Source organism: Apodemus sylvaticus, chromosome 7 (assembly GCF_947179515.1).
Source record: "Apodemus sylvaticus chromosome 7, mApoSyl1.1, whole genome shotgun sequence".
NCBI classification, from domain to species: Eukaryota; Metazoa; Chordata; class Mammalia; order Rodentia; family Muridae; genus Apodemus; species Apodemus sylvaticus.
The window spans coordinates 89,165,987-89,238,075 of NC_067478.1; the positions used below are offsets into that span (position 1 = coordinate 89,165,987).

The 72,089-nt window shown below is 38.4% G+C and overlaps 4 protein-coding genes and 1 pseudogene across 5 annotated transcripts; 3 read left to right on the top strand and 2 right to left on the bottom strand.

Moving 5' to 3' along the window:
- Positions 1-1,275: 1,275 nt before the first annotated feature.
- LOC127689939 (olfactory receptor 4D5) lies at positions 1,276-2,220 on the top strand. The gene has a single exon (XM_052189509.1). The coding sequence runs from the start codon at positions 1,276-1,278 to the stop codon at positions 2,218-2,220; it is 945 nt and encodes a 314-aa protein (XP_052045469.1).
- Positions 2,221-7,896: 5,676 nt separating this feature from the next.
- On the top strand, positions 7,897-13,332 carry LOC127689940 (olfactory receptor 145-like). 2 transcript variants are annotated; one of them, XM_052189511.1, is made up of 2 exons: positions 7,897-7,913; positions 12,411-13,332. In XM_052189511.1, the coding sequence occupies exons 1-2, from the start codon at positions 7,897-7,899 to the stop codon at positions 13,330-13,332; spliced, it is 939 nt and encodes a 312-aa protein (XP_052045471.1). The 2 variants fall into 2 exon arrangements, with proteins under 2 accessions (XP_052045471.1, XP_052045470.1); XM_052189510.1 differs by lacking the exon at positions 7,897-7,913 and having other exon boundaries at positions 12,385-13,332.
- A 19,104-nt stretch (positions 13,333-32,436) lies between these two features.
- LOC127689941 (olfactory receptor 10S1-like) lies at positions 32,437-33,393 on the bottom strand. The gene has a single exon (XM_052189512.1). It carries the CDS (start codon positions 33,388-33,390, stop codon positions 32,437-32,439), a length of 954 nt encoding a protein of 317 aa, XP_052045472.1. The 5' UTR covers positions 33,391-33,393.
- Positions 33,394-50,702: 17,309 nt separating this feature from the next.
- On the top strand, positions 50,703-52,107 carry LOC127689745 (putative olfactory receptor 10D4; annotated as a pseudogene).
- A 2,333-nt stretch (positions 52,108-54,440) lies between these two features.
- On the bottom strand, positions 54,441-55,361 carry LOC127689942 (olfactory receptor 148-like). Its single transcript, XM_052189514.1, has one exon. The coding sequence runs from the start codon at positions 55,353-55,355 to the stop codon at positions 54,441-54,443; it is 915 nt and encodes a 304-aa protein (XP_052045474.1). The 5' UTR covers positions 55,356-55,361.
- Between the last annotated feature and the right edge of the window lie 16,728 nt (positions 55,362-72,089).

The following is a 72,089-nucleotide window of genomic DNA, read 5'->3' on the forward strand; positions in this document are numbered from 1 at the left end:
TAAAATTCTGCTTTTTATGCCTTTTCTGTTTTTATATAATTATAAAATTTTAAAAAAATCCATTAAATCTTAATTATTTCCCCACCCCTTTTTGGACCTAATATTTATTTTCCTCTAAATTTTGTGACTTGTAGAAGTTAAAATAAATTTCTAGATTTATTTATTTTACTTTATGCATAAGAATATTGGTCTGCATGCATGTCTGCAGGCACTACAGGAGTGCCTGGCTCCTGGGGAAATCAGAAGAGGGCATCAATTGCCTTGGAACTGGAGATAAGGAATGTTGTTAGCTGCCATATTGGTGCTAGGAATTAAACCTGGATCCTCTGCAGGATGAGCAACAAGCACTCACAAGCCCAAGCCATTTCTCCAACCCCATGACCTGTGGAACTTTTTGTATAATGAAATGTTTCAAATGAAAGATTGAGTTTTCCAAAGGAAAAAAGATGGATGGCATAAGTGCTTCAGTCGTGAATGATTTCACTATTTTGAGCCTTATCCCCTCGTCATCCCTCTCAAATCCCAAGCTACATCAATTGCAAGATAAAAAGGAAGAGTTATACATTTTAAATATAATCAAAAAGAAAAATATCACATTAAAAGAGGAACACTAAAATCAGGAAGTGGTTTCCTAGTTCTGAGGCCAGGTGTCCAAATCCAAAGTAGATACATAGAAGGCAACCAAATGTTTATCTCTGGCCATGGTGACAACTTTAGTTTTTTGTTGTTTGTGAATGCAAATGATAGTTATGTCATCTTATGGGCATTGCTTGGCATGTAAGAATTTATCAGGTTTTCTAAATCAAAGCCTTATTATTTTCACCTCTATGAAGCCAGACATTGCTAGTGCTGTTCTGAATTTTGGCCCCTTGGAGTTTGGATAGAGATATAGAGTGATCATGTGCTTAGTGTTCTATTGAACCAATTATAATATTATGTTTAAAACATTTAAACATATATTGATTGATGATTGATTGATTGTGTATGAGTGTGAGCACCCATGTTCCACTTGTGTGGCGATCAGAGGACAATGTTCAGAAGTCTTCTCACCCTACACCCACTCTGTGGATTTTGGGAATTGAACTCAAGTCATCGTGATTGCGGGGAAGGATCTTTATCTGCTGAGTCATCTATTTATGACATTCTTACTTTAAATAAAATAGTAGACATTTGCCCAGAATGTACAGAGATAATTATTTCAGAGGAATTTGCAGTGCCTTTAATGAGTATGCCCATGTTCCTTGGCAGGCTCACTTACCAGGTCATACCAGGCAGATGAATCCAGCAAACCATTCCCAGGTGGCAACGTTTGTCCTCCTGGGACTTTCTCAGGTATGGGAGCTTCGATTCCTATTCTTCACTGTCTTCTCAGCAGTGTACCTTTTGACTGTCACTGGCAATCTTCTTATTGTGGCCATAGTGACCTCTGACCCACGCTTGCACACAACCATGTATTTCCTCTTAGGCAACCTTTCATTTTTGGACTTCTGCTATTCTTCCATCACTGCCCCCAGGATGCTGGCTGACTTGCTCTCAAACAGCCCCACCATTTCCTTTGGTGCCTGCCTGACTCAACTGTTCTTTTTCCACTTCATCGGAGGCATCAAGATATTCCTTCTGACTGTCATGGCATATGACCGTTACATTGCCATTTCTCAGCCCCTACGCTACACGCTAATTATGAATCAGACAGTCTGTGGGCTCTTCATGGCAGCCTCATGGGTGGGTGGTTTTATCCACTCCATCGTACAGGTTGGACTGACTATCCATCTGCCATTTTGTGGTCCCGACAAACTGGACAACTTTTATTGTGATGTTCCGCAGCTGATCAAATTGGCCTGCACGGATACCTTTGTCTTAGAGCTTCTGATGGTGTCTAACAATGGTTTGGTCACTCTCATGTGTTTTCTGGTGCTGCTGGGCTCCTACACAGCCCTCCTTGTGATGCTCCGAAGTCACTCAAAGGAGGGTCGCAGCAAGGCCCTGTCTACCTGTGCCTCTCACATTACTGTGGTGACTATAATTTTTGTGCCTTGTATTTACATCTATGCAAGACCTTTTAGGACATTCCCCATGGACAAGGCAGTTTCTGTGCTATACACAATGGTCACCCCTATGCTGAATCCTGCTATTTATACCCTGAGAAATAAAGAAGTGATTGCAGCTATAAAGAAGCTGTGGAGGAGGCAAAAGGATTTTCTTGGTCCCTCAGATCACTGACTCCTTAGCAGAAGCCAGAATTTGAAGAACTAAAAAAATGATCCAGAAAATACACAAAGTAGATGAAACATCATGCCCATCGAAATTGGTTTTATTTTTTGCCTTAAAAATGGTTTTTAATCACAGTTAATTTCTGATGTCTAGAACAGGGGTAGAATATTCTAGAACTGTGAGGTACCTTCTAGAAAAACAGTAGCAACTGTTTTATAGTTTAAGGAGGACATTCCAGGATAAGGGTGATGTCGAGTACACTAAGATGTTTCAGTTTACACTGCAATATACCCACAAGCAAGGGAGCTGGTGATCCTTTCCTGATATTTCTTAAATACAAGTCAGAAATATTTTTTCAATTTCTTGGAGGAAGATGGGGGTCTAGTGATTAAAATAAATGTGCAAAATCTTATCTCTACTTATGGGGCCAGTCTGACTACCAACGAAGAGAGAAAATTGCCTCAGAAAAGTTAGTTTCATCCTCATAGTTCCTTAAGGTCATAGTTGTCACTGTTAATATATCTGTGGGGTTAGTGCAACCAGGAGAATGGGCCTGGAGCAAGAGTGAGGTTGGGAGATGTGTCCGAACCCTGAGTGAGAATCTCATCTTGAGACCAGCAGGAGTAAGGATCTCTCCCTCCCTGTTCTGGGCCTGCATGCCTCACACTTTTCTGTGCGACCCCCACCTCAGCTGTTGAGGTAGTTACATAGCCTGGAGCCCAAATTACAGGTTTAACTTCCTCTTTCCCGGCAAGTGTCCTGGAGGTGTCTATCTAGCAAATACCTGGAATTCCTACTTATTCAAATGAAGTGTTCCCAGCACTTTGCTATCAAACAATAAATTACATTCACCCTGAACACCTTTACTTGTTCCCCAAGGTTTATATAGTCCTTATCACCCCTGAATAAAGAGAGCTGTTTCACTGAAAACCATCTTGGAGAAGGCACATTTCTCCCCAGCACTCAAGACAACAGAGTTCCTGTGGACCCACCCTGCCTAGACAACCTTCATCCCTTTCATTCCAGCTTGGTGAGCAACAGTGCCTAAATACCCCAAAGGCAGGGGCAGAACTGGCTTGCCAGTATCTTCTTTGCTGTCACCACCACCATCACCATCATTATCACCATCATCATCATTGTCACCATCAGCATCATTATCATTATCAGCATCAGCATTTTGTCATTGTCAACATCATTGCTTTTGCTGAGAGCTCAGTGTCAGGCATTGAATATAATGAATTGCCACATTATTTTAATTATGTATTACCATCAGTTTTTTAAAGAACATGTACCAATTGCAGATTTAAGACATGAAATAATTTGTTTAAGCACTCACAGCTTATTGCTGGAATTGAACATAGGTCTATTTATCTAAAACTTCTTTTTGTGTCTATATATCAGTATTTCTGGAAAAAAACAGTTGTGGCATTTGACAATGGAGTAGGTAAATGTTGTTTGGAGAATGAGGTAGATTGGAGGGTGATTCATGAGCTGAACACATGGAAATAGGGAGTTGGGGGAGGAAGTTAGGAGAATTGAGGAGGAATTAATTTTAGGGGACTAATATCCAGAACACTGGTGTGGTGGTTTGTGTGAAATGACCTTCATAGACTCAAATGTTTGATGGAAATATTGGGGAAGGATTAATTGGTATGGCCTTTTAGAGGTGAACTTTGAGGTTTCAAAAGCCCATGCTGTCTTAGTTAGGTTTTTATTGCTATAAAGAGACACCGTGACCAAGATAACATTTAATTGGAGCTGGCTTGCAGTGTCAGAGGTTCAGTCCATTATCATCATGGCAGGAAGCATGACAGTCCAGGAAAACATGATACTGGAGGAGATGAGAGTTCTACATTTTGATCCATCTTCAACCAGGAGGGGACTGTCTCCCAGGAAGCTAGGAGGAGTATAGCAAAGCCCACCCCCGATGTGACACAGTTCCTCCAACAAGGCCACACCTCCTAACAGTGCCACTCCTTGGGCTGAGCATATTCAAACCACCACTCATGGCATGCTGTTAGAGGGCTTTCTGAATCATACTTTTAATCATATGTAAGCGCTCATCTACTGCTCCAACATCATGCCTGTCTGCTTGCTTTCATGGTCCCTGCCATGATGATCATGAACTATCTGGAACTGTAAGCCCCCCATTAAATGCTTTTTTTTATAAGTTGCCTTGGGCATAGTATTTAGTCAGAGCAATAGAAAAGTAATTCTTATCTTCCCTACATGTCCTGAACACTTTAGTCTTTCAAATTCAGCTGTCTGCCAGGCTATCCGGAGCGGAGATGACCCACTACAATGATGCATCATTCTCTGGTTCTTGAGAAGAGAGGAGTACAAGGAGATTCATAAGTATTAGTGACAGCTCTGCTTCAACTTCAGGGTATTTGGATTTTCTTTGCTATGCTATCCTGACTTACTCAGGCCCAGACACTGACATGTGAAAGACAAGAACAGATGGTTCTATTTCTAAACCAGCTATGAACTTTTTCCTTGGAAAAGATCACTAAGGTATTACAATGAGTCATAATCATTATCCCAAATCCCTTCAAATCCTACAAGGTTCTCTAAACACATCTCTCCCCCAACCCTTCTTTTTGTATTTGCTGTGTAAACCATTGAGTCCTATCAGTGTCACCATCATGTATATGAATGTGATTATCCACTTGGACATAGTACAATGAAATCTCATGACATTAGTTTTAAGACAAAGCCTTCAAACCTCCAATGTTTCCAAATCAGCCCTCTAAATTCTAAGATTGTGTTGTGTGTACACTTGGCTTATACTGTCACCTTGACATAATGATTGCAAGACTTAGATTGGTAACCTGTCATTCTCAGCCAGACAATAAATATCTGAAATAGAAAGCAAAATGAATGCTTATATTGAGGAGACTGTTTACACATTCTCATTTATTGTTCTCAGAATATTTATCCCATGAACTACAAAATAATTCCTGTAATACTCCTCCATTGCTGGTGGGTTTGCAAGTTGGTACAACCACTCTGGAAATCAGTATGGCGGTTCCTCAGAAAACTAGGCTTGATACTACCAGAGGACCCCCGCATATATCCAGAGGATTCCCCAGCATGTAATAAGGATACATGCTCCATTAAGTTCATAGCAGCCCTATTTATGATAGCCAGAAGGTGGAAAGAACGCAATGCCCCTCAACAGAGGAACGGATACAGAAAATGTGGTATATTTATACTATGGAATACTACACAGCTATTAAAAACAATGAATTCATGAAATTCTTAGGCAATTGGCTGGAACTGGAGAATGTCATCCTGAGTGAGGTGACCCAATCACAAAAGAGCACACATGGTATGCAATTCACTGATAAATGGATATTAGCCTAGAAGCTCAGAATACCCAAGAAACAATTCACATATCAAATGATGCCCAAGAAGAAGGAAGACGAAGCCCCCTCCCTGGTCCTGGAAAAGCTCAGTGCAGCAGAGTAGGGGAATACCAGGACAGGGGAAGCAGGAAGGGGTGGATGGGGGAACAGTGGGAGGGAAGAGGGCTTATGGGACTTTCTGGGAGGGGGGATTTAGGAAATGGGAAATCATTTGAAATGTAAATAAAGAATATATCAGAAAAAAGAGTATATATTGTTATTTAAAATATGCTTCTGGACCAGTAAGATGTATGAATTAGTAAAGGAATGTTCCACTGAGTCTGATGACCAAAACTCCACATTGAGGACGTACATGGTGTGGAGAGAAAATTGATTGCTTTCTGTTGTTCTTTGGACTCCATGTGTGCCATGATACAAGATTTTTTTCCTCTAGATATATAAATACAAACATTAAAAATGAAAGAAATTCCTATAGACTATAAAATTAATGTATTTGAGTAGACTGGGACTGTTTTTCACCTAATACAGCTCTGAACTTGACATAAGATTTATGAGGCTGGGGAATGAACAGATTTATAACCTTAGAAATTGTAAGATTTTACAATTTCTTGGCAGAATGATATATAATTTGTGACAGTTTTCCTTCAGAGAAACAAACAAATATCTACTTTCCTTAAAGAGGGAACTAATGATCGACTAAAGTAATGATACCATTGATGTCTAACTTATGTTGCACTCAGTAGATTACTTACAGAAGTGTGGACACCTCAAAGGCATATGCATTACAATAACCTCCTCAAACGTGAGTGGTGACTGATCTTGATAGGTTGAATTGTTGCAACAGTTTTCATTGCTATCTAAAGGTTGGGAGGAATGGGAGGAATTTAAGTTTCAGGGACTTTCTGAGACTTGTGAGTTGTTCGCTTTAAAGTCTTAATATACCTTCAGAGATTCCAAGCTTCTCTTCAAAAGGACACCTTGTATGACTTTTCTGTTGAAATCTTTATTTTCCTTACCAAACCCCAAATGCAGAGAAGAAAAGGAGGGAGGTAATAGGAGAATGGATGGAGAGAAGAATGTTTATGGGACATATGGGGAGGGGGGATCCGGGAAGGGGGAAATCATACGGAATGTAAACAAAGAATATAGAAAATAAAAATATTAATAAAAAAAGATTCTCACCTAGCTTGGACTTCTGTGGACTCTACTAAATAAACATATTAGTCAAGACTATGAATTTAGTGTTCACACTACTTCTCTTATAGAAGCATACTGATGACTAATACTAATTGTCAACGTGAGAGAATCTAGAATCACCAAAGAGAAGAAAAAGTGGACATGTCTATGAGGGATGCAATAGATTAGGTTACCTGAGGCCAGAAATCCCGCTGCACATGAGAATATCACTACTCTGTGGGCTGTGGGGATACAAATTGGAAAGGAAGAAGTCAAATTATTACTATTTGCAGATGACATGATAGTCTACACAAGTGACCTGAAAACCTCCACCAGAGAGCTCCTACAGCTGATAAACAACTTCAGCAAAGTGGCTGGTTATAAAATCAACTCAAGCAAATCAGTTGCCTTCCTATACTCAAAGGATAAGCAGGCTGAGAAAGAAGTTAGGGAAACGACACCCTTCAAAATAGCCACAAACAATTTAAAGTATCTTGGTGTGACTAATCAAACAAGTGAAAGATCTATATGACAAGAACTTCAGGTCTCTGACGAAGGAAATCGAAGAAGACCTCAGAAAATGGAAACATCTGCCATGCTCGTGGATTGGCAGGATTAATATAGTTAAAATGGCCATCTTGCCAAAAGCGATCTACAGATTCAATGCAATCCCCATCAAAATCCCAACTCAGTTCTTCACAGAGTTAGAAAAAGCATTTCTCAAATTCATCTGAGAAATTCATAACAAGAAACCCAGGATAGCTAAAACTATTCTCAACAACAAAAGAAATTCTGGGGGAATCAGTATCCCTGACTTCAAGCAATAATGTTAAAAACTGCATGGTATTGGCACAGTGACAGACAAATGGACCAATGGAATAGAATTGAAGATCCAGAAATGAATCCACACACCTATAGTCACTTGATCTTCGACAAAGGAGCCAAAGACATCCAGTGGAAAAAAGATAGCCTTTTCAACAAATGGTGCTGGATCAATTGGAGGTCAGTATGCAGAAAAATGTGAATTGATCCATTCTTATCTCCATGTACTAAACTTCACTCCAAGTGGATCAAGGACCTCCATGTAAAACCAGACACACTGAAACTAATAGAAAAGAAACTGGGGAAGACCCTTGAGGACATGGGCACAGGGGAAAAGTTCCTGAACAGATCACCAATAGCTTATGCTTTAAGATCAAGAATTGACAAATGGGACCTCATAAAATTACAAAGTTTCTGTAAGGCAAAGGCCACTGTTAAAAGGGCAAAACGGCAGCCATCAAATTGGGAAAGGATATTCACCAACCCCACATCTGATAGAGGGCTAATATCCAATATATACAAAGAACTCAAGAAGTTAGACCCCAGGGAACCAAATAACCCTATTAAAAATGGGGTACAGATCTTAACAAAGAATTTTCACCTGAAGAAATTCAGATGGCCGAGAGGCACCTTAAGAAGTGCTCAACATCATTAGTCATTAGGGAAATGCAGATCAAAACAACCCTGAGATTTCACCTTACACCAGTCAGAATAGCTAAGGTCAAAACCTCAGGAGACAGCATGTGTTGGCGAGGATGTGGAGAAAAAGGAACCCTCCTCCACTGCTAGTGGGGCTGTAAAATGGTACAACCACTGTGGAAATCAGTCTGGAGGTTCCTCAGAAAACTGGACATGACACTTCCAGAGGACCCTGCTATACCTTTCCTGGGCATATACCCAAAGGATTCCCTGGCATGCAATAAAGACACATGCTCCATTATGTTCATAGCAGCCTTATTTATAATAGCCAGAAGCTGGAAAGAACCCAGATGCCCCTCAAAGGAGGAATGGATTCAGAAAATGTGGTATATTTACACAATGGAATACTACTCAGTAATTAGAAACAATGAATTCACAAAATTTTTAGGCAAATGGTTTGATCTGGAAAATATCATCCTAAGTGAGGTAACCCAATCACAAAAGAATACACATGGAATGCAATCTCTGATAAGTGGATATTAATTAACCCAGAAGCCCTGGATACCCAAGGCACAAATTGCATAGCAAATGACTCCCATGAAGAAATATGGAGAGAGTCCTGATCCTGGAAAGGATTGATCTAGCATTGGAGGGGAATATAAGGACAGAGAAAAAGGAGGGAGGTGATTGGAGAAGGGATGGAGAGAAGAAGGTTTATGGGACATATGGGGAGGGGGATCCTGGAAAGGGGAAATCATTTGGAATGTAAACAAAGAATATAGAAAATAAAAATATTAAAAAAAAGGACTAAGTAAACTGAACACCAGCCTTCATCACTCTCTGCTTCCTGCTGCTATGACTTCTCAACCATGATGAACTATATTCCCTCAAAGTAAACTTAAATAAACCATTCTCTGCTAAGTTGCTTCTTTTTAGGGATTTGTGTACACAATCAAGAAAAAAATAATTAGTAAACCACAAGAAATAGAAGATGGCTCAAAAAAGATTGCTCAATATGATATTTGATCATGTTTACATCCAAACTTAGAAGGAATGACTTTATGAGACAGTATTTTATCTCAGGACAAAAATGGAGTATGGATGTGACAGGAGAGTAATATCATTATTGTCTGTTTACAAAAGGGTTCCATGTTGAGAAAATGATTCTTCAGGTAAAGGTGCTTGTTACTAGGCCTGATGACAAGTTCAATCTCCTATGGGGAAATGAGAGAAACAACTTCTGGAAGTCGTCCCTTGAACTTCAAGCATGAAGTGTGGCACACCTATGTCCCCCACCATATATAAATGCAATATGAATAATGTAAATTGAATTATTTCTTTCTGTTTTATCTTTTTATTCCTACTTTAATTAATCCATCTGAATGTGTTAGAAGTGTTAAGGAAAATTGTAATGTCTCCTGGTTACCTGAGTTGCTACTCTGTAGAGATGAGGTATTCCACAGTTTTTGCCCAAATTGAAAGAATGTATGGAAGTCTGTAAAGCATACACTCATCCCAATTCTTTTCTGGAATTTGAGTATTTTACTAATTAAGATAACTTACTAGCTGTTTACTGGTGTTATAGAGTGTCTCCTTAGCTCCCCCACCCCGAATCCAAAGGTATCTTTGCTGTTTATTTCAGTAAGACATACATACAAATATTATGTGCCACACCAATACCAAAAACACTAACATCTAAAACACACATCAGACATTATGCCAAATACTAGTATGAGCATATTGATAATTTAGGCAGCTGTAAATTTGAATAAAAGTGACAACAATACTAGAGAGAACACCCTCATTCCTTTTAGAATGACTGATTCTAGAGAACGTATAGACATGAATCATTTTATGGGAATTTTGGAATAAAACTTATAAAAATGAATACAGCGAAGAGAGAGAATCACTTTTTTAGTATCCTGCTTTCCCCAATGCTTGGTTTCAGGTGCTCCCATGTGAGGAAGTCACAAGCAAATTGAGCTTCTTGCTCTGCTGTCTTCTAGGGAGGATCCCTTTGATCTTATTCCAATCAGATCACTGCCAGAGATCTACAGGACCATTGTCCTGTAGCAGCTAGGGATAAGGAGAGAAAGCTGAGGCTCACAGAAGCCAGAGAATGGAACTCAGCATGGGGACACAATCTTGCTAACTGGTTTATGGATACCATAAAGGCTCCACCTATGTACCTTGTCCATGCTTTCTTCGAACTAGCCAGTGAGCATCCTTGTGATTTATGTCCCATCTCCATGTCCTCTTAGAGTCACACACGTATGTATGGCTGTGCAAAGCCTACACATACACGATCATTTAGATGGCACCCGTTTTAGCAGTGTGTGACTATTTTGGTTTGGGAGAAGATCTACACCCTTGACAGCTTCAGCAAATTGCCCCCAAGGAACACAAACAGCACAAAGTAGAAAGAAGTTATGCAATCCTAAGAGTTCACATTCACAGAGTAGCTTATATCTTGCATACTATTTATGTAACTTTTCTGAATAACTGTATATATATTAATGGAGAGCATATTGATGGCAAGGGAGGAATGGGGTCAGAAGCAACAAAGGCATTGAAACATGAGGTACTGTTGTGGTTATGAAAATGTTCGGTGACTTGAATAAGCATTGATAATCTGTTTTAAAATAAATATTTAGTAATAGTCACTTGCATAAAATTAATGTTTTAATTTATTTTTAAAACCACAATTTATTGTTTAAAATCATAGTTATATGATTTGGTTATGTTTTACATAGTTTTTGTTTATATGTAGTTTATATATAGTCATATACAGTTTATGTAAAATATACTTGTCAAATTTAAGGGCATTTATTGCAAATTAGTCAGCACTGAAAACACACACATATAAATAACATTATACAGATCTAGCAGCTTATGTGTATGTGTATGTGGGGGTGTGTGTATGTGTATGTGTATATGTATATGTATATTCATGCAATAAAATTAATGAAAGAAGATGCATGAATTTGAAGGAGAGTGGGGAAAGATATATGGGAGTACTTGGAGGGAGGAAAGGGAAAGAATAAATATAATTATATTAACATCTCAAAAAAATCCAGAAAAATTTCTTTTGGAAAACAAAGAAAATCTACCCTGCTAAACACATTTTTCTTTTTCTTCATTTTAACTATAAACCTTAAATTTCCACTAACTTATAACATTGGTAAATTAAAAAAAAAGGAGTCAGGGATGAACAAATATATTGCCAATAAACTTAAAAAATATTTTATAGTACTGCAAAGATTTTTATAGGAGAAGATACTGAAGATAAGGTCAACTTCACTTTTATGACTTGTGATGTGCCTAAATACTCGTGCCATCCTAGTAAGCCATTGTCATTACTGACTAGGCTGTACATGCAGGGTACTGAATTTTGTTTAACTTTAAAGCCTGATGTTCAGAGAAAACCCTAGGGAAGCATAAACCTTCCAAGTTTTAATCAGGTCCCAAGGATTATCCAACTCATTGAGGCCCTTGGGTCATATTATCAAGTGGCTCTTTTGATACTAGTAGGTGCTACTAACTAATTTAGGTTTGGAGGAGATATTCTGGGCAAAGTCATCCTAGAAATCACCATCTATGGCTCAGTTTCTTAGTGCTTGGAGGAGTGAAGGCTGATGTAGGAAAAAGAAGAATTGAACAGGTCTGTCTTCCCCCCTCCATGTTTATTCCTTAAAATCAGTTGAAGTTATTTGCACTGTATGAAAATAGGGCAGAAGAGTTAACTTTTTCCTTTCTTGGTGGGGATGTAAAATGGTGAGTGTTCAACTGTATGTAAGATGTTCTGCTATTAGAAACCTCATCTCAGGGATTCAGGGGGCCTTTCATGGACTAGATCTCCTGTCCTCTGAGACCTCTACTGAACCGAGGAGGGAGGTAGTCTGTCAAGGCAGAAATGGAGCAGAGAAAGTAGAAGAGAGAGATTCTGCAGAGCAAGAGAGTGGCCATCAGCATGTTGAATAAAATGTCTTTTGTGTTTTCATATCCACGCTTATACATACTCTCATTGATGAAAAATTTAGACAAATATAAGGGCTAAAAAGGTAGAACTAGCATTCATCTCTCCATTCTGGTTCTCAGTCCCATTATTTGGATTTGCTTGTGATGGCTGGGATATTATCTCACTTCTATTCTTCCCTTTCTCACAGCTATGACCCAAGGAGTGGTCTCAGAAAGCAATTCTTCAGTGACAGAGTTTATCCTTCTGGGCTTGACACAGCAGCCAGAGCTCCAGCTGCCTCTCTTCTTCCTCTTCCTGGGAATCTATGTGGTCTCCATGGTGGGGAACCTGGGCTTGATTGTTCTGATTGCTTTGAATCCTCACCTGCACACACCCATGTACTACTTCCTTTTCAACCTTTCCTTCACAGATCTCTGCTATTCTTCTGTCATAACCCCCAAAATGCTGGTGGGTTTTGTGAAGCAGAACATCATCTCTCATGCTGAGTGCATGACTCAGCTCTTTTTCTTTGCCTTCTTCGTTATTGATGAATGTTGTATTTTGACAGCAATGGCCTATGACAGATATGCTGCTATCTGTAAGCCTCTGCTTTATAAAATCATCATGTCCCATCAGGTCTGCTTTGTGCTGATGCTGGGTGGGTACACAATAGGGTTTGTGGGTGCCATGGCCCACACAGTATGTATGCTGAGACTCACCTTCTGTGATGGCAACATCATCAATCATTACATGTGTGACATACTTCCTCTCCTGAAGCTCTCCTGCACAAGCACCGCTCTCAATGAGCTGGTGGTTTTCATTGTGGTGGGTGTCAGTATATTAGTTCCCAGTCTCACCGTCTTTATTTCTTATACCTTGATCCTCTCCAATATCCTCTGTATCCATTCTACAAAGGGCAGGTCCAAGGCCCTCAGCACCTGCAGCTCCCACATGATTGCTGTTTCTCTGTTTTTTGGATCATCATCATTCATATACTTTAAGTCTTCTCCTGTTGGGTCAGTGGATAAAGATAAGATATCCACAGTGTTTTACACTGTGGTGGTTCCCATGATGAATCCCTTCATCTACAGTTTGAGGAACAAAGATGTTAAAATTGCACTGAGGAAGACATTGAAGAAAAATTGTTCACTTAAGTAGAAGACGTATTGATCTGCATGATGAATCCTTCTATGGGCACATACATGATACATAAAGGATGGAGAGAAGAATCCATCATTGCAATAAAATGCAAATGATTAAATGACAAAGAAAATGAAATTACAGAAATGATTTCTTAAGTACACATAAGGCAAGTAACAGAGAGGTTATTTTCTAGGTTATTTGCAGAGATTACATGATTTTAAAGAGAAAAAAAAAAAAACCCAAAACAGGGTGGTAATAATTCCAGAAAAGGCAAGATGATCTAATTTTTAAGTTGAACTTTTCTAGAATTCCTGTGTAGCTGTCATGGGAAAACTGACTGTCCATCAACCACTTACATATTCATTAAATAAATTTCAATTAAGCACTGGAGATTTTGTTTAGGGCAATTTTCTGGGTTTGAAAAGGGCAGAAGCATGTGGCATGATCCTCTCATTTTGGTTTCTGGCCTCTTCTTGCTTCATTCTTAAGGGAGGCTAAAGATTATCCTCTGATTCTAGTTACTAGGAGCAGGGATCCTGATAACATCCAGAGAGGCCAGGCTAAAGCTGCTTGGGGTTTTATATCTTGGATAAGAGGATACAGACATGAGTGTTGAGGCCAAACTATGTCTTCATTGTGAAGAACTTGAACTATAATTGTTCATCCATTATTTGTAGAGGAATAGTGATTCCCTCTAATTCATTCACACTCTTCATTCCCTCCTTCATGATTGTTTTATTCTTTCTTTGTCTCAGAATTTTAAATAGTGCAAATGATGTATTTATTAACCAAGAAATGCAAGTTGAACATTTACCTTGTACTTGGATGATTTTAAAAATAAAAATGATATGGTGAAGAAGGCACTAATTATCTGCGGTCTCCAAAGTCTTATTGCTTACAATAAGGTAGAGACAGGGTAAGATTCAGGTGAGCAAGAAAATCCAGCAGATGAAGAACAATTAGACAAAGATATATCTGAATATAGAGAAGGAATGCTGTGGTGATTCTTTCATAATAGAGACAATACAGAAATTAACTATGTGTTCACTTTCTGTTGCTGGTCAGGACAGGCTGTGCTGAGGATGGGATGTACAATCTAAGTTTGCTGGCAGGCCAGTCAGTAGAGCTTTCCAAGAAGACTGAAGAACTGGACATACCATCAGATGCAGGAACAATTTTGGTGCTTTTGAGTCATGAGAAATAGGTGATTGTGACTCTGGTATGGTAGATGAGAGATAAACATAGAAGTATATGATGTGGAGAAAAATAATCAGGGGACACAGTTCATACATTTGGGTATTGAAGGGGAAAACAGTAGTTTGCTTATTTTCATTTATTTATGGTAGTGCTAATGACTGAGCTGAAAGGTTTTCAAGTACTAGGCAATGTCCTACTACATCCTGAGACCGTAATAAACATAGTAAAAATCCAGGTGCTACTAGTTACTCGGAGGGCTTAAATCTTTGCTTTTATTTTTTGGTTCAAGATAATCTATTCCTCACGTTCCTTGAACCACTGAACTTAAGCAGTCCTGGTATATGAACTTTCTAAATATCCGGGATTACATCTTCCTCTCCTGTTTTAAAATTCTGCCTGTGTTTATGGATATTTCAGTATCAGTTTGCTGTTAAAGCCATGAGACAGCATACTGTAAGGAACATAGAATTGCCATGACCCTCAGGAAGGGTGATGTTTCCTTTGCTGATTCTGCATTTATAAGAGAAGATGAGTGAAAGACACATCACCTAAAACAGGCCCAGCAGACAGGTGGAAATATCATTAATCCTATGCTTTTGCTTTTTCTATACTTGGAGAGACATCTGGATCGGGACCCAAGCAGTCTAGTTTTGAGTCAAGATCCTAAGAGTTTTATTATTAACGTTTTCATATTAAGTGAAAGTTTCCTTTTTTTCCCCAAAGCAATTACTTTCATGAAAGTGCACACGGATTCCTATAATACAATTTGACAGGCACGTAGGAAGTTCCATTCTAGAGTTGAAAATTACATCTCTAGTCATTGCTCTAAACCTGCAGTCATAACGGATTTCAGGATTAGCAGATACAAGACCCATAAAGAGGTCACATCCAAGTGGAGGTGATCATAGAAATTACATTGTCCCTACAAGTGTTAAGAAAATTTTCAGGGCTATCTTTCAGAACCAGAAGTAAGATCATGAATGGTTAGTCCACATCTGACTCAGATTAAGTCATATTTAATATGAAAACATAAATACAAGAGAACACCAATAATAAAACTTGTAAGACCTTGACTCAAAACTAGACTACATGGGTTCAAATCTGGTGGTTTAAGGGTAGAGTACTGAGAAAGCAAAAACATAGCATATCTCTAGCTGTCTTGTGTTCCTGTATCAGTTGACCCGTCTCTCACTCATCTATTATCAATCCCAATTGCTTAATTATGCAATTCGCCTTGGAAACATTTCTTTCTCTAGTTAAACCTAAAGTTTCTGTCATCATCCCAAAGAGAGTCTGAAAATTTTAATTAGTAATTTCCCTCTCCACAAATATCCATTCTAATTAACTGGTTTCCCTGCCTTTTAAAGGTTAGTTTTACTTGCTTTCTTGTGGTGAATGAACATGTCAGAAATACTGAATGTCCAGAATCAGGACTCTTGTCTAGGACTTGGACTACATCAGACTTTCATCATAGGAAAGGGTTTAGAGATAGGCCTGTAGGTGGGGTAAGATAAAATGAAGTCTTTAACTTGGGTCCTAATTTAAACTGACCAGTGATCTTTTAAGGAGAGAAAATAAGGGCCAAAGAGATTGTTCCATAGTTAAAGGGATTGGTGGGCAAGTGTGAAGCCCTGAGTTTGAATCCCCTGAACTTATGTGAAACTGGACCTTGTAGCAAGCATCTACAGTCTTAGTGATCCTAGGATGAGATGTAAAGCACAGGATCCTTGGAGGCTCCTGAACCAGTGCCACAGGGAGCAGTAACCAACAGAGATTCTGTGTCTAAGACAGTGGAAAGGCATTTGCACCAGGGAGCAGGAAGACTCCACAGCCTTCTGTGCATAGCTCACCAGGAGGGAGTGATCTCCCAGCAGGCTTTCACTTTTGAGCACAGAGGTGAGATCTCTACCTTCTCTCTGGAGGAGACCCAGCTAGGATCACACAGGGTCTAAGATCAGTGGAGCAGCTGGGAGGGAAGTCTTCCAGCCAGCTGCCATTTGCACTGGGGAGCCAGGAAACTCCACAGTGTTCAGTGCATAGCCCACCAGGAGAGAGCAATTTCCCAGCAGTGCTTTCACTTTTGAGCTCAGAAGCTTATAGGCCCAGAGGAGGAACAAACTCCAGCCAGAGACAACAATACCAACTAGCACCAAAAGGCAAAAGGCAAGCACAAGAACCCTACCAATAGGCACCAAGGCCACATGGCAATATCAGAACCCAGTTCTTCCACCACAGCAAGTCCTGGATATCCCAACACACCAGAAAAGCAAGAGTTGGATTTAAAATTGTATCTTATGATGCTGATTGAGGCCTTCAAGAAAGACTTAAATAACTCCCTTAAATAACATTCGTCAACAGGTAAAAGCCCTTAAAGAGGAAACACAAAAATCCCTTAAAGAAATACAGGAGATCATGGGTCAAAAGGCAAAAGCCCTTAAAGAAGAAATGCAAAAATCCCTTAAAGAATTACAGGAAAACACAAACAATCAAGTGAAGGAACTGAACAAAACCATCCAGGATCTAAAAGTGGAAGTAGGAAATAGAAACAATAAAGAAATCACAAAGTGAGACATCTCTGGAGATAGAAAACCTTGGAAAGTATTCAAGAGTCATAGATGCAAGTATCAACAACAGAATACAGAGACAGAAGGTGCTTTGACTCAAAAGTCAAAGAAAATGCAAAATGCATAAAGTTGGTAACTCAAAACATCCAGGAACTCCAGGACACAATGAGAAGACCAAATCTAAGGATTATAGGTATAGACAAGAGCTAGGATTTACATCTTAAAGGCCCAGAAAATATGTTCAACAAAACTGTACAAGAAAACTTCCCTAATCTAGAGAAAGAGATGTCCATGGACATACAAGAAGCCTTCAGGCGAATATCCACTTATTAGTGAGTGCATACCATAATTCATCTTTTGAGACTGGGTTACCTTACTTAGTATGATGTTCTCCAGCTCCATCCATTTGTCTAAGAATTTCATGAATTCATTGTTTCTACTGGCTGAATAGTACTCCATTGTGTAGATATACCACATTTTTTGCATCCACTCTTCCGTTGAGGGGTTCTTTTCAGCTTCTGGCTATTACAAATAGGGCTGCTATGAACATAGTGGACTTTCGGGGAGTGGAGGGGGGGCAGAAAAGGGGAAATTTGAAATGTAAATAAATATATTGAATAAATAAAAAAAAGAAGTCTTCAGAACTCCAAACAGACTGTACCAGAACAGAAAATCCTCCCTAGTGAAACACCAAATTTACTAAACAAAGAAAGAATATTAAAAGCAGTAATGGAAAAGGGTCAAGTAACTTAAAAAGGTAGACTTATCAGAATCATACCAGACTTTTCACCAGAGATGATGAAAGCTAGAAGATTTTGGGCAGACCTCATACAGACTCTAAGAGAACACTAAGGCCAGTCCAGGCTACTATACCCAGCAAAACTCTCAATCATCATAGATGGAGAAACCAAGATATTCTATGATAAAACCAAATTTGCACAATACTTGTCCACAAAGCCAGCCCTACAGAGGATAATAGATGGAAAATGCCAATGCAAGGAGGGAAACTACACCCTAGAAAAAGCAAGAAAGTAATCTTCTTCCAACAAACCTAAAAGAAGATACCCACACAAACAAAATAACATCAAAAATAACAGGAAGCAACAATCACTATTCCCTAATATCTCTTAACAACAATGGACTCAACTCCCTAATAAAAAGACAGATTAATGAAATATTTCTCATGTAAGTCTTCAATTTTATCAGAAAAAGTTTCCAATTCCTTTTTAATTAATTTGGTAATTTCTTTTATGTCTACCATTTTATCTGCATTATTTTTCATGATAATCTTTAATTTTATTGTCTTTCTATATACTTCCTCTATTTTATCAGAAATGTTTTCAATGCAAATCCTTGATTTTATTACAAATGTTTCTATTTCCACCTTCAATTAATTTAGAGTTTTGCATCAACCATTCTTTATGTAAAAATTTCCATGAAATAGTCAATTTTAACGTGTTTGTCTATTTATTTCTTGAATTTTACCAGAAATATTTTCCATGTAAATCTTCAATGCTATCTGAAAATGTTTATAATTCCACCTTCAATCAACTTAAAATTATCTTTATGCCTGTCATTTTATCTATATAATTTCCATGATAATCTTTAATTTTAACATATTTTTCTATATATTTCTACAAATTTATCAGGAATATTTTCCATGTAAATCCTCAAGTTTATCAGAAAATTTTTATAATTCCACTTTTAATAAATTTAGGAATACTTTTATGCCTAGCATTATTATATCTATATAAAATTTTCCATGTTTTTCTACATTTTTCTACAACTTTATCAGAAATATTTTCCACGTAAATCTTTGATTCTATCATAAAATGTTTCTATCCCATATTTCAACTAATTTAGTAATGTCTTACATGTCTACCACTGTAAGCAGTAATAATTACTGCTTATTTTTCATGAAAATTGTCAATTTTAACGTGTTTATCTGAAATATTTTCCATGTAAAACTTTAATTTTATCATAAAATGTTTTTACTTCCAAAAAAATAAATAAAATGGCGGAAAGACAACCAATGCCTCTGACTGTTTTTGTTTTGACCTCCATATTCATGTTGCAGGACATGTGTGTTCACACTCACATATAGACACAGCAAACCCTTGAACACATGAAAAAAATGAAAGCATTTCTAGTAGAATCAGATAAATATATCTACTCTCTCTACTCTTGTTCAATACAGTTCTTGAAGTCTTAGAGCAATATGACAGCTGCAGGTGATCAAGGAGATGCAAAGAGAAAAATAAGGAATCAAAATATTTTTATTTGTAGATGATATGATTTTACATATTAGAAACTAAAAACTAAAGACTCAATAAAAACACAGCTGATAAAACACATTCAACAGAATAGCAGAATAAAAATTTAGCACAATACAAATAGCCTTTTATATTCTAACACCAAACATACTGAGAAAGAAGTCAGAGCAATAATCTCATATATAATAGCTTCAAAGATATTTTGGAATAAATATAACCAAAGAAGATAAACACTTGTGTAAGAAAATATTAAGACACTGAGAAGAGCAATGAAGACTCCAGAAAATGGAAATTCCATGCACATTCATGCTTTACCCTAACTAATAATATAAAAAAGGCCTTCTGAGTCTTCTACAGACTCAGTGCAGTCCCATTCGAACCCATGAATGAGAAATAAACTAATCTTGAATTTTATATGGAAACACAAAGACACAGAATAGCCAAAGCAACTGTGAATAATAAAAGCAGTGCTAGCAGCATTATGTTACCTGATTCTAAAATTATACTAAAAAGGTATAGAACTAAAGGCAGCATGACATTGGTGTAAAAATAGAGCATACATATTGATACATATAACTGAACTGAGAACCATACACCAATTCACATACGCACAACCATCCCATTTTTTTTTGAGAGAGAGGGCAACAACACATATTGGAAGAAAAAAAAATAATACCTACCATAAACAAATATTCAAACTGATCTGTCTCTCATCTGCTGCACAACTCAGTTCCAAATGGATTAAAGTACACAACATAAGATCTTGATACTCTGAAGCTGAAAGAGGAGAAAATAGGAAAGATATGTGACCCTGTTGGCACCAGAAAGAACTCTTTGAGCTGAGCAGGACTCTAGGAGTCCAGATCTTAAAACCAATGATAAATAAACAGAACTTAGGAAACTAAAAAGCTTCTGTGTAGGAAGGGATACAATCACTGATGAATGGAGAAAGAAAACATGGCACATTTATATAATGGAATATTACTCAGCTATTAAGAAAATTCCTAGAAATAATCATTTTGAGTGAGATAACCTCATGTTGCATGTCATGACATATGATATGTGCATTTAAGTTGGAGTACTTATGGAGGTAGGAGTCATGCCTTAGGCTTTGGTGAGTGACAAGAGGGAAGACAGGAAATATAAAGAGGGGAAAGGATAACAATACAATAGGAAAGACTTGGTGTGGTGGGTGATAGGAGGACAAGATAGAGGTAGGATTGTGAGGAGGAATAGCTAACATCGAAGGCATTTGAGAAAATCACGTGGAAACTTGATTGGCAATTGATGGCTTCTGGGGAGGAGAGTCAATTTTCTTCAAGATATTTGCTCCCAAGAGACTACCCACATTCCAGAGATGGCTGTGCAATCATACACATACTGGATGTGTTGAGTGTCTTAGATGAGGGAAAAGAACCCATGAAATATGGAAGGTTAATGATGGGAGGATTGGTAAAGAATTGGAGTAAACTTGATTTAAAGAAAATAAATAAAACAACTTAAAGCTTTAAAAGAAAAAACATAGAAGAGTACAAGTTGAGAAACCTCATGGAGACAAAAATCTTATACAAACATATACAACTTAATCATGGCCAATTTGTATTAATGTTGCAAGTATATGATAGTAAACACAACATACTATAAATGCCAAAAACGAGATGCAAACTGAACTGAACCAAACAATACCAAAACAATGATCAGTGTGAAACTAGGGCTTGTAGGGAGGAAGGGTGTGCTGTAGATGAAGAAGGGTTCATAACAACCACAGAACAGTAAGAAAATCAGCTTAATAAAGAAACATACATAATGACTGAAATGGTAGGAGGGCTCTGGAGATGATACTTGCTGGATAGAGCTGTTTACCATTCCAAATGATCACCACTCAGAGTAAAGCATATGAAGAGCCTGGGCTGTTGGTCTGGTCTCTGCTACTTATGTAGTATTGATCAAGCCCTAGCTGCCGTGTGAACCTGAGATTCTCATATGTGAAATATCAACTAGTGTCTTTGAGTATATAATGACCAAATGATTTGTTCAGAACAAAACAGAGTGAAAATATTCAGTTCATATGCTTTATTAATGATTAAAGTTAAAATTAAATGCTTTTTCTTTCATTTGTTTTCTTTTTTAAAATGAAAGTTTAAAAACTGCCAAGTGTCATACCGGAGGAACGACAAATAGCTGTAGAACTCATGGAATGGGGCCCACAGGTTAGCACAATCACAATGGAGGCGCCTCTGTTAAGGCATGGCCTCAGGACTAGATGTCCTGAGTACTTTGTGCTGTAATGGCGTTCTGCTCTGTTTGTTGCCCTCGCAGTATTATAGGACAATTCTAAGGGGGCTTCCAGCCCCTCACTGGGAGGATCGCTGGCACTCACAATAATAGTGTTTGATCTCTTTCAGGCATTGCTGCTAGAACAGATTAATAATTCAATCACAATCCTAGGAAAGATCTTAGAGATGCAGACTCTCAACTATGATCACCACTCTTAGAAAGCATTTGGAAAAATCAAATTGGTAATGAAGCTAGGTTAAGATGTTTTTGTTTAATAATTAAGCTAGCTTTTTTTTTATGGTCTGGACTGGTGAGAATTGATTTCTTATACTCATTTTTGCCCTCAGCTTCCTGATCTAGGTTAATAAGAATTGCTGATGAGTAGATTTTCATTCTGAGGATTTAAAGTAGATATGACTGATTTTTATGTAAATGTTTAGATTTGTGATTCTTTAAAGCTTCTTTAAAGATTACTTTAAAAGATTAATAGTAAAATAATTAGTCCTTTCTTTGTAACTGCTGCCTGCCAATAAGAGGAACTGGCTAAAAACTACCTTGCATGCTTACAATTTGTTAATCTATAACAAGTTTCTTAATTGTTGGTTTTCATATATGGGTTCTTGTGAATAATTTTTCTTTACCTGTACAATATAGTGTTATTTCTTGTAAAGGTATTGGGGAATATACTGTTTTTTCATAGTCATTCTCTAGAAGAAAACTAAAACATAATCACATTGTAATTTTATGCTGCTTGAAAGACTTTGTTGGAATATATAAGCCATAGGAAAAAGAATAATATGTAAAGTTTTTGTGAGAGTATGTTGGAACATTCTTTTTTCCACCCATCAACTATGTGTATATATGTATATATGTCTGTCTGTATATGTGTACAGTTTGTGTGAGAATGTGTTGGAACTCTGTTTATGTATGTATGTATGTATGTATGTATGTATGTATGTATCTATCTATCTATCTGTAAAGCTTGTGTTGGAGCTTGCTCCATCTACCCACACTATTTACGTATATGTATATGCATGTATGTGTAAATGTGTATGTGTGTATATGCATATACATATATGCATATATGTGTATGTGTGTATATTTATATATGTGTGTATATGAAATGCTTAGAGCCTGCTCATTGGCACTGTGTTCTATTCACCCAAGCCAGTATATGTGTATATATAAATATGTATGTGTCTATCGGTCTCTCTATACATATTTGTTTGTTTGTTTGTTTGTTTTTGCCTTTCAAGTCCTCTTTTATTCCACACATGTCAGAAGCATTATTTTTTAAATTAATTTTTAAAATTTTCTATATTCTTTGTTTACATTCCGAATGCTTTCCTGTTTCCTGGTTCCCCCCTCTGCATCGATCTCATACACCCTCTTCCCTCCATCCATTTCCCAATCACCCCCTCCCTTTTCTCTGTTCTGGTACTCCCTTACAACTCTGGATCAAGTCTTTTCAGAACCAGGGCTCTCTCTTTCTTTCTTCTTGGATATCATTTGATATGCAAATTGTGTCTTGAGAATTCAGAGCTTCTGGGCTAATTAATATCCAATTATCAGTGACTGCATTCCATGTCTATTCTTTTGTGATTGGGTTACCTCACTTAGGATGATATTTTCCAGTTCCAACCATTTGCCTAAGAATTTCATGAATTCATTGTTTTTAATTGCTTATTAGTATTCCATTATGTAAATATACCACATTTTTTGTATCCATTCCTCCATTGAGGGACATCTGGGTTCTTTCTAGCTTCTGGCTATTATAAATAAGGCTGCTATGAACATAGTGGAGCATGTGTCCTTATCGCATGCTGGGGAATCCTCTGGGTATATGCCCAGGAGAGGTATAGCAGGGTCCTCTGGAAGTGTCATGTCCTGTTTTCTGAGGAACCACCAGACTGATTTCTATAGTGGTTGTACCATTTTTCAAGCCCACCAGCAGTGGAAGAGTGTTCCACTTTCTCCACATCCTCGCCAACACCTGCTGTCTCCTGAGTTTTTAGCCTTAGCCATTCTGACTGGTGTGAGGTGAAATATCAGGGTTGTTTTGATTTGTATTTCCCTAATGATTAATGATGTTGAGCATTTCTTCTGAGCCATTCAAAGTTCTTCATGAGAAAATTCTTTGTTTAGCTCTGTACCTCATTTTTAAATAGGATTATTTGGTTTTCTAGGGTCTAACTTTTTGAGTTCTTTGTATATATTGGATATTAGCCCTCTGTCAGATTTAGTGTTGGTGAAGATAACAGAAACTGAGGAAATTCAAAAAATCATCAGATCCTACTACAAAAGGATATACTCAACACACCTGGAGAATCTGGAGGAAATGGACAATTTCTTAGACAGATACCAAATACCAAAATTAAATCAGGATCAAATAGATCATCTAAACAGTCCCAGAACCTCTAAAGAAATAGAAGGGGTCATAGAAAGTCTTCCAACCAAAAAAGGCACAGGACCAGATGGTTTTAGTGCAGAATTCTATCAGATCTTCAAAGAAGACTTAACACCAATACTCTTCAAACTATTCCACAAAATAGAAATGGAGGGAACACTACCCAACTCGTTCTACGAAGCCACAATTACACTGATACCAAAACCACACAAAGATCCAACAAAGAACTTCAGACCAATTTCCCTTATGAATATTGATGCAAAAATACTCAATAAAATTTTTGCCAACTGAATCCAAGAACACATCAAAACGATCATCCACCATGATCAAGTAGGCTTCATCCCAGGGATGCAGGGATGGTTCAATATATGGAAATCCATCAATGCAATCCACTACATAAACAAACTCAAAGAAAAAACCCACGTGGTCATTTCATTAGATGCTGAAAAAGCATTTGACAAAATTCACCATCCTTTCATGCTAAAAGTCTTGGAAAGAACAGGAATTCAAGCCCCATACCTAAACATAGTAAAAGCAATATACAGCAAACCCGTAGCCAACATCAAACTAAATGGAGAGAAACTTGAAGCAATCCCACTAAAATCAGGGACTAGACAGGGCTACCCCCTTTCTCTTTCTCTTTTCATTATTGTACTTGAGGTACTAGCTTGGGCAATTAGACAACATAAGGAGGTCAAAGGGATATAAATTGGAAAGGAAGAAGTCAAACTGCCACTATTTGCAGATTATATGATAGTATACTTAAGTGACCCCCAAAAAACTCTACCAGAGAACTCCTACAGCTGATAAACAACTTCAGCAAAGTGGCTGGTTACAAAATCAACTCAAGCAAATCAGTAACTTTCCTATACTCAAAGGATAAGGAGACTGAGAAAGAAATTCGGGAAATGACACCCTTCACAATAGCCACAAACAACATAAAATATCTTGGTGTGACTCTAACCAAAGAAGTGAAAGATCTATATGACAAGAACTTCAGGTCTCGGAAGAAGGAAATCGAAGAAGACCTTAGAAAATGGAAAAAATCTTCCATGCTCATGGATTGGCAGGATTAATATAGTTAAAATGGCCATCTTGCCAAAAGCAATCTACAGATTCAATGGAATCCCCATCAAAACCCCAACTCAGTTCTTCATAGAGTTAGAAAGAGCAATTATCAAATTCATCTGGAACAACAAAAAACCCAGGATAGCTAAAACTATTCTCAGCAACAAAAGAAAATCTGGGGGAATCAGTATCCCTGACCTCAAGCAATACTACAGAGCAATAGTGTTAAAAACTGCATGGTATTGGTACAGTGACAGGCAGGAGGATCAATGGAACAGGATTGAAGATCCAGAAATGAACCCACACACCTATGGCCACTTGATCCTCGACAAAGAGGCTGAAAACATCCAATGGAAAAAAGATAGCCTTTTCAACAAATGGTGCTGGTTCAACTGGAGGTCAGCATGCAGAAGAATGCGAATTGATCCATCCTTGTCTCCTTGTACTAAGCTCAAATCCAAATGGATCAAGGACCTCCACATAAAGCCAGACACTCTGAAGCTAATAGAAAAGAAACTGGGGAAGACCCTTGAGGACATCGGTACAGGGAGAAAGTTTCTGAACAGAACACCAATAGCGTATGCTCTAAGAACAAGAATTGACAAATGGGACCTCATAAGGTTACAGAGTTTCTGTAAGGCAAAGGACACCATCAAGAGGACAGATCGGCAACCAACAAATTGGGAAAAGATCTTCACCAATCCTACATCAGATAGAGGGCTAATATCCAATATATATAAAGAACTCAAGAAGTTAGACTCCAGAAAACCGAACAACCCTATTAAAAAATGGGGTACAGAGTTAAACAAAGAATTCTCACCTGAAGAACTTCGGATGGCGGAGAAGCATCTTAAAAAATGCTCCACTTCATTAGTCATTAGGGAAATGCAAATCAAAACAACCCTAAGATTTCATCTTACACCAGTCAGAATGGCTAAGATTAAAAATTCAGGAGACAGCAGGTGTTGGAGAGGGTGCGGAGAAAGAGGAACACTCCTCCACTGCTGGTGGGGTTGCAAATTGGTACAACCACTCTGGAAAGCAGTCTGGCGGTTCCTCCGAAAACTGGGCACCTCACTTCCAGAAGATCCTGCTATACCACTCCTGGGCATATACCCAGAGGATTCCCCACCATGTAATAAGGATACATGCTCTACTATGTTCATAGCAGCCCTATTTATAATTGCCAGATGCTGGAAAGAACCCAGGTATCCCTCAACAGAAGAGTGGATACAAAAAATGTGGTATATCTACACAATGGAGTACTATTCAGCCATTAGAAACAATGAATTCATGAAATTCTTAGGCAAATGGATGGAGCTAGAGAACATCATACTAAGTGAGGTAACCCAGACTCAAAAGGTGAATCATGGTATGCACTCACTAATAAGTGGTTATTAACCTAGAAAACTGGAATACCCAAAACATAATCCACACATCAAATGAGATACAAGAAGAAAGCAGGAGTGGTCCCTGGTTCTGGAAAGACTCAGTGAAACAGTATTTGGCAAAACCAGAACGGGGAACTGGGAAGGGGTGGGAGGGAGGACAGGGGAAGAGAAGGGGGCTTACGGGACTTTCGGGGAGTGGGGGGGGGGCTAGAAAAGGGGAAATCATTTGGAATGTAAATAAATTATATCAAATAAAAAAAAAAGACAAAAAAAAAAAAAAAAAACAAAAAACTATTCTCAACAGTAAAAGTTCTGGGACAATCAGTATCCCAAACCTCAAAGATTACTACAGAGCAATAGTGGTAACTGCATGGTATTGGTCCAGTGACAGGCAAGTGGATCAATGAAATAAGATTGAAGATCCAGAAATGAACCCATACACCTATGGTCACTTGATCTTCAACAATGGAGCTGAAAACATCCAGTGGAAAAAAGATAGTCTTTTCAACAAATGGTGCTGGTTCAACTGGAGGTCAGCATGCAGATGAATGCGAATTGATCCATTCTTATCTCCTTGTACTAAGCTCAACTCCAAGTGGATCAAGGACCTCTACTTAAAACCAGACACACTGAAACTAATAGAAAAAAAACTGTGGAAGACCCTTGAGGACATGACACGGGAAAAGTTCCTGAACAGAACACCAATAGCATATGCTCTAAGATCAAGAATTGACAAATGGGACCTCATAAAATTGCAACGTTTCTGTAAGGTAAAGGGCACTGTCAAAAGGACAAAACGGCAACCAATAGATTGTCTATACATATTTGTATGTGTGAAGTTGCTGAAGCTTGTCTTTTCTTCAACCATTCTGTTTATATGTGTGAATGTTTGATTCCCCTCTTTTCTTCTCTAACTAAAGGCTGCCATAGGCAGAAGCCTACATTACTGTCTGGACCAACCTCAGTCAGTGGTTCTCAGCACTGACCCCTACCGGCTGCCTGCCTTGGTTAACCCTATGGTGTCAAAGCTTATATTTGGCAAAAATAAACCCCCATTTTGTTTTATGAAATACATATTTAGTATTCTCTTTTGAGTTAATGTTTAATGATATTGGATTTTTAAGTATCTGTTTAATTAAATAAATCTGTTCCAGTAAATTCAGCTTTATACCAATTACATTTTTGTTTGATTCATTTATGTTAACATTAAAGGAATATATGACCTTATTATATCAACATTAATAAATTGTGACATGTATATTACTGCGAAACGACATGCTCATTCAAGATGTATCAGCATAGTAACTAACCTTAATGCATGTCTAAAATTTAAATTTTATTTTATTGTATTTCTAGAAAAATAGCAAAAATGTATATACCTAAAATTCAAAACAAATGAAATGTAAAAGTTATTGCATAGGCTTGGAAGGCATTTGATATAACACAGTAAATGAGTGGTAAATTGAAGGCAAATCAAGGATAATATGTTTGGAAATTGAAAATAAAGGCCAACAACAGCTATATCAACAGACCCCCATTATTAGTTAAAAGTAAGCAGAGGCTTAAACTTGTGCAGCTCTGTGGAATATCCCTCAGACTTTGGAATTACCAAAGCAGAGATGCAAGTGCTTGAATGAAAACAATTTTTATTTTATTTGTAACTATTGTGAAGGGTTTTGTTTCCCTAATTTCTTTCTCAGCCTGTTTATCCTTTGAGTAGGAGAAGACCACTGATTTGTTTGAGTTAATTTTATATCCAGCCACTTTGCTGAAGTTGTTTATCAGGTTTAGGAGTTTTCTGGTGGAACTTTTTGGGTCACTTAAGTATACTATCATATCATCTGCAAATAGTGGTATTTTGACTTCTTCTTTTCCAATTTGCATCCCTTTGACCTCCTTTTGTTGTCTAATTGCTCTGGCTAGTATTTTGAGTACTATATTGAATAGGGAGGAAGAGAGTGGGCAGCCTTATCTAGTCTCCGATGTTAGTGGGATTGCTTCAAGTTCATCTCCATTTAATTTGATGTTGGCTACTGGTTTGCTGTATATTGCTTTTACTATGTTTAGGTATGAGCCTTGAATTCCTGATCTATCCAAGACTTTTTACCATGAAGGGGTGTTGGATTTTGTCAATTGCTTTCTCAGCATCTAATGAGATGATCATGTGGTCTTTTTCTCTGAGTTTGTTTATATAGTAGATTAAGTCGGTGTGACTCTAACTAAGATCTATATGACAAGAACTTCAAGTCTCTGAAGAAAGAAATCAAAGAAGATCTCAGAAGATGGAAAGATCTCTCCTGCTCATAGACTGGCAGGATTAATATAGTAAAAATGGTTATCTTGCCGAAAGCAATCTACAGATTCAATAAAATCTGCATCAAAATTCGAACTCAATTTTTCATAGAGTTAGAAAGAGCAATTCACAAATTCATTTGGAATAAGGAAAAACCCAGGATAGTGAAAACAATTCTCAACAATAAAAAAACATCTGGGGGAATTACCATCCCTGACCTCAAGATGTACTACAGAGCAATAGTGATTAAAAACTCTATGGAATTGAAGCAGAAACAGGCAGAAAGATCAATCGAATAAAACCGAAGACCCAGAAATGAACCCACATACCTATTGTCACTTGATATTTGACAAAAAAGCTGAAACCATTTAGTGGAAAAAAGACAGCATTTCAACAAATGGTGCTGGTTCAACTGGCAGCCAGCATGTAGAAGAATGCAAATGGATCCATTCTTATCTCCTTGTACTAAGCTCAAGTCCAAGTGGATCAAAGACCTCCACATAAAACCAGATACACTGAAACTAATAGAAGAGAAAGTGGGGAAGATCCTTGAATCCATGGGCACTGGGGAAATTTTCCTGAACAGAACACCAATGACTTATACTCTAATAGCAAGAATTGAAAATGGGACCTCATAACATTTCAAAGCTTCTGTAAGGCAAAGGACAATGTCAATAGGACAAAATGTTAACTAACAGATTGGGAAAAGATCCTTACCAATCCTACATCTGATAGAGAACTAACATCCAATATATAAAAAGATCCCAAGGAATTAGACTCCAGATAATCAAATAACTCTATTAAAAATGGGGTACAGAGCTAAACAAAGAATTCTCAACTAAGGAAACTCAAATGGTTGAGAAGCACCTAAAGAAATGTTCAGCATCCTCAGTCATCAGGGAAATGTAAATCAAAACAACCCTGAGATTCCACCATACACCAGTCAGAATGATTAAGATCAGAAATTCAGGTGACAGCAGATGCTGGCGAGGATGTGGCAAAGAGGAACACTACTCCATTGTTGTGGAATTGCAAGTTGGTACAACCACTTTGGAAATCAGTCTGGTGGTTTCTCAGAAAATTGGATATAGTATTACCTGAGGATCCAGCTATACCACTCCTGAGCATATACTGAGAAGATACTCTAACATATAACACGAACACATGTTCCAATATGTTCATAGCAGCCTTATTTATGATAGCCAGAAGCTGGAAAGAACCCGGATGTCCTTCAACAGAGGATAGATACAGAAAATGTGGTACATTTACACAACGGAGTACTACTCAGTTATTAAAAACAATGACTTCATGAAATTCTTAGACAAACTGACTTAACTAGAAAATATCATCCTACGTGAGGTAACCCAATCACAAAAGAACACACATGGTATGTATTCACTGATATGTGAATATTAGCACAGAAGCTTGGAATACCTAAGATACAGTTTACAAACTACATGAAGCTCAAAAAGAAGGAAGACCAAAGTGTGGGTGCTTCAGTCCTTCTTAGAAGGGAGAAAATCCCTTAGAAGGGAGAAAATCCTCATGAGAACAAATACAGAGACAAAGTGTGGAGCAGAGACTGATGTAAAATCCATCCAGAGACTGCACCAACTGCGGATCCATCCCATATACAGTCATCAAATGCAGACACTATTGTGGATGTGAAGAAGTGCTTGCTAACAGGAGCCTGATATAGATGTCTCCTGAGAGGCTCTGCCAGAGTCTGACATATACAGAGGTGGATGCTCATAGCCAACCATTGAATGATCACAGGGTTCTCAATGGAGGAATTAGAGAAAGGATTGAAGGAGATGAATCAGTTTGTAACTCCATAGGAAGAACAACAATATCAACCAACTAGAGCTCCCAGGGTCTAAACCACCAACAAAGGAGTACACATGGATGGACCCATGGCTCCAGCAATATATGTAGCAGAGGATGGCCTCGTCGGGCATCAATGGGAGAAGAGGTTCCTGGTCCTGTGAAGGCTTGATTCCCAGGTGTAGGGGAATTCGAGGGTGGGAAGGTGGGTATGTATGGGTGGGTGGGGGTAAACCCTCATAGAATCAGGAGACGGGGAAACTGGATAGGGTGTTTCGGGGGGGGGGTGAAATTGGGAAATGGGATAAGATTTGAAATGTAAATAAACAAAATATTCAATAAAAAAGAAAATAATTTTTAAAGCTTGCATGGATTAAAATTTCTCAAAGTTGAGTGACATAAGTTCAACAGAGGTCAAACTTAGTTATCCACCAACAGATGAATGGTTGATGAAAATCTGCCACATACATAAAATGGAATACTGTTCACCTCTAAGGATGGGTGGAATAAAAACATTGACTGCTGTATTTCAAAGGCAATCTCCTTTAATTAGAAACTGCTACAAATGTTTGCATTTGACTATAACATTTTGATACATTATATATTTTGACAATATTCCTGCTAAAATGATACCTCATCATAACTTCTTTATGGTCTATGCTCTGCTTTTTACGACATTTCATGTTTACTTTAATTTCCATTAACTTAGTTTAATTTTCATTAGCTGTCTTGGGATAGCCCATGTTAAACATGTTTAGGCACTAAGTCGATCCATCATAGTTACTACTCTCATTCCAATGTATATTTAATTGTTTTCCTTTATAAATAAACCTCCTTGAATTGCCAAGACCTTCTTCATCCATTGAAACAAATTCTACCCTTTTATGCTTATTGTATTGTTAGAGCTTATTAACTTGCCATATCATGAGTTATTTCTTTTGCATAGGACAAAGTGTAAGAAGCGGTTTGTTTGAGGCTATTCATACAGAAGAACAGAACAGTTAAAGTGATAAAGTGCAGTGGGCATAGCATACTTATTTCAAGACACATTTATCTAAAGGTTAGGATCAGTCTCTCATCCTGGAAGACATATTCCTTCCACCATATTGCAAATGACTTTATGCAGAATTGTGATGGATTTGTCATTTCATTATCTAGAAATGTTCTTGTGGTTGTTCACCAATGGAAATAGCAAAACCTTGCCAGTTTTCTCATTCAGATCTCCTAAAATTCTATATGGAAATTATTTTTAACTTTTTTCTTAAACTGAAGCTATACGATTATACAAAATTTTGTATTTATTTACTAGGAAGTTCATATTTGGGATATGGATATTTCTCAATCCCATGCTTGTTAATTCTTCCTGTGAGTATAGCTTTATCCATCATTTCCTGGAATGGGAATAGGTAAGGTCATGACTTTCTAGGTAATGTTGGGGAAGTCACATTTATTACTGGAGTTTTATGTTTATCATGATAAAACTTAGTCTCTCCCGTTAAGCAAGGTGATAAATAGCAATAATTTGGACTTTATGTTTTTCCTTTAAAATTCATAATAGATAAACAGTGAATACAATGACTTCAAAAAAACACTAAAACAAGTAAGTATTTCAACAGTATTTTTTCATACCCCTGAGATTAAGTATTGGACATACTTAAAAAATTACCTCTTTTGTCTGCAATTTATGAATGAAGAGTTTGTTATGCATATACAGAGGCAGACAAACGAGAAGAACAAGTTGCCCAGTTGACACTCAGTACTTGCTACTTAAAGTAGGACCTGTTGGTTGTCATCCTGGCAGGGAAGAAACAGACACAGGTTCAGGTTAGGGGGCTGGGCTGCTTGATGGAGACTCTCGGGAGCTACAGAGCAACCTTCTCAGAGCCCGCTTGACTTCCTTGTTTCTTAGTGTGTAGATGAAGGGATTGAGCATTGGAGTGACTATTGTGTAGAAGACTGCTGGAGCTCCTGCCCCTGTGCCCGTGGAGCTGGGCTGTAGGTAGATGCAGACTGGGGGCATGTAGTACAGGAGCACCACTGTGAGGTGCGCAGTGCAAGTGGAGAAGGCTCTCTGCCGCCCCTCTGCTGTGCGGATGCGCAGCACCGCAGCCACAATGAACACATAGGAGATGATGATGAGGATGAGACAGCCTGCAGCCACCACACCAATGTTTGCAAGCATGACAAGCTGGTTGATGGTGGTGTCTGCGCAGGCCAGCTTCAGTACTGGAGGGATGTCACAGAAGAAGTAGGCAATATGCCGAGGCCCACAGTACAGCAGGCGGAAGGTTAGGGAAGTGTGCATTGCAGAGTGCATAGCACCTATGGCCCATGTGCTCCCAGCCAGCCCTGCACACACCCGCTTGTTCATGACCACTGGGTAGTGCAGGGGCTGGCAGATAGCCAGGTAACGGTCATAGGCCATGACTGTGTATAAAAAGCACTCAGTGCTGGCCAGGAAGTGGAAGCAATAAAGTTGTAGAGCACAGGCCTGGAAGGAGATGACTTTCCCATCCAAAGTCAGCAGGCCTGCCATGACCTTGGGCACTGTTACTGTAGACAGACATGCATCAAGGAAGGAGAGGTGGCCCAGGAAGTGGTACATGGGGGAGCGGAGATGAGGGTCAGAGCCCACAGTAAGGAGGATGAGGAGATTGCCACTTACTGTGATGCTGTAGATGAGGAGAAAGAGGAGGAAGAAGAGGCCAGGGTGCTCAGCCGTGTACATCAGACCCTCCAGGAAGAAGTGGCTCACCATAGACTGGTTAAGGTACTGCATCTTCTCAACCCTCTTATAAATAATCACCTGCTCAGTAAAGCTGACTGTAGGAGAATAAAGAGCTGTCCTCTTCCTTCAAGTGTATTTATTGTTTGGTGCATCCCATCTGGACCTTGTCTCACAGGCTAAAAAGATTAATAGGTTCAATTCAACTTTCTTTTATACTTGTGTTTTCACATCACTCTTTCTTTCAAAAATGAAGTTTTGAAGGCATGACCTGAAGTCTTGGATGCATAATGGATTGTAAAGATTGTCTGTAGAAATGTGGTTCCTAAATTAATTATGTACACACAGCACAGATTCTGGTGTCATTGAGAAATCGATTTTGGCATATATGTCAAAACAGCCATGCTCCTGCCTCCTAACTTCCTCTACTGTGTTTTACAAGCACCCAGCTACACACTTAATTGCTGTCTACCACCTGGGAATTGTATCGATCTCTGGACTTGCTTGGAACCAGAGTGCTATTACATCAGCCAGGAATAGATCCTCCCACCCATTTCTCACCAGAGGGACATCTTGGGATTTAAACTACCCACAAGCCTCAAGAGTATAACAATGCAACCCCCCGAGAGAGCAGAATACATAATTACCCAAACTATTTGTTGAGTACAGTTTATGTTTTCCCCACAATACTTTTCTTACAATTTTGTTAGCTCTCCCCCATCTTTCTTGGTGTTCCTTTCTAGTTCAGAACTGAAATTTCAGAGTTGCCTTCAATATATCTGTTGTACACTAGATCCTGCATTATGTGACAGTCTCTCTCCTTGACTTACCTATAGTGTCACACATTTTTCCTAACATTTATTCTGGAGTGGGATCCTATGTGAAATCTCTTACTTCCTAGTAATTGAACAATTACATACTGTCTGTCGCAGCTTTCTCAAAATACCTTGCCTGTGACCCTTTACTGTTGGTGCATTGTTTTCTGACATTTGAAAGTACTGATGTGTCTTTCAAATCAGAGAGTTATCTTCTGCAGTTCTCTCATCCAGATGTACCACTTGACTTATCTTTTTTCTTTGCCATGATTTCTCTCCCATATAATCATGGCATTTTCTTTTCAAACACTAACAGAACACTTTCAACATTCATCTATTCTGCAGGATTAATGGTAAACTTTATTTCCCCAGAGATCCACTGATAGCCATTTTTTTTTCCTACTGATTGAGAAATTCCTGTAACCTAAAAGAAAATAGCAATTCCCCACAATGCTTTGCCTTGGGTGGTTTGATTCATCTATGTTAGTGTCATGTTTCTTTAGGGAAAACGCAGTGATAGAGCCTTACCCCTCTCCTGCTTTCTCCCTTTTAGTTTGGAAATAGAACTATAGAAATAAGGAACCACAATTTTAGAATTTTTTCTTTTTCTTTTTCTCATTTTATTGGATTTATAAATTTACATTCCAAATATTAACCCCTTTCCCGGTTTCCCCTCCAAAACCCCCGTATCCAATCCTGTATCACCCTGCATCTACGAGGGTGTTCCCCCACCCACCCATCCACTCCCTGAGAACTCTTTCAGGAAAATGTTCATGGTAGTTATTTGTAACAGCCAAATCCTAGAAATAAGTTTATTGCACATCAAGTAGTAAGTGAATATATACAACACACACCATAACTAAATATTAACAGAACATAAAATTATTGGAGTACCTAAAATATAGCCTGAAATAAATCCTATATACCATGATTTCATGTTTATGACTATGCTGAAATAATCAGTTTATAACAAAAGAAAACAGGGAAATAGATGCCTGAAATCGGCGTGTTAGTATAAGGGGCCATAAATGTCTTTCTCAAGTGGTAGAAATATTCTAAAACTCAATTGTGTCAATAGCTGGATAATGTATTGATTGACTAGTAATCATTGAATTGTGCCTTGTAAGCAGAGGGATTTTATAACATACAAATAATACTTCAAACCGCTCTTTAGAAGGCAATGGAGAAATCTAGAAAAACTTGCTTAGAACTCAGATAAATGAGGAAAATCATATTTTCTACTTTAAAACACCTTTAATGTAAAATGTTAAATCAAACAAACCAACATAAAGTGGACAAGAACTCAACTTTCATATTGACCCAACTTCTTTAAATGTTTATGACTCCCAAGTCGATTTTGTGATGAAAAAATAAAGATTGTGCAGTATTGTTTATTATTATTTCTGAAGTGCTATGCTATATTTTAAAGACCCCAAATCACAAATGATATTAGAGTATCATGCTTCTACTCATATGTTCAATGCTTGAGAAGACATGTTTTGATATTAATCTCAAACTCTCCTACAGCACTGTTCAGATTCTGTAAATAACTATCTCCTAATACACACTTACTTATTCAATTATCCAATGATATCACTAGGTTTGTGTGATAGAATAAATGACCGCTTTTTACCTGGATCAAATGACATTTTCTGGTTTCTCTATACTTGCTTATATCCTGGCAAAATGATACTTTTTTTTTTTAATGTCCTGGGCACCCTTTTTTTTTCCTTTTTTTTTTTGCAAATTATTTTTTTTATTCGATATATTTTTTATTTACATTTCAAATGATTTCCCCTTTTCTAGACCCCCACTCCCCGAAAGTCACATAAGCCCCCTTCCCTCCCCCTGTTTTCCCACCCAACCCTTCCCACTTCCCTGTTCTGTTTTTGTCCTATAATGCTTCACTGAGTCTTTCCAGAACAAGGGGCCACTCCTCCGTTCTTCTTGTACCTCATTAGATGTGTGGATTATGTTTTGGGTATTCCAGTTTTCTAGGTTAATATCCACTTATTAGTGAGTGCATACCATGATTGATCTTTTGAGTCTGCGTTACCTCACTTAGTATGATGTTCTCCAGCTCCATCCATTTGCCTAAGAATTTCATGAATTCATTGTTTCTAATGGCTGAATAGTACTCCATTGTGTATATATACCACATTTTTTGCATCCACTCTTCTGTTGAGGGATAACTGGGTTCTGTCCAGCTTCTGGAAATTATAAATAGGGCTGCTATGAATATAGTGGAACATGTAACCTTACTACATGCTGGGGAATCCTTTGCCCAGGAGTGGTATAGCAGGATCTTCTGGAAGTGAGGTGCCCAGTTTTCGGAGGAACCGCCAGACTGATTTCCAGAGTGGTTGTACCAATTTGCAACCCCACCAGCAGTGAAGGAATGTTCCTCTTTCTCCACATCCTCACCAACACCTGCTGTCTCCTGAATTTTTAATCTTAGCCATTCTGACTAGTGTAAGGTGAAATCTCAGGGTTGGTTTGATTTGCATTTCCCTAATGACTATTGAAGTTGAGCATTTTTTAAGATGCTTCTCTGCCATCTGAAGTTCTTCAGGTGAAAATTCTTTGTTTAACTCTGTACTCCATTTTTAGTAGGGTTATTTGGTTTTCTGGAGTCTAACTTCTTTAGTTCTTTATATATATTGGATATTAGCCCTCTATCTGATGTAGGGTTGGTGAAGATCTTTTCACAATTTGTTGGTTCCTGATTTGTCCTTTTGATGGTGTCTTTTGCCTTACAGAAACTTTGTAATTTTATGAGGTCCCATTTGTCAATTCTTGATCTTAGAGCATACGCTATTGGTGATCTGTTCAGAAACTTCCCCCTGTACCGATGTCCTCAAGGGTCTTTCCCAGTTTCTTTTCTATTAGCTTCAGAGTGTCTGGCTTTATGTGGAGGTCAATGATCCATTTGGAGTTGACCTTAGTACAAGGAGACAAGGATGGATCAATTCGCATTCTTCTGCATGCTGACCTCCAGTTGAACCAGCACCATTTGTTGAAAAGGCTATCTTTTTTCCATTGGATGTTTTCAGCCCCTTTGTCGAGAATCAAGTGGCCATAGGTGTGTGGGTTCATTTCTGGATCTTCAATCCTGTTCCATTGATCCTCCTGCCTGTCACTGTACCAATACCATGCAGTTTTTAACACTATTGCTCTGTAGTATTGCTTGAGGTCAGGGATACTGATTCCCCCAGAATTTCTTTTGTTTTTGAGAATAGTTTTAGCTATCCTGGGTTTTTTGTTATTCCAGATAAATTTGAGAATTGCGTTTTCTAACTCTGTAAAGAATTGAGTTGGGATTTTGATGGGTATTGCATTGAATTTGTATATTGCTTTTGGCAAAATGACCATTTTAACTATATTAATCCTGCCGATCCATGAGCATGGGAGGTTTTTCCATTTTTTGAGGTCTTCTTCCATCTCCTTCTTCATAGACTTGAAGTTCTTGTCATACAGATCTTTCACATGTTTGGTAAGAGTCACCCCAAGGTACTTTATACTGTTTGTGGCTATTGTGAAGGGGGTCATTTCCCTAATTTCTTTCTCAGCCTGCTTATCCTTTGAGTATAGGAAGGCTACTGATTTGCTTGAGTTGATTTTATAACCTGCCACTTTGCTGAAGTTGTTTATCAGCTGTAGGAGTTCTCTAGTGGAGTTTTTTGGATCACTTAGGTAGACTATCATATCATCTGCAAATAATGATAGTTTGACTTCTTCCTTTCCAATTTGTATCCCTTTGACCTCCTTATGTTTTCTAATTGCCCGAGCTAGTACCTCAAGTACAATATTGAAAAGATAAGGGGTAACAGAACAACTGAAAACCCTGGAACAAGAAGAAGCTAATTCACCCAGGAGGAGGAGAAGACAGGCAATCATCAAACTCAGGGCTGAAATCAATCAAGTAGAAACCAAGAGAACCATACAAAGAATCAACAAGACCAAAAGCTGGTTCTTTGAAAAAATCAACAAGATAGATAAACCCTTAGCCAGACTAACCAAAGGGCACAGAGAAAGTATCCAAATTAACAAAATTAGAAATGAAAACGGAGATATCACAACAGAAACCAAGGAAATTAAAAAAATCATCACATCCTTCTACAAAAACCTGTACTCAACACAACTGGAGAATCTGGAGGAAATGGACATTTTTTTAGACAGATACCAAATACCAAAATTAAACCAGGATCAAATAGACCATCTATAAAGACCCATAACCCCTAAAGAAATAGTAGGGGTCATAGATAGGCTTCCAACCAAAAAAAGCACAGGACCAGATGGTTTCAGTGCAGAATTCTATCAGACCTTCAAAGAAGACTTAACACCAATACTCTTCAAACTCTTCCACTAAATAGAAACAGAAGGAACACTACCCAACTCCTTCTTCGAAGCCACTATTACGCTGATACCAAAACCACACAAAGACCCAACTAAGAAAGAGAATTTCAGGCCAATTTCCCTTATGAATATCGATGCAAAAATACTAAATAAAATTCTTGCCCACCGAATCCAAGAAAACATCAAAACGATCATCCACCATGATCAAGTAGGCTTCATACCAGGGATGCAGGGTTGGTTCAATATACAGAAATACATCAATGCAATCCACTACATAAACAAACTCAAAGAAAAAAGCCACATGATCATTTCATTAGATGCTGAAAAAACATTTGACAAAATTCAGCATCCTTTCATGCTAAAAGTCTTGGAAAGGACAGGAATTCAAGGCCCATATCTAAACACAGTAAAAGCAATATACAGCAAACTGGTAGCCAACATCAAACTAAATGGAGAGAAACTTGAAGCAATCCCACTAAAATCAGGGACTAGACAAGGCTGCCCCCTCTCTCCATATCTTTTCAATATAGTTCTTGAAGTCCTAGCTAGAGCAATTAGACAACAGAAGGAAGTCAAAGGGATACAAATTGGAAAGGAAGAAGTCAAATTATCACTATTTGCAGATGATATGATCGTATACTTAAGTGACCCTAAAAACTCTACTAGAGAACTCCTACAGCTGATAAACAACTTCAGCAAAGTGGCTGGCTACAAAATCAACGCAAGCAAATCAGTAGCCTTTATATATTCAAAGGATAAGCAGACTGAGAAAGAAATGAGGGAAATGACCCCCTTCACAATAGCTACAAACAACATAAAGTATCTTGGGGTGACTCTAACCAAACAAGTGAAAGACCTATATGACAAGAACTTCAGATCTCTGAAGAAGGAAATCGAAGAAGATCTCAGAAAATGGAAAAACCTTCCATGTTCATGGATTGGCAGGATTAATATAGTTAAAATGGCCATCTTGCCAAAGGCAATCTACAGATTCAATGCTATTCCCATAAAAATCCCAACCCAGTTCTTCATAGAGCTAGAAAGTGCAATTCTCAAATTCATCTGGAATAACAAAAAACCCAGGATAGCTAAAACTATTCTCAACAGTAAAAGAACTTCAGGGGGATTCAATATCCCAGACTTTAAACTCTACTACAGAGCAATAGTGATAAAAACTGTATGGTATTTGTTCAATATCAGGCAAGCAGATCAATGGAATAGGTTTGAAGACCCAGAAATGAACCGACACACCTATGGTCACTTGGTCTTCGACAAAGGGGCTGAAAGCATCCAGTGGAAAAAAGATAGTCTTTTCAACAAATGGTCCTGGTTCAATTGGAGGTCAGCATGCAGAAGAATGCGCATCGATCCATTCTTATCTCCTTGTACCAAGCTCAACTCCAAATGGATCAAGGACCTCTACATAAAACCTGACGCACTGAAACTAATTGAAAAAAAAAACTGGGGAAGACCCTGGAGGACATGGGCACAGGGGAAAAGTTCCTGAATAGAACACCAATAGCTTATGCTATAAGATCAAGAATTGACAAATGGGACCTCATGAAACTACAAAGTTTCTGTAAGGCAAAGGACACCGTCAAAAGGACAAAACGTCAACCAACAGACTGGGAAAGAATCTTCACCAACCCTAAATCCGACAGAGGGCTAATATCTAATATATACAAAGAACTCAAGAAAGTAGAACCCAGAGATCCAAATAAGCCCATTAAAAAGTGGGGTACTGAGCTAAACAAAGAATTTTCACATGAAGAACTTCAGAGAGCTGAGAAACACCTTAAGAAATGTTCAACATCATTAATCATTAGGGAAATGCAAATCAAAACAACCCTGAGATTTCACCTCACACCAGTCAGAATGGCTAAGGTCAAAAACTCAGGAGACAGCAGGTATTGGTGAGGATGTGGAGAAAGAGGAACACTCCTTCACTGCTGGTGGGATTGCAAGATGGTACAACCACTTTGGAAATCAGTCTGGTGGTTCCTCAGAAAACTGGGCATGTCACTTCCTGAGGACCCTGTTATACCACTACTGGGCATATATCCAGAGGATTCTTCAGCATGCTATAAGGACACATGCTCCACTATGTTCATAGCAGCCCTATTTGTAGTAGCCAGAAGCTGGAAAGAACCTAGATGTCCTTCAACGGAGGAATGGATACAAAAAAATGTGGTATATTTACACAATGGAGTACTATTCAGCCATTAGAAACAATGAATTCATGAAATTCTTAGACAAATGGATGGAGCTGGAGACCATCATACTAAGTGAGGTAACCCAGTCTCAAAAGATCAATCATGGTATGCACTCACTGATAAGTGTATATTAGCCTAGAAACTTTGAATACCCAGGACATAATCCAAACATTAAATAATGTCCAAAAAGAATGGAGGAGTGGGCCCTGGTTCTGGAAAGACTCAGTGCAAGAGTATAGGGGAATTCCAGAACAGGGAAGTGGGAAGGGGTAGATGGAAGAATAGGGGGACGGAAGAGGGCTTATGGGACTTGTGGGGAGTGGGGACCCAGAAAAGAGGAAATCATTTGCAATGTAAATAAAAAATATAAATAAATAAAATAAAATTGAAAAAAAAAAGAAAAGATAAGGGGAAAGGGGGCAGCCCTGTCTAGTCCCTAATTTTAGTGGGATTGCTTCAAGTTTCTCTCCATTTAGTTTGATGCTGGCTACCAGTTTGCTCTATATTGCTTTTCCTATGTTTAGGTATGGGCCTTGAATTCCTGTTCTTTCCAAGACTTTAAGCATGAAAGGATGCTGAATTTTGTCAAATGCTTTTTCAGCATCCAATGAAATGACCATGCGATTTTTTTCTTTGCGTTTGTTTATGTAGTGGATTGCATTGATGGATTTCCATATATTGAACCAGCCCTGCATCCTTGGGATAAAGCCTACTTGATCATGGTGGATGATCGTTTTTATGTGTTCTTGGATTCGGTTGGCAAGAATTTTATTGCGTATTTTTGCATCGATGTTCATAAGGGAAATTGGTCTGACATTCTCTTTCTTTGTTGGATCTTTGTGTGGTTTTGGTATCACCATAATTGTGGCTTCATAGAAGGAATCGGGTAGTGTTCCTTCTGCTTCTATTTTGTGGAATAGTTTGAAGAGTATTGATGTTAGGTCTTCTTTGAAGGTCTGATAGAATTCTGCACTGAAACCATCTGGTCCTGTGCTTTTTTTGGTTGGAAGACTTTCTATGACCCCTTCTATTTCTTTAGGGGTTATGGGACTGTTTAGATGATCTATTTGGCCCTGGTTTAATTTTGGTATTTGGTATCTGTCAAGGAAATTGTCCATTTCCTCCAGATTCTCCAGTTGTGTTGAGTATAGGCTTTTGTAGTAGGAACTGATGATTTTTTGGATTTCCTCAGTTTCTGTTGTTATATCCCCCTTTTCATTTCTAATTTTGTTAATTTGGATACTTTCTCTGTGCCCTTTGGTCAGTCTGGCTAAGGGTTTAATCTATTTTATTGATTTTCTCAAAGAACCAGCTCCTGGATTTGTTGATTCTTTGTATGGTTCTCTTTGTTTCCACTTAATTGATTTCAGCCCTGAGTTTGATGATTTCCTGCCTTCTATTCCTCCTGGGGGAATTGGCTTCTTTTTGTTCCAGGGCTTTCAGGTGTGTCATTAAGCTGCTAGTGTATGCTCTCTCCATTTTCTTTTTGGAGGCACTCAGGGCAATGAGTTTTCCTCTTAGCACTGCTTTCATTGTGTTTCAAGGATTTGGGTATGTTGTGCCTTCATTTTCATTAAATTCTAAAGAGTCTCTGATTTATTTCTTTCTTTCTTCTTTGGCCAAGGTATCTTTGAGAAAAGTATTGTTCAGCCTCTATGTGTATTTGGGCTTTCTGTTATTTTTGTTGCTATTGAAGTTCACTCTTAATCCATAGTGATCTGATAGGATGCATGGGATTAGCTCCCTCTTCTTACATTTGTTGAGGTCTGTCTTGTGACCAATTATATGGTCGGTTTTGGAGAAGGTGCCATGAGGTGCTGAGAAAAAGGTATATTCTTTTGCCTTAGGGTGAAATGTTCTATAAATATCAGTTAAATCCAATTGGTCCAAAGCTTCAATTAGTTTTACTGTGTCCCTGTTTAGTTTCTGTTTTCCTGATCGGTACATTGAGGAGAGTGGAGTGTTGAAGTCCCCCACAATTATTATGTTAGGTGTAATGTGTACTTGAGCTTTAGTAAAGTTTCTTTTACGAATGAGGGTGTCCTTGCATTTGGCACATAGATGTTCAGAATTGAAAGTTCTTCTTGGTGGATTTTTCCTTTGACCAGCAAGAAGTGTCCTTCTGTGTCTCTTTTGATGACTTTAGGTTGAAAGTCAATTTTATCTGATATTAGAATGGCTACTCTGGCTCATTTCCCGAGACCATTGGCTTGTAAATTGTCTTTCAGCCTTTTACTCTAAGGTTGTTTTTGTCTTTGACACTGAGATGTGTCTCCTGTATGCAGAAAAATATAGGGTTTTGTTTCCTTATCCAGTCTGTTAGTCTATGTCTTTTTATTGGAGAATTGAGATCATTGATGCTAAGAGATATTAAGTGATTATTACTTCCTGTCATTTTTGATGTTCTTTTTATATTTGAGTGGTTATCTGCTTTTGGGTCTGATGAAGGAAGGTAACTATCTTGCTTTTTCCAGGGTGTAGTTTCCCAACTTGTATTGGAGTTTTCCTCCTATTATTCTTTGCAGAGCTGGGTTTGTGGAAAGATATTGTGTAAATTTGGTTTTGTCATGGAATATCTTGGTTTCTCCATCTATGGTGAATGAGAGTTTTGCTGGGTATAGTAGTCTTGGCTGACATTTGTGTTCTCTTAGAGTCTGCATGAGATCTGTTCAGGATCTTCTAGCTTTCATGGTCTCTGGTGAGAAGTCTGGTGTGATTCTGATAGGTCTTCCTTTATATGTTACTTGGCCTTTTTCTCTTACTGCCTTTAATATTCTTTCTTTGTTTAGTGCATTTGGGGTTTTGATTATTATATGATGAGAGGTATTTCTGCTCAGGTCCACTCTGTTTGGAGTTCTGTAGGCTTCTTGTATATTCATATGCATCTCTCTCTTTAAGTTGGGAAAGTTTTCTTCCATAAGTTTGTTGAAGATATTTGCTGGCCCTTTCAGTTGTAAATATTTACTCTCATCTATACCTATAATCCTTAGGTTTGGTCTTCTCATTGTATCTTGGATTTCCTGGATGTTCTGGGATACAAGCTTTTTGCATTTTGCATTTTCTTTGACTGTTGAGTCAATGGTTTCTATGGTATCTTCGGTATCTGAGATTCTTTCTTCCATCTCTTGTATTCTGTTGTTTATAGTTGCATCTATGGCCCCTGATTCCTTCTCAAGGTTTTCTATCTCCAAAGTTGTCTCCCTTTGTGATTTCTTAGTTGTTTCTACTTTTGTTTTTAGAACCAGGATGGTTTTGCTCAGTTCCATCATTTGTTTGTTTGTGTTTTCCTATAATTCTTTAAGAGATTTTTGTTTTTCCTCTTTCATGACTTCTGCCTGTTGACTCAAGTTCTCCTGCATTTCTTCAAGGTTTTTTTTTGCGTTTCTTCTTTATTGGTTTCTATCTCTTGAGCCTTATTCTCTTGCATTTCTTTAAGTGATTTTTGTGTTTCCATTATACAGGTTTCTAGCTTATTCATGTTCCCCTGTATTTCTTTAAGAGATTCATTTATATCATTTTTGTGTTCTTCTAGCAGCATCATGACCGGTGATTTTAAATCCAAATCTTGTTTCTCTGGTGTGTTGGCATAACCAGGACTTGCTGATGTTGGAGAGTTTGGTTCAGATGCTGCCATATTGCCTAGATTTCTGTTAGTAGCATTCCTGTGTTTGCCCTTTGCTGTCTTGTTCTCTGGAGTAAGTTGGTCTTGTCTCTGGCTGGTGTTTGAGCCTCCTGAGAGGCTCTGGGGCTATTTCTGCAACACTGGATGGCTGGGTTTCTCCTGTTGTAGATTGCTGATGTGCTGCCCTCCTCTTGGGTGCCCTTGCAGCCCTAGTGTGCTTTGCCCCAGATTGTGTCTGTGAACCAGATGGTGCAGTTTGCTCCTTCAGGGAGTGCTGAGGGTATATGTTGCGGGGACCTTTTCTGCATGCTGATCACTCTGCTGGGCAGCAGAACTCCCAACCGGGTTGGTACATACAAGGCTAGCCTAGCTGCTCAGGCCCTGAGTCTAGGCAAAAGCCTGGCAGGCTAAGGTCAGAGCAAAGTTCCCCTCGGGCTATGACTGTTAATTGGTTCTGTCAGGTGGTCAGGATTGTGGGCGTGCATGTGCTCCCTGAAAGTGCCGGGAGAGTCTGCTGGGCTAACAACCTCCTGGCCTGGTTGGCACACAGATGGCCCACCAAGCAGCCCAGGTCTTGGGCTCAGTCCAGGGCCTGTTGGGGCCTAGACTCCCACTATGTTAGCTTCGGGCTATGCCTGTTAGCCGGCTTTGCCTGCTAGAACTCTCTGGCGTTCTGTAGGCAAAATGGCAGCGCGCGCACTGGGCCGGGCAAACAACCTCCTGGCGGGTTTGTACCACACCTGTCGGGCTTAGACCGTGCCCCCCCCCATGTTGGCCTCGGGTTATATTTGCGTACCTCAGTCTATCTGATCTCTCTGGCACCCGAGAACCAAGATGGAGCGGGGTCTCTCGTAACTGACTGCGGGAGGCAGAGTTCTGAAATGGCTTCTGTGTGGTGAAAGGCACCGTAAATCCGCCACTGCTTGCAGCCTGGCTGGCCAGCGATGGCCAGTAGTCGTGGGCACACGACCTGCCTGGACCCTGTCACCTTGGTTCCACTGCTGATGGCCCTTCCTCTGGAAGGTGCTGGTGCTGTTGCAGCCTGCCGACCCCTCCACATTTTGCTGGGCACCTTTTTTTTTGTTACAACCCTAGTCTCAATGACACCTCAAAAGTTCTTTGATGGCAACCACAAAGGAGAAAAGAGTCCCAAGAGCAGGTAAAGAGTCAGGGACACACTTGTTCCCAGATGAGGGCTTTTGTCTTGTCCTACTGTACCTTGTTTTCATCATGATTGTTTGTTTTCTGAAGGGAACTAAAATGGGAGTGGGTATGGGGAAGAGGGATTTGGGAGTGGGCCTGAGATAAGTGGACAGAGGAAAAACCGTGGTAGGTCATATTGTATGAGAGAATAATTCATTTTCAATAATTTTTTTAAAAATTGGAAATACCATCATGAAACAAAAGTGGAAATTCTAGATATACTCTACTTGCTATTAGGGACTAGTATTCCTATATCTTTTGTCTGTACAAATAAGAAATTCATGTATGAATATCACACCATTGGCATATCCTTATTTATTTTTACTTTCGTATCTATCACTATAATGAATGAAGTCTGTGCATTCATAAAGACCTAATCCAACAAAGACTTGTGTCCTTAGTTCCAGGATCTAGGAAAGTCCTTAAATATATTAACCTTGCTTTTTAGCTTCTGTAGTTCTGTTTCTTTTAATTGAAGTATGAACCAGGATGTGGTTTTGATCACAAAAGTCAAAGAGCTATGAGGATTGGGACTGTGGGATTTAGGCCATGTAGATATTGGCCATCAATGACAACTTGGTTTTTTAGTTTAAAAAAAAACTTTCAACATATTACTTTATCTTTAACATATGACTACTCACTTTTACTAGCCCTACTTATTAAGAAACAATAAAAATGAAATGGAATAAAATAAGATGAATATTGTTGTGGGAAATATTAAAAAAAAAAAGATCAGCATGCTCCCCAGTCAGCAACTCTCTGTCCAGTCAGCCTGGCCAGCCATGCATTGGCAGGTAATGGTCAACCTGCTTTTATGTCGAGGAGACTCTGGCCTGGAGCTCTTGAAACGTCTCTACCTGGCTCACTAAGTTCCCACTGGTGGGTCACTACCACATCAGCACCATGCTTCAAATCCCCCATAGCCTTTGTGGTACACATTCGGCAAACCCATGCTTTGCTGCCACACCTTTCTCTCTTGAACCCAGTCGAACTACCATGTGAAGGAAAATGTAACACAGACTTTGTTCAGAAGCAATGGTGACTCAATTGCTTCATGCAGCAACTAAATCCAAATCTTGTAAGCCTTATTAAATCTAAATCCTTTGCTGGTGAATCCTGATGGATCTGCCATTGAAACTGGGAGACACTTGTAAGTACATTTTGTCCTCATGCTATCCCTGTCCCAAAATACCTAATTCCCCCAGCTTCCTCTCTTACCCTCTCCAACCCAGAAGTCCTGCCTACTCATCCAGTGATTGACTCCTTTAATAATTAGGGGATTTTTTTTTTTTTTTACAAGAAGTGACCTGACTATGACTCACTCCTTTCACCAGCCTTCTGAGGAAAGCAGAATTAGTATCAACATACAAACAGCACCAGGCCCATCCACAACAGAACATAGCTTTACCCCAGTGAAGATACCAGGGTAGCCATACACTAAATATCCTTAGTTGCTTGTAGCAATATCTATTTCTATTCTATCCCATCATCATTAGATGTTTTATCAGACATTAGTATCACATAGCTTTAAGTGTAGAGGTTTTAAGATGTATTTTGATGATCAGCACAGCTTTTTTTCCCACTTCATTTTAATATGCTTTTTAAAGTCTTGGGGGATGGCTTCTGGTCTGAACTGGTGCCCTGAGCAGATACTGGCAAAGATGTGGAGAAAGAAGAATACTCCTCCACTCCTCCATTTTTGGTGGGATTGCAAGCTGGTACAACCATTCTGGAAATCAGTCTGCCGGTTCCTCAGAAAACTGGATATAGTATTACCTGAAGACCTAGCTATACCACTCCTGGGCATATACCCAAAAGATTGTTGAACATATAACAAGGATGCATGCTCCTCTATGTTCACATCAGCCTTATTTATATTAGCCAGAATCTGGAAAAAACTGAGATGTCCTTCAGCAGGAATGGATACAGAAAATGAGGTACATTTACACAATGGAGTACTACTCAGCTATTAAAAACAATGACATCATGAAATTCTTAGACAAATGAATGAAACTAGAAAATAGCATCCTGAATGAGGTAACCCAATCACAAAAGAACATAAATGGTATGCACTCACTGATAAGTGGATATTCCTCCAAAAGTTTGGAATACCCAAGATTTAATTTACAGACCATGTGAAACCTAAGAAGGAATGCTTCAATGATTCTTAGGAGGGGTAACAAAATCCTCAGAGGAGGAAATATGGAGACAAAGTGTGGAGCAGAGACTGAAGGAAAGGCCATCCAGAGACTGCTCCACCTGGGGATCCATCCCATATATAGTCATCAAATGAAGACACTGTTGTAGATGACAAGATGTGCATGCTGACTGGAGCCTGATATAGCTGTCTCCTGAGAGGCTCTGCCTGAGTCTGACATATCGAGGTGGATGCTTGCAGCTAATCACTGAACTGATCATGAGGTCCCCAAAGGAGGAGTTAGAGAAGGGACTGAAGGAGCTGAAAGGGTTTACATACCCATAGGAAGAACAAAGGTATCAACCAAGCAGAACTCTCAGAGCTCCCAGGGACTAAACCACCAACCAAGAATCAGGTGTGGGGAAGGACAGCAGAGATGGCTAGATGACCATGAAAATAAATAGAAATCTGCAACTGACAGTGCTGAGGAGATGGGGAGGGGGCAAGACAGAGGCCTAGAATAGGGAGGGGGCCAAGAATTAATGGGGGGGGACCTTAGTTGTGACTCACTACACTGGGGATATGGAATCTGTAAAGCCTACCTCCTGTAGCAAGGCAGGAGCCCCAGTGAAGCATTAGAGAGGCCAACCTGCCCACAAAACTTTCTGCCCAAAATTTATTCTGTCTACAAGAAACAGAGGCACAGGGGTGTCCCTTCCCCCACAGAATTGAGCTGGACTTCCCAGCCCATTCCTGACATCCCTGGCTGGCACCGCCTAGCCTTCTGCTGGTGTTATCTCTGGCCTTTGTTCCAATGGGAACAATACAACTGCTTTCACCTTGACAACCAAGGCTGCCTCAGGGCAGTCTCACCTGGAGACCAGCAGAGACCTGCTAGCCGACCTGCTGAGAAGTGGAGCCAAGGAGTTCTCCTAAAGACTATATATTTTGGCTAAAATACAGTAAAGTCAGTCTCTATCGGCAACTGTCGTCTTGACTCATTTCTCTTTCGTCCCCTTCCCGTTTATCCCCAGAATTCTCTTTCAGGTCTGTAGTTCATATGTGGCCGCAGGCGGCTACACAGGGGATAGAGCAGAAACAGAGGAACTGACCCACCAATATCCAGCTCAACTTGAGAGCCATTCCATGAGCAAGCACCAATCCCTAACATAATTAATAATACTTTGTTATGCTTGCAGACAGGAGTATGTTGTCCTCTAAGAGGCTCATTCAGCAGCTGACTCAGACAGATCCAGATACCCATACCCAAACAGTAGATGGAGCTTGGGAACACTTAAAAGAAGAATATGAGGAAGGGTTGTGGCCCCATTGGGGATTGGATATTCACAGGAAGGCCAGCAGTCAACTAACTCGAACCCCTGGGGAACCTCAGAGTCTGAACCAACAACCAAAGAACATACATAGGCTGGACTTAGGCCTCCCCATTCATATGTAGCAGATGTGCAGCTTGGCCTTCGTGTGGGTACTGGACAACAAGAAGGGAGCCTATCCAAAAGCTGTTGCCCATACATGGAATATGTTCTACTAGCTGGGCTGCCTTGTCTGGTATCAGAGGGAGAGGAAGCACTTAGCCTCATAGAGACTTGATTGCCAAGGGGTGGAGTGATACCCTGGGGAGCCCCACTGGCTCAGAGGAGAAGGGGAGGAGGGATAGGGGAAGGATTGTTGGAGGAGGTGTTTGGTAGGGGGCAGAGAGCAGTGCCCTGGCATCAGATGCTGACATTCACAGCCATATATTATGTGGAGAGGGAGTCTAAATAGAATTTCTCTATCAAACCACTCATATTCCAGGGAACCCAGGAGTAGTAGAGGTGGAAAGAATATAAAAGTCAGAGGGGATGGAGGACACCGGGGGATCTAGGTCCTCTGAATCAACTAAGCAAGGCTCATAGAAATGCACCAAAACTGAGTCAAGAAGCACAGAGCCTATACAGGTCTTCACCACATCTTCTGTATATATGCTATGATTTTCTTCAGCTTAGTATTTCCTTCATCATCTTTGTACACTTTTCATAAAACAGCCAGCACAGGGTCTACAGGTCCTTTGTGTATATATTATAGCTTGTTCAGCTTAATGCTTTTATGGACTCCTCAGTGTGTGAATAAGTGGGTCTCTGATTTTTTTGCTGGCTCTTGGGGATCGTTTCCTTCTGTTGGGTTGCCTTGTACAGCCTCAACATTATGGTTTTTGCTTTATATTATTTATTTTGGCACATTAAAAGTAAATATATGAATAAGTAAATAAATGAAAAAATTATCCAGAGTCAACAAAATATAGAAGAACATTGTAATAGATAAGTAGATCAATAAAATGTGGCAATCATATGTGTTATAGAAAACCACAGTTATAAAAATAATGATATAAATGACACATTGTAGCTGGTCTTTGCTACTTTGTTATTCTTCCTTTTCCCACAGTTTATCTCACCGTTTTAATTCTTATCAGTATATAGGAAAGAAAGATGGACAGAGAAGAGAGAGAGAGATATCCATGAATCTAACTTCTTCTTTGTTTCTTCTTTGAGCTCAACTACTGACAAACTGCAACTAATCCCCTACCCTACCAACAACCAACAATCATCAACATTGCCTCTTGATTCCCTAGCATTTATTTACCCTCTGAAAAGTTCCCAGAATTTCAAATATTACACAATTGTAGATATTATCTGCAGGTGTTAAAACCATGCCTCGGCTAGAGCATAAAGCAAGTCATAATCAGTTACTGTGGACAGTCCAGAGCAACCCCATATCCCCACCCCTGGGATTAAAAAGATACTGATAATATTCTTATAAGAATATTTTTCTTATAATATTTCTGTTATTTTTTCTAAAACAAAAATGCAAATTCCAGGATTGTTACTACACATGCTATAATACAGATGAACCTACAAATCATGTAAAGTAAAAGAAAATCAGGCATAAAATGTTTGTTTGTGTGTGTTTGTGTGTATGCACACACACATGGATGTGTAGGGGAATGGTCATTGTAGATTTATGAAATGGAAAGTAGATTATTGAAAGGCAGTCCTGCATTTAGAGGTGAGAACGTCATCTTTGCTCCTGTCACTGAGCAGTCAGGTGCAGCCAGGTATGCAGGGAACACCAGAGATTGTTTGGGACAAGGTCTACTGGGGCCCCACCTGCACCCAGGAGCTGGGCAGCGCTGCCACAGCCATCTGTGCACCTATCCTGCTAGGGGACATCTGCCCTGCAGGGAGTGCCACAGTTAGAGGGAGTCCCACTTTTAGGGGTGAGGCCGCCATCTTTGCTCCTGTGACTGAGCAGACAGGTGCAACCAGGTACACAGTGAACTCTGTAAGAACACCCTTGTATAAGATCGCTTGGGACACTATCTGCCAGGGGCCCACCTGCACCCAGGAGCTGGGCAGCCCCACAGCACTCTGTGCCAGGGGGTCACCCAGAGATGCTGAGATAGGTTTACAAGCACACAGGAGAGACAAGCACCAGCCAGAGATAGCAGGACCAACAAACACCAGAGATAACCAGATGGCAAAAGGCAAATGTAGGAACATTACTAACAGAAACCAAGTTATTGTATGCCTGTGCCCTTCTGGGAAACTTGCTTCTTTTTACTGAAATCATCTCCTCTCTACAACTCCACACACCCATGTACTTTTTCTTGGGCAACCTCTCCATCTTTGACATGGATTTCTGTTTCACTATGGCTCCCAAGATGTTGTCATATCTCTCAGGATGGGGTGGAGGGATATCTTTCCAGGGATGTGTTGTACAATACTTCTATCATTGTCTGGATTGCACGGAGTGCTTTCTGTACACAGTGATGGCCTATGACCAGTTTGTTGCCATCTGCTTCCCTTTGAGATACACAATCATCATGAACCACATAGTATGCTGTGTCTTGGTCTCAGGGACCTGGATGAGTGGCTGTGTGCACGCCACTATCCTAACTTCCCTCACTTTCCAGTTAGTTGCCCTACAGTGGCCCCAGCAATGTGGGATATTACTTCTGCGACATGCCTGCAGTGTTACTTCTAGCCTGTGAGTTCCACTCTCTGGCACAGAGGGTAGGCTTTACAAATGTTGGTCTTTTATCTCTCATTTGCTTTTTACTCATGCTTGTGTCCTGTACTCGAATTAGGATCTCCATCTCAAAAATCTTCTTCTTCTGCCTTCAACAGAAGGCAGGCAGCACTGTTCACCTGCAGTGCCTACCTCACAGCCATCATCTGTGTTTACTGGCCAGTCATCATCATCTACCTTCAACCCAGTCCTAGTCCATTGCTTGGTGCAGTTATTCAGATTTTGAACAATCTTGTGACACTTACCATCAACCCATTGATCTATAGCATGAGGAACAAGAATGTAAAAGCAGCCCTGAGGCATGTATTTCTTAAGAGAAATCTCAGTTTGGAAAGTAAATGAACATCTAAATCTTTGCTTTAACACAATTTCAACATTCAGTAGGGCAGATTTGCATGTACAAGTTATTTCAGAAGCTACCTTAGCATCTATGACTTCCAAGGCATACTAAAATGAAATGTACATTACATCAGTTTACCTCTTCCCCATTGTTTGAAGATACATATTTATTATATATTTTCCTGTGTTTAATAATGAAATGTAAGTAACAACATCTCTTAACAGATCCTGTGTTTACTTTTATGCTGTGTGTGTTTGGTCTGATCGCAACTATTTTATCAAGTATTTGTTAATCTTCAGACTGTTTAAAATGATTAAGAGACACATTTATTCTCTCAAATCCATCAAACAGGAATTTTATGTACTTTTTAAAATGGAAAAGGTAAGCTCCACTTTCTACAAGAATTACATGAATTCATACAGAGAATAAGTTATATTTAAGATGAACTCTTTGAAGCATAAAAGCTTACATGACCTCAAACTTGTTTCTTGTGCATATCTTAATTTGGAACTGAGATATGTTTCTTGTCATGAAATTCTACTCCAAAAGGCACACACATGGATTATTTCCCATTAGATATTCAAGAAATCCTTGTTGTGTTTTGAAAAATTGGCTCCAGTCAGACAAAAGAACCAATTAAATTGAAATACATTTGTGTATTTTAAGAACTAGAACAATAGTTAATGTTTAATGTATCTTAATCAAGTAGCTGTAAGTTTCCAAAGGAAAATGTCTGTTTCTCTATTTTTCATAGCATTTACCTTTCTCTAATTTCTATACTCCAAATGCCAATAAATATATGGATACAGTTTATTTGAAAACTTAGTTAAATTTTAAGTAACATATCCTTTCTATTGTACTGGTTTTAGTTTTCCCTTAATTTTTTTTATATCTGCTAGCTACTCAGGGATTTTATTGAATGCTATATCCATTTTTATTTCGAAAGAAGATGCAAATACATTATGGAGAAGATAGAAACAAAGAAGAAAAGGAGCATCTACTTGTGTTGTAGAAGAAAATTATTACTGCATAACAAAACGATTAGTGTATGTTTTCCATTAAGTTTCTGCATATGAACACAGGCAGTTGAAGACTTCTTTTGCAGCTGGAAATTACACAGACACACACACACACACACACACAATCATATTCATTCACATCTATATGAACTTCTGTTACAAAATATTCTAACAGGGTGCTGTGATGTGCTGTCTAAATCTCTGAGATACTATATCACATAAGCAATCAGTCATTTCCTGATAGAAATCAAATACATATTAATACAACACAAGAAATACTAGGTCTTTCCAAAAAGTCACAATTAATTTGAAATAGTAAAAATACTAATATTAAAGATTCAAAAGTAATTCTCAGCTTTATGTCCTTTTCTATATTCACATAAACACTGAAAGTGGAGTAACTCTCCATTTCATCAGAAGGTTATAATTTAAAATGTCCTGCTTCTCAGGAGCTACCACAGTCAGTCCTATCTGGCACTTCTGCCTTTTTGTTTTTGAATAGGATGCCAAAGAGACATGTTTTATTACCTTGCCTCTTCTTTTTCTTTTAATTTTTGTATGTTTACTGTGTGTGTATGTGTGTGTGTATTTAAATCTTGCCTTTATTTACTTATTTATGAGTATCCCTGAGTGGGTAAAATGTGGAGTTCAAAGATATAACTCAGGAGGTAAAGTATTTGTTACCAATTTCATCAAGAATTTTGAAGTCAACTAAAACTAAAGCTCTGGGTACCGATTGATAAAGCAAACTAGTTTGGTATTTGAGGACCTTATCTTCAGAGCACTTTAAGGGTTGTGTATACTTTAGTGAATGGTCATCATAGTAAAGTTAATAAGTAGATATATGTGAAAAAGTGTGTGAAGAATAATTAATTCTCTAAATATATGAATTAAGAATCTATAAAACATGAGATGGGAAATGTTAGCAGGCAAAAAGGAGAAGTGTATTCTAAGTGCAACAGAAGTTGAAGTGAGGCCAGGCTTGACACAGAGAGGAGTAAGAGAAGGGTCAAAGTTATTTTCTATCTTTAATCACACAACAAAATGCAAGCCCTTCATGGAGACAGGAAACCTGGCTTCTGCTATTTTTATGAGGCTTACAGATTCCTTGCCCAGGGAAAGCATGGGCAATAGTAATGGGTATACACGAAATATGAGATGCTGGTAATTATTGAAGCAAAACAAAAACAAAATCCTGTAAATAAGTGTTTTATTTTGTGTGCTGATTTGTTTAAGAGACTAAAACCAGAGGTTGATGATATCAGAAAATAATTTTCAAAAATCCATCATGAACTCCAAAATTCATTTCTGAACATCTAGGCTAAACTGTGAAACACCCTTCTCAAGGCCCTCTTCTCTTCCTTGTTCCTCAATGAATAGATTAAAGAGTTCAGCATGGGTGAGACAATATTATTTAATATCTGCACCACAGCCCCAAGCAGAGGGTTTGGTGTGCGCTGCAGGTAGATGATGATTACAGGTCCATAGGCACAGAGAATGGCTGTGAGGTGGGCACTGCAGGTGGAGAATGCTTTCTGCCTGCCCTCTGCTGAACGGATTCTCAGAATGGCAACCCCAATGTGTACATAAGAGACACAAACACTGAAGAGAAGTATCAGAGCCAGAAAGCCAACATTGATGGAATCCACCTTCTGGGCTAACTTATTGTCAGTACAAGCCAGAGGTAAAACTGCAGGAAGGTCACAGAAGAAATAGTCTACTTGATTGGATGCACAGTAGACTAAACGAAAGGTTAAAGAAGTCAAGATGGTGGCATGAGGACAGCCCCCTAACCAAGCTAATATTACTAAGCTCACACACACTTGGGGTTTCATGATGAGCATGTATCTAAGCGGGTGACAGATGGCAACATAACGATCATAGGCCATCACAAAGTAGAGGCATCCTTCAGTAAAACCCAGAAGGTGATAGAAGAAAAGCTGGGCAGCACAGCCTTTGTAAGAGATGGCTGGGCTCCCACCAGAAAGATAAAGTAGCATCTTGGGACAGGTTACTGATGGGAACAACATGTCAAAACTAGATAGAAATCCCAAGAAGAAATACATAGGAGTATGAAGGGTAGATGAAGAAATGATTGCTATAAAGAGTGAGTTTCCAAGCAAAGTGAAGAAGTATATAAATAAGAATACCACAAAGAGTAAAGTCTCCAGTCCTTGGGTCTGGGGTATTCCCAATAGAATAAATTCATCCAGCAATGTGAGATTTTCCATGGTGCAGGAAGCCTGTTTTGGATTTTCCCAAAAGTGAAAATATGAACGTAGAGGTTAATACTAGTGATGAATTTACTGTCCTATTTTTTACCCTTTTCCTTAAAAATAATAATAAAAATTATTTCAAGTTATTTTGTGGTATCATAGCATAAGAATATAAACTTCATATCTAAAGATAAAATTTTCTCTAATGCATGAATGGAAACAGACTAAAACTTTAACAGGATAAAATAATAGATGAGCTAAGAAGATAGAGTACCAAGTTCCAAGCAATGAGAAGGTTTAGCTAATTTCCATAATCTATTGTCTAGAATTTACAGAAAATGAAAATCCAACCTGGAAAGTTGTTCCTTCTCTTTCCCTTTAGAGCATTTTAAATTGCTCAGTAACATTCATCAGCATCTCAAAATATTCATCAAATTTGAACTTTGAGACACATCTCTAACTTGAAGTAGAAGTCATCATAAAATGTAATTTGTATAATATTTATACACATATACATACATCTGTATATATAGACATATATGCATACATCTATATATATATATATATGTATTCATATACATATACCTATACCTATTCCTTGGTTAGGAATAGGTATTTTTTCATATTATAATGTTCATATGATAGTAAAGTTTTTCAATATTTTCTTAGACATTTAAATTCCCTAGAACTTAGCAGCTATGCTGTACATGTAGGTTTTAGATTTTAGTAGAGCTACATGATACATAAAGAAATTAGTATCACATATTATATAATAATATACTATCAATACAATGTTAATATATATCATTATATATTGAATTTTGACTAATTAGAGCATTGAAAGCTATCAAACCTGGACTTTATGGATAATTAGTGTTTGGAAATGTTTTATTTACCAAAGAAATGAAAGTAAGCATGTTTAACATGAGCCAGTGTTCTCAGTAGACATTAACACAGTTTGATGCTACTAAAATTAGAACTATATACACTGTCATCAGTAGTCATCATGTCACATTTTGCTTTGTTTCATTTGACTGGAAGTAGGTAACTGAATATGCTGAAAACCCAAAAGTATATCTCTGAGTGTGGTAAGTATGTTAAAATGCTTGCATTTTGAAGGTTCTTAGGAATCAGTCATGACCAAACTATTTCACTTTGCATTTTTACATTATCTTCTTGAGATAAAAATCATTAAGACATTATCTACTCAACATTGCTATGATGTCTAACTTTGATTTAATTTTCATTTTCTCTAATCTTCCCTTAAATTAGTAATTTCTATGTAAAAATAATTTACCTTCTAAAATCTTGTAAGTGACATCAATACCATGTCCATCCATGCATGATGTTCTTGTGAGATTGAGTGTAGGGTTTGATAAGTTTGAGATCCTAAAATTAAGATCATGATACATATAATCTAAATCTAATCTAGCAGTGCGTATTGAAAAACTAGAATTTGCTCAGGGGGTATATACCTGAATGACAAATTGGAAATTACTCCATGAACATAACTGGACCATGTGTTCTATGAAGAAACAATTCATAGTTATACTATATCTCTGCAACATATGTTGGATGCTACCTCTTTGTTTTGACACCACCACACTTTTTGAAGGTTCTGAAATGATTAGTTTCAACCTGGAATGATAGTTAAAAATTTGAAACAATGAACTCCAGAGCCACAACATTCATTTTCTCTTTCCACATTCTACGTGTACTGGAGAACGCGTAGATACTCCTTACATTATGGCGATTCTGTGAAAGGAGAGAGACAGGAAGAATGACAATATCTTCATAACTGCTGTCAAACAATCACTGTCTATTGATGAAGGACAAAATCTGAAAATAGTAAGGTGGTAGAAGAGTAATGGAAAGAAAGTGTAATTTCCTAAGGCAAGCCACATGAAAATATCACTATTATTTAAAATTTTCATATCAACATAAAAAAGCATGAAGAGGAATTAGTATAAAAATTAGTATATCTGAAATTTTAGATTGATCATTTCAGTTCTTGTGATAATCACATGTTGTTTTATGTAAATTTATATATTAAATATTATATATTTATATAAATTAATAATAAACTATTAAAGTCATTTATTTTCATTATTGTATGAAGTTTATAATTAATATTTATTGCATTGAAGTCATTGAATCTTGGATACTTTCAGTTCTTTTGAAAGAAAGCTAATATTCTACCCTTTTATTCCTTATCTGGACTTGAATTCGTTTTTTGTTTATGCAGCATTATAAAGGAGAGGTCATGGTTTCTGGTCATTCCAGAGTTCTGAGAGAGCCATCTCCACATACACATGTCATTAGAGTTTTCAAGACAATTAAATTCAGTCTCAATGAGCAGAGAAGGCAAACACACACACACACACACACACACACACACACATATGTATGTACATATATATGCATATGTGTGTGCTTAATATGTAATAAGTATTCAATTATGTTTATTATTGGCAAACGGATAATATTTCTCTTCTGAAGCTCCTGTTAAAAAATCAATATATGATTTACCTTGTAAATGACAGAATTTTGTTTCTTCCAGATTGATAGGGGAAGTCATTAGAAAAGAAGAGACTTTCAAGAGGGACACATTTCTTTTGAATGCTAACTTGTTCTAGTTACTTGTAGAGTAGAAGATTTGAGGAATTTTTATTTACATCTTCACTTAAGGCAAGGAATGGAGAACACACTTGTTTAATATTGGATTGAATACCATGAAGTATGAATGTCTGCTCAGGAAATACCCTTTGTTCCCCATGAAGGTAGCAGAATTTTATACAAAAGTACAGCAGATGATGAGAAGATTGGGACACAGGCTTAAGTGCCTACTGTATCTCACACAACCTGTATGTCTGTACCATCTCAAAACACTCTGATACAGTGCAATATAATTGACACTAACGGTTGACCTTATGACATACTTGGAAAACAACGAGCCATATCGCATCTGGTTCTAAAGCAATTGATACAAGATCAACATTAAGATTACAATTCAAACCAAACCAAAAAAAAAAAAAAACCCATGAGAAATATCTTATGAAAATGTCTCTATTGCAGATTGACACATTCTTTGCTACTGTTTTACCACATTTTCCCTACAAATTCTAGTGTTATGAAAAACAAAAACAACATATTCTCATCAATTCTATACCCACCACTTGGCAACTCTCATAGGAATCACAACCACATGGAAACAGAATGATAATTCAAATAGCAACTTAGGATTGTTCTGTAATATAATGAATATGGTTTCCTAAAAGACAGAACTGTAAATTTGAGCAACTAGGATAAGTAAAGCAGGCCTACTCAAATTAATTAAAAAAGAATTGTAAAAACTAATTTAAAATTTTATGTTTGTGTGTTTGGTGTGCTGTTGTGTATTTGTATATATACAGACCTGTAGCCTATGTGTGCACATATGGAGGCCAAAGAACACCCTCAGGTATCTTGCCTGTGCCTCCCTCCCCTAACTGAGACAGGATCTTTCAGCTTGGAGCTTGATGCTCTGACTGGCCATCGAACCCTCAGACCTGCCTGTCTCCATGCTGCACCCTGAGAGTAAAAAGAAAATTTAATCCAAAACCTTTGAATTGTCATTGATTTTCCTCACTTGCTCTCAATTTGGGTCATGTAATGCTGTTTTTTGAGATGTGAAACTATAATGCGTTTTGTGACTGGATGTTCTTATAAACATGTGAGGTGCTGTTGCAAATCATACCTGATTTATAGTTGACATCCACTAAATGTGCTTCATTAAAGTGGAACAAAACTTACAGAGTTGTTGCAAAGATTTAAGAAGATGATGTTCTTGAACAGTTTTTATTCTCAGGATAATACTACAGGGTAAGACTATAGTTTCCCGGAGACTGGGAGACCCTTACTAATGCACTTGGGAAAGTGACTGTATTGAGATAAATGTGAACATGTTAAGCCTGAATGAGATAACTGGGAGAGAGAAAACAATGCCTAGAGGTGTATGACTAGAGAACAAACCTTTGAATATACTGTATTTTAGATAATATGAAAATGTGCAGATGCTTATGAATGAAGGCATTAATTTTACAGAGAATTAGGAATACAATCAGAGAATTTGTCTTTTGTATCCTTGGTAAAATCTATTACTTTCTCCGCCCCCCCCCACCCCGTGCCAAAACAATAAAATGCTTAACTAAATTCAATGACTGTATTCTTTTGTTACAAGATTTGTTATGAGTTTTTTTAAAGCAATAAATGATTACTAAACAATGAGTAATGACCCAATAAAGTGTTCACTTCTCCATGCTTCGAGACACTGAGTGGCAGCAATGACATTGTCCATCACACTGATGGAGGAGGAAGTCAGGACTTTTGGTACCATAGGATTTCAGAAGCATGAGAAAGAAGACTTAGGAAGGAAGGAAAGCAGATTTGAGCACTCACTTGATCATCACTCATTGAGCTGTTTAGTCATCTTTAATTTCTTTCAAAGGTGATGGGGCTCCCCACTCCAAATGATCCCCATTCTGTGATGCCAGCGTTGGATTTGAGATTACTTTTTTACATACAGATCACAAATGGCCTCTTTTCTTTCAGGATCATACATAGAAGAGTGTAGTGCATCCCAGGTGACAGGATGGTGTGTTGGTTGTGAAAGTGAATAGATTTTCTGCATTTGTGAAATTTTAAATGATGTCATGGTCTCTCTAGAATCTCATTCATGTTATAAGACTCAAGAGAAGGAGTCTTCTGAGCTCAGGGAGTGATTAAACACTGTTACAACACAGACTTCAGTAAGGAAGATAATCCTTAAACCAATTGGCAGTGTCTGAATCCCCGTTGACCCCTTCACTTTCTCTTCTGGGTAAAGGTCTCACTGGACTGTCTGTGCCCTGGAAACCTCTGCAAGCTGCTGTGCTGTATTTCACAATGTGTCCCTTGTGCAGTATTTTCTTTAAATACTTTCTTGGACAAATATTTTCTTGTCTCCTTATTTATTTGATTGTTGAATGTGCCCTCTCTTGACAGATATTTTATCAGATTATATTTTTTCTGTCTACTTTCCATAAGGCACTTATGAGCAGAGGAGCCTCCCTTTGTATACTGAAGCCCAATAAATATTTGTCTTAGAGATACTAAAAATGAATATATTAATTGTATATGTGTATTTCATTATATATATATATATATATATATATATAAACATATATTATGCATTCTTGCTTACGTTCCAGGGTTTTCATCTAATCTCTCCAATAGCCAGAAAGATATGTGATCCCTGGTTCACCTAGTTCCAAGCAACTATTGCATCCACTCTCTGGAGGACTTTGTGTCTTTAGCTCTTATTCTGCCAGACCAGAAGATGCACTCATCATCCTTAATATTTTACTGTCCAGACACTTTAGTAAAAAAGAGAAGTTGTAGATATGAGGACAATTGCCACATATAAGGAAGAGGACTGATTGTAATTATTTTGACATATTTCAGGGCCATGTTTTTTTTTATTCGATGTATTCTTTATTTACATTCAAATTATTTCCCATTTTCTGGGTCCCCACTCCCCGCAAGTCCCATAAGCCCTCTTCCCTCCCCCTGTTCCTCCATCAACTCCTTCCTACTTCCCTGTTCTGGTATTCCCCTATACTGTTGCATTGAGTCTTCCAGAACCAGGGGCCACTCCTCTGTTCTTTTTGGACCATGTTTTTAAAACTAACAAAAAGAAACTTTTGGGGCTTTACATTGTGCTCTGCTATTTATTTGCATCAGCATGGAAGAATGTAGTTTAAGATAAACTTTGGTCAGTCATACTATTTAAAAACTTAGCAGAGTAAGTATATCTTTATATTTCACAGATTTAAGAGGGATCCATCCCATATACACTTACAAAATCCAGACACTATTGTGGATGCCAACAAGTGCTTGCTGACAGGAGCCTGATATAGCTGTCACCTGGGAAGCATTTCCAGTGCATGACAAATACAGAGGGGGATACTCTCAGCCAACCATTGAACTGAGCACAGGGTGTCCAATGGGGGAGCTAGAGAAAGGACCCAAGGAGTTGAAGGTGTTTGCAGCGCCATAGGAGGAACAACAATCTGAACCACCCAGTATACCTAGAAATCCAGGGACTAAATCACCAACCAAAGAGTACACATGGAGGGATCCATGGCTCCAGATCCCTATGCAGCAGAGGATGGCCTTGTTGAACATCAAATGGAGGAGAGGCCTTTGTTCCTGAGAAGGCTAGATGCCCCAGTATAGGGGAATGCCAGGACAGGGAAGCAGGAGTGGGTGGATTGGTGAGCAGGGGGAGTGGGGATTTGGGAGGGGATTTTCCAGGGGGGGGGGACCAGGAAAAGGTACAACGTTTGAAATGTTAATAAAGAATATATCTAATAAAAAATGTACAGCTCAGGAAGGAAATTTTGCTAAAAGAAAATATGTTACAAATAGCAAATTTAGACTGAGTCTTACAGCCACATACTATCTTTTTCATAAGTTTTACACCCAGTGGACAGAGACAATGATACTCTGATGTCTACTGCTGGGCTCTTATTTCTTTAAGTACCTATGTTGTGAAGACCTTTTCCTGAAGCTGATTTTTCACAAGCCACCCAGTCTCCTACTGACAGTCCTGAGATGTGAAGCCTTTCATGCCTGAGCTCTTAGATGGTTGCTCATTCTTTTGTTGTCATCATTCAGCTGGTTTTCCTTTGGCCATGCTGCTTATTCTGAATTTGCTGAGGGGATCCCTCCAGAGATGTAACAAACAGCTTCTTTCCTATGAAGATCATTCTGTCTTTCTTCATCAGTTATTTGTTTTTTCTTTTCTTTTGGTGATCCCTGCTTGTATGCTTTCATGTCTCAACATTAAGGTGGTCCTAGAAAGGATCATTTTAAAGAAGATCCTTGAGAAAGGATTGTTTTAAACCACCTCATAATATTAAAAACGACTCAGTGCTGATATATAAGAACTAACTTCTCAGTTATTCCCTTCAAAAATGTCCCCCTTCTCCCAGAAATACTTTCTTTTTTTAAAAATAATTGTATTCATATATTTTTTCTTTTTTTTTATTCGATATATTTTTTATTCATTTCAAATGATTTCCCCTAGTCCTGTTGATCATGTATGAAGGCTTTGAGGGGACACCATAGATCACAATTTTCAGTCTTAAAAATTCTTATCTCCATAAATTAAGTCATTTTGGATGCATAATCTGTTTAAATGTATTTTCTTTGCACATGTAGTGTCATTTGCAATATGAAGCCAGGAGGAGATGTGATTCAACACCTTTGAACTTGGGTGAGGTAGAAACATTCAGTAATGAACACTCTTATAGTGACTATAATTCTCAGTGGTGAGAATGTTATTCTCAGGGAAATATGTTAGTAAACTTATCCATGTAGGCAATTGTATTATGTTCTGTATTTTGCGCATTTGTTAAAAATAGTTAGCAGTCAGAAAGATTAGCGCTCAAGTGTCATATCTGCTTTCTGGTAGGGCAGCGATCTTAGATTTGGTATATTCTCTGGTTCCTAGATATTCCTGAGCAAAATAAAGCTGAACTCTGCTTATTAGAACATTTGTCATTACCAAATTATATTATTAATATCAGGTATGTATTATGATTCTTACTCTTCTTCAAGTAAGTATCCCATCTGTCTCTCTCTCTCTCTCTCTCTCTCTCTCTCTCTCTCTCTCTCTCTCTGTGTGTGTGTGTGTATGTGTGTGTATGTTTGTGTATGTGTGTTCATGCCTCATGAACACAATTTTCTGAGGCAATAGAGGTGTAGAACTTGTGGAAGTAGCAAACCAATGACTGCTCTTATGTGAGATCCATGTCAAGAGAGGGATCCTATGTCAATACTGCCTGAGTGACCAGGACCTGGAGGATGGATAGCTCAGAGACCTAGAATAGACAAAAACCAATAAATTATTCTCAGTGATACCCAATATATAGATAGATGGTGCCTAGTCTATCATCAGAGAAGCTTCTTCTGGCAGCTGATGGGATCAAATTCAGAGACTCATGGTCAAACTTTAGGACGAGAAAGAGCCAAATTTAAGTACCTCCAACAAGTACTGCCCCCTGGAACTCAGAGAACCCCAAGGAAAAATTGTAGGTGCTGTGTCAGGAATTGGTTCTAATGTTTTGTGTTAATTCAATTCAGCTCCTAAAGTTTTGCTTCCAGATGCTGAGGGTCCCCATCCCCATCTGGCTTACATTGGCAACAAAGAATTGCCGTATAGTCATTGGCTGGCCAGGGAGAATGAGGTGGGATTTTTTTTACTGGATATTTTATTTATTTTCATTTCAAATGTTATCCCCTTTCCATAATTCCCCCCAGAAACACCCTACCCCGTCCCCCTCCTCCTGCATCTATGAGGGTGTGCTCCCACCTACACACCCACCCACTCCTGCCTACCTGACCCCAAATTCCCCTACACTGGGGCATCAAGTTTTCATAGGACCAAGGGAAGTGAGACTTTTATATTGCACAGGCAAGGAACTGAGGGTGAGGAAGGAGGCAGCATTGCCATGAAGGGATAGCAGAAAGATCAGGCCTAAAGGCCAGATGAGAAGTTAAGAATCTGTGTAAGTGGCCACATGGGCCACTCCCCCAATTGGGTTTGGGGTAGCAGATGTGAAATATAGATTTTAAATGATGCTAACTCAGGAATGCTGCAGGGATGTTTAGAAGTGTCCACCCTTTAAACTAGTCGAGGCATATCAAAATTAGCTGGTGTGTGTGTTTCATTCCTGAATCCAGAGAGCTCTTTGGTTGTTGCAGCACACACAACAAGGGAGCCAAAGCAGCCTATAAATTCATAGCTACAGTGCCAGAGGGGTCCAGTATACTAGGAGAACATGGCCCACAGAATCAATTTGTTGGTTCACAGGACCTCACAAAGACTGAGACAGCAATCATAGACCTGCGTGGATCTATGCTAGGTCCTCTGTGTATGCATTACTGCTGTTAGCTTTTGTGGGCTAACAGTGGGATATCACTGACTCTTTAGCCTGTGGTTTGGATCCTTTTCCTCCTACAGTGTTATCTTGCCTAGCAATTGTGTCTAATCTTATTTGAACTTGTTATGCCATGCTTGGTTGCTATCCCTAAGAAGACTTCTCTTTTCTGAAGGGAAACAGGAGCAGTGCATCTGGGAGGGAGTGGTTGGGGGGGGTGTAGGTGGTATTGGAGGAGTGGAAGGAAAAAATTGTTGTTTGGATGTATAGTATGAGAGAAGAATAAATGAAAAGCAAAAAAGAGAGGAAAGATTAGAAAGAGCTAAAAAAGAACATGAAGAAAGAAAACCCATATTTTCTGATAGTAAGAGTATGATGGTCAATGAGGCTGGACCCAAAATCAACTAAGAGACATACTGTGTGTGTGTGTCTGTGTGTGTGTGTGTGTGTGTGTGTGTGTGCATTGTAGTGAAACTAAGATAAATCAGAATATCTAGTATGTGCTATGAGTTTCAGAAGAAACAATAGGAAGTAGAAAGACGACTCAGCGACTCAGAGGATGAGGAGGGTGGAGGAGGGTACCTGACAGGATAATGACATATTATGGATGGTGACTAAAGAGAGACAAGAATTTTGATATCTCCATGTTTTCTTCTGTTTTGTCTTTCCTTAATGCAGAGAGAAGCAGTGCTTTAGTCCCAGCATGTACATTTGTTTCTTCAGATAATTATAGACCCTCACACCTCCTGTCTTTGCATCAATCTATATGCATATCATGTAATATTGAACTAAGATGAAAGCAAGACAATTTAAAAATAATGATTAAGATTGCCATGGGTCAGCAGACAGATGTAGTCAGGTATGCAGGGAACACCCGACTATAAGATCACTTGGGACAGGGTCTGCCAGGGCCCCACCTGCACCCAAGAGCTGGGCAGCACCACCACAGCCATCTGTGTACCTATCCTACTAGGGGACATCTGCTCTGCAGGGAGTCCCACAGTTAGAGGGAGTCCCTTGTTTAGAGGTGAGGCCACCATCTTCACACCTGCAACTGAACTGTCTGTTACAGCCAGGAATGCAGAAAACACCCAAGTGTAAGATAACTTGGGACTCAGTCCTCCAGGGCTCCACCTGCGCCCTGGAGCTAGTCCCACAGCACTCTGTGCCAGGGGAAAGCTAGTCATCCAGGGGTGCTGAGATAGGCTTGCAGGTACACAGGAGGGACAAGCACCACCAGCAGGACCAACAAACACCAGAGATAACCAGATGACAAAAGGCAAACATAGGAACGTTACTAACAGAAATCAAGGCAATATGGTACCATCTGAATCCAATTCTCCCACAACAGCCAGTCCTGGATACCCCAACACACCTGAAAAGCAAGATTTGGATTTAAAATCACAGCTCATGGTCCTCTTAGAAGGCTTCAAGAAGGACATAAATAACTCCCTTAAAGAAATACAGGAGAACACAAGCAAACAGGGAGAAGCCCTTAAAGAACTACAGGAAAATATAACAAAATGGGTGGAGGAATTGGACAAAACCATCTAGGATCTAAAAATGGAGGTAGAAACAATAACGAAATCAGAAAGGGAAACAACTCTGGACATAGAAAACCTAGGAAAGAAGTCAGGAGTCATGGATCCAAGCATCAACAACAGAATACAAGAGATAGAAGAGAGAATCTCAGATGCAGACGATGTCATAGAAAGCATTGACATAACAGACAATGAACATACAAAATGCAAAAATGCTTCTGACCTAAAACATCCAGGAAATCCATGATAAAATGAAAAGAGGAAACCTAAGGATTACAGGTATAGAAAAGAACGATGATTTCCAAATTAAAGGGCCAGTAAATGTCTTCAACAAAGTTATAGAAGAAAACTTCCCTAACCTAAAGAAAGAGATGGCCATGAACATACAAAAAGCTTACAGAACTCCAAATAGATTTGACCAGAAAAGAAATCCTCCAATCACATAATAAAACATCAAATGTACTAAGCAAAGAAAGAATATTAAAAACAGTAAGGGAAAAAGGTAAAGTAACATATAAAGGCAGACCCATCAGAATTACACCAGAGTTCTCGCCAGAGACTATGAAACCTCACAGAGTCTGGGCAGATATCATACAGATGCTAAGGGAACACAAATGCCAACCCAGACTGCTATATCCAGCAAACCTCTCAATTACCAAAGATGGAGAAACCAAGGTATTGTATGACAAAAACAAATTTACACAGTATCTTTCCACAAATCCAGCCCTTCAGAGAATAATGAATGGAAAACACCAACAAAATGAGGGAAACTACACCCTAGAAAAAGCAAGAAATTAATCTTCTTTCAAAAACCCAAAAGAAGATAACCACACAAACATAAAAATTACATCAAAAATAGCAGGAAGCAACAATCACTATTGTTTAATATCTCTTAACATCAATGGACTCAGTTCCCCAATAAAAAGACATAGAATAACAGACTGGATACGTAAACAGGATCCTACATTTTACTGCATAGAGAAATGTATCTCAGTGTCAAAGATAAACACTACCTCAGAGTAAAAGACTGGAAAACAGTTTTCCAAGCAAATGGTCCCAGGAAACAAGCTGAAGTAGACATTGTAATATCAGATAAAATTGACTTTTAACCAAAAGTCATCAAAAAAGACATAGAAGGATATTTCACACTCATCAAAGGAAAATTCTACCAAGAAGAGCTCTCAATTCTGAACATCTGTGCTCCCAATGCACAAACACCCACATTCATAAAAGAAACTTTACTAAAGCTCAAAGTACACATTGTACCTCACACAGTAATTGAGGATGACTTCAACACCCCACTCTCCTCAAAGAACAGTTCAGGGAAACACAAACTAAACAGAGACTCAGTGAAACTAACAGAAGTTTTGGCCAAAAATATTTAACAGATATCTATAGAATATTTCATCCTAAGTCAAAAGAATATACCTTCTTATCAGCACCTCATGGTACCTTCTCCAAAATTGACCATATAATTGGTCACAAAACAGACCTCAGCAGATATAAATAGATCCAACTAATCCCATGCCTCCAATCAGATCACTATGGAGTAATGGCGGTTCCAATAGCAACAAAAACAACAGAAAACCCACATACACATGGAAACTGAACCATGCTCTACTCAATGATACCTTGGTCAAGGAAAAATAAGAAAAAAATCAAAACTTTTTTTAGAATTTAATGAAAATGAATGCACAACATACCCAAATTTATGGGACACAATGAAAGCAGTGCTACGAGGAAAACCCTTAGCACTGAGTGTCTCCAAAAAAAAAAAAAAAAAAAAAAAAAAAAGGTGGAGAGACATACACTAGCAGCTTAACAGCACACCTGAAAGCTTTAGAACTGAAAGAAGCTAATACACCCAAGAAGAGTAGAAGGCAGAAAAATCATCAATCTCAGGGCTGAAATCAACCATGTAGAAACAAAAAGAAGTATACAAAGAATCAACAAAATCAGGAACTGGTACTGTGAGAAAATCAACCAGATAGATTAAACCCTTAGCCAAACTAACCAGAGGGCACAGAGACAGTATCCACATTAACAAAATCAGAAATGAAAAGGAAGATATAACAACAGAAACTGAGGAAATTAAAAAAATCATCAGATCCTACTACAAAAGCCTATACTCAACACAACTGGAAAATCTAGATGAAATGGACAGTTTCCTAGATGGATACCAAATACCAAAGTTAAATCAGGATCAGATAGACCATCAAAATGGTCCCATAAGTCCTAAAGAAATAGAAGTGGTCATTGACAGTCTCCCAACCAAAAAAAGCACAGGACCTGATGGTTTTAGTGCAGAATTTCACACTCATCAGACCTTCAATGAAGACCTAACACCAATACTCTTTAAACCATTCCACAAAATAAAAAGGAATAGAATAGAAGGAACACTACCCATCTCATTCTATGAACTCATTGTTTTGCTGATATCAAGACCACACAAAGATCCAACAAAGAAAGGGAGCTTTAGACCAATTACTCTTATGAATATTGATGCAAAAATACTCAGTAAAATTCTTGCCAACCGCATCCAAGAACACATCAAAACAATCATTCACCAAGATTAAGTACGATTCATCCCAGGGATGCAGGGATGTTTCAATATTTGGAAATCCAAATCCACTACAAAAACAAACTCAAAGAAAAAAGCCACATGGTCATTTCATCAGATGCTGAAAAAGCATTTGACAAAATTCAGCATCCTTTCATGTTAAGCCTCTTGGAAAGAACAGGATTCAAGGCCCATACCTAAACGTAGTAAAAGCAATATATAGCACACCAGTAGCCAACTTCAAACTAAATGGAGAGAAACTTGAAGCAAAACCACTAAAATCAGGGACTAGACAAGGCTGCCTTCTCTCTCTCCATATGTATTCAATATAGTACTTGAAGTTCTAGCTAGAGCAATTTGACAACAAAAGGAGGTCAAAGGGATTCAAATTGGAAAGGAAGAAGCCAAATCATCACTATTTGCATATGATATGATAATAGACTTAAGGAACCCAAAAAACACCAGAGAACTCGTACAGCTGATAAACAACTTCAGCAAAGTGGCCAGATATAAAATTAACTCAAACAAATCAGTAGCCTTCCTATACTCAAAGGATAAATAGGCTGAGAAAGAAATTAGGGAAATGACATCCTTCACAATAGCCACAAACAATATAAAGTATCTTGGTGTGATTCTAACTAAATAAGTGAAAGATCTATATGACAAGAACTTCAAGTCTCTGAAGAAAGAAATCGAAGGAGACCTCAGAAGACAGAAAAATCTTCCATGCTCGTGGATTGCCAGGGTTAATATAGTAAAAATGACCATGTTTTCAAAAGCAATATACAGATTCAATGCAATCCCCTTCAAAATTCTAACTCTATTCTTCATAGAGTTAGAAAGAGCAATTCTCAAATTCATCTGGAATAACAAAAAATCCAGGATACCTAAAACTATTCTCAACAGTAAAGGAACTTCTGAGGGGAATCAGTAACCCGGACTTCAAGCAGTACTACAGAGCAATAGTGTTAAAAACTGCACGGTAATGGTACAGTGACAGGCAGGTAGATCAATGGAATAGAATTGAAGACCCCGAAATGAACCCACATATCTATGGTCAGTTGATCTTTGACAAAGGAGCTACAACCATCCGGTGGAAATAAGATAGCCTTTTCAACAAATGATGCTGGTTCAACTGGTGGCTAGCATGCAGAAGAATGCAAATCGATCCATTCTTATATCTTTGTACTAAGCACAAATCCAAGTGGATGAAGGACCTCCACATTAAACCAGACACACTAAAACTAATAGAATAGAAACTGGTGAAGAGACTTGAGCACATGGGCACAGAGGAAAATTTCCTGAACCGAACACCAATTGCTCATGTTCTAAGATCAAGAATTGACAAATGGGACAACATAAAATTACAAAGTTTCTGTAAGGCACTGTCAATAGGAGAAAGCAGCAAGCAACAAATTGGGAAAAGATCCTTTACCAATCCTATATATGATAAGGATAATATCCAATATATACAAGAACTTAGACTACAACCCAGAAAATAATTCTATTAAAAATTAAATACAGAGATAAACAAAGAATTCTCAACGAGGAAACTTGAGTGGTTGAGAAGCACCTAAAGAAATGTTCAACAACCTTAGTCAACAGGGAAATGCAAATCAAAACAACACTGAGATTACACCTCACACCAAGTTGAATGGCTAAGATAAAAAGCTCAGGTGACAGCAGATGCTGGCAAGGATGTGGACAAAGAGGAATGACTGCCAAGTGGTACAACCACTTTGGAAATCAGTCTGGTGGTTTCTCAGAAAATTGGACATAATATTATGAGAAGACCCTCTTATACCACTCCTGGGCATATATATATATAAGATGCTCCAACATATAACAAGGACACATGCTCTTCCATGTTCATAGTAGCCTTATTTAAAATAGCCAGAAGGTGGAAAGAACCCAGATGTTCTTCAATAGAGGAATGGATACCAAAAATGTGGTACATTTACACAATGGAGTACTACTCAGCTATTAAAAACAATGAATTTACATGAAATCCTTAGGCAAGTGAATGGAACTAGAAAATATCATCCTGAGTGAGGTAACCCAATCACAAAAGAACATACATGGTATGTACTCACTGATAAGTGGGTATTAGCCATAAAAATCAGAATATCTAAGATAGAATTTACAGACCACAGGAAGCTCAAGAAGAAGGAAAATCAAAGTGTGTGTCCTTCTGTCCTTAGAAGGGGTAACAAAATCCTCATGGAAGCAAATACAGAGATGAAGTGTGGAGCAGAGACTGAAGGAAAGGCCATCCAGAGACTGCCCTACCTGGAGATCCATCAAATATACTGTCACCAAATGGAGAAACTGTTGTGGATTCTGACTGGAGCCTGTTACAGCTGTCTTCTGAGAGGATCTGCCATAGCCTGACATATGCACATGTGGATGCTCACAGCCAACCATTGTACTGATCACCAGGTCCCCAATGAAGGAGTTAGAGAAAGTACTGAATGAGCTGAAAGAGGTTGCAACACCATAGGAAGAATAACAATATCAACCAACCAGAACTCCCAGGATCTAAGCCACCAACCAAGGAGAACACATGGAGTGACCTATGGCTCTAGCCATGTATGTAGCAGAGGACTGCCTTATTGGGCATCAATGGGAGAATAGGTTCTTGGTCCTGGGAAGGCTTGATGCCTAAGTGTAGGGGAATTTGAAGGTGGGGAGGTAGGAATGGGTAAGTGGGTAGGGGTACACCCTCATAGAAGCCGGTGGAGAGGGGAATTAGCTAGGGGTTTTCTTGGGGGGGGGGTAGGGAAAGGGAATAACATTTGAAATGTTAATAAATAAAATATTCAATAAAAAAGAAAATAATTTTTAAAGCTTGCATGGATTAAAATTTCTCAAAGTTGAATGGCATAAGTTCAACAGATGCCAAACTTAGTTATCCACCAACAGTTGAATGAAAATCTGCCACATACATACAATGGAATACTGTTCACCTCTAAGGATGGATGGAATAAAAACATTGACTGCTTTATCTCAAAGGCAATCTTTTTTCACTTACAAGCTGCTACAAAAGTCTTGTATTTGACTACAATATTTTGATGCATTATACATTTTGATAAAATATACCTGTTAAATGCTACCTCATCAGAACTTCTTTATGGTCTATGCAGTTACTTTCTTTTGCTATCGGACATAGTGTAGGAGTGGTTTGTTCAGGCTATTCATATAGAACAGAACAATTAAAGTGATAAAGTGCAGTGGGCACAGAATATTTAGCTTTGCAGTCAAGACACATTTATCTGAAGGTTAGGATCAGTTTCTCATCCTGGAAGACATATTCCTTCTACCATATTGCAAATTATTTTAAGCAAATTCATGATGGATTTGTCACTCATTATCTAGAAATGTTCTTGTGGTTGTTACTCACCAATGGAAATAGCAAAACCTTGCCAGTTATCTCATTCAGATCTCCTAAAATTCTATATGGAAATTATTTCTTAACCTTTGTCTTAAACTAAAGCTATAGGAATAAGATTTTTATAAAATTTTGTACTTATTGACTAGGTAATTCAGAACTGGATTGTCTGGATGTGTCTAAATCCCATGTTTGTTAACTTTTCCTGTGAGTATGCTATTAGGTATCATTACCTGCAATGAGAGAATATAAGGTCCTGATGTCAGGTAACCTACATTTAATATTGGAGTTTTATGT

Bases quoted from the DNA above. Each gene is read 5' to 3' on its own strand.
- LOC127689939 (XM_052189509.1), top strand. From the start codon at position 1,276: ATGAATCCAGCAAACCATTCCCAGGTGGCAACGTTTGTCCTCCTGGGA.
- LOC127689940 (XM_052189510.1), top strand. From the start codon at position 12,385: ATGACCCAAGGAGTGGTCTCAGAAAGCAATTCTTCAGTGACAGAGTTT.
- LOC127689941 (XM_052189512.1), bottom strand. From the start codon at position 33,390: ATGCAGTACCTTAACCAGTCTATGGTGAGCCACTTCTTCCTGGAGGGT.
- LOC127689942 (XM_052189514.1), bottom strand. From the start codon at position 55,355: ATGGAAAATCTCACATTGCTGGATGAATTTATTCTATTGGGAATACCC.